Source organism: Ipomoea triloba, chromosome 10 (genome assembly GCF_003576645.1).
Source record: "Ipomoea triloba cultivar NCNSP0323 chromosome 10, ASM357664v1".
In the NCBI taxonomy this organism is placed as follows: domain Eukaryota; kingdom Viridiplantae; phylum Streptophyta; class Magnoliopsida; order Solanales; family Convolvulaceae; genus Ipomoea; species Ipomoea triloba.
In genome coordinates this window covers 19,444,165-19,516,253 of record NC_044925.1, presented here as the reverse complement: position 1 = coordinate 19,516,253, position 72,089 = coordinate 19,444,165, and the positions used below count along the sequence as shown (strand labels likewise).

General features: G+C 35.1%; 5 protein-coding genes and 1 long non-coding RNA gene across 6 annotated transcripts; 3 read left to right on the top strand and 3 right to left on the bottom strand.

The window, feature by feature from the left end:
* Positions 1-1,134: 1,134 nt before the first annotated feature.
* LOC116033268 (formin-like protein 5) lies at positions 1,135-2,385 on the bottom strand. The gene has a single exon (XM_031276022.1). The coding sequence runs from the start codon at positions 2,383-2,385 to the stop codon at positions 1,135-1,137; it is 1,251 nt and encodes a 416-aa protein (XP_031131882.1).
* A 14,646-nt stretch (positions 2,386-17,031) lies between these two features.
* LOC116032714 (ATP-dependent Clp protease proteolytic subunit 5, chloroplastic) lies at positions 17,032-21,712 on the top strand. The gene is made up of 9 exons (XM_031275418.1): positions 17,032-17,299; positions 17,410-17,529; positions 18,102-18,216; positions 18,306-18,398; positions 19,155-19,200; positions 19,334-19,406; positions 20,752-20,786; positions 20,899-20,987; positions 21,199-21,712. The coding sequence occupies exons 1-9, from the start codon at positions 17,172-17,174 to the stop codon at positions 21,391-21,393; spliced, it is 894 nt and encodes a 297-aa protein (XP_031131278.1). The 5' UTR covers positions 17,032-17,171; the 3' UTR covers positions 21,394-21,712.
* A 1,103-nt stretch (positions 21,713-22,815) lies between these two features.
* Positions 22,816-23,636, top strand: LOC116031509. Its single transcript, XR_004100602.1, has 2 exons — positions 22,816-22,904; positions 23,203-23,636. It is a non-coding gene; the product is annotated as an uncharacterized LOC116031509 (long non-coding RNA).
* Positions 23,637-24,101: 465 nt separating this feature from the next.
* Positions 24,102-26,676, bottom strand: LOC116031349. Its single transcript, XM_031273510.1, has 2 exons — positions 26,484-26,676; positions 24,102-25,197 (listed from the first exon to the last, which is right to left on the bottom strand). Exons 1-2 carry the CDS (start codon positions 26,548-26,550, stop codon positions 24,359-24,361), a joined length of 906 nt encoding a protein of 301 aa, XP_031129370.1. The 5' UTR covers positions 26,551-26,676; the 3' UTR covers positions 24,102-24,358.
* Positions 26,677-35,459: 8,783 nt separating this feature from the next.
* LOC116031695 (bZIP transcription factor 53-like) lies at positions 35,460-37,809 on the bottom strand. The gene is made up of 2 exons (XM_031273955.1): positions 36,842-37,809; positions 35,460-35,712 (listed from the first exon to the last, which is right to left on the bottom strand). Exon 1 carries the CDS (start codon positions 37,308-37,310, stop codon positions 36,882-36,884), a length of 429 nt encoding a protein of 142 aa, XP_031129815.1. The 5' UTR covers positions 37,311-37,809; the 3' UTR covers positions 35,460-35,712; positions 36,842-36,881.
* A 3,309-nt stretch (positions 37,810-41,118) lies between these two features.
* Positions 41,119-54,432, top strand: LOC116032498 (lon protease homolog 1, mitochondrial-like). Its single transcript, XM_031275089.1, has 20 exons — positions 41,119-41,563; positions 42,596-42,661; positions 43,712-43,903; positions 44,069-44,134; positions 44,312-44,353; positions 44,461-44,583; positions 45,302-45,400; positions 46,240-46,305; positions 46,395-46,481; positions 46,611-46,650; positions 47,359-47,530; positions 48,075-48,199; positions 49,477-49,607; positions 49,692-49,796; positions 50,163-50,276; positions 51,042-51,209; positions 52,167-52,268; positions 52,398-52,664; positions 53,271-53,783; positions 53,970-54,432. The coding sequence occupies exons 1-20, from the start codon at positions 41,261-41,263 to the stop codon at positions 54,153-54,155; spliced, it is 2,967 nt and encodes a 988-aa protein (XP_031130949.1). The 5' UTR covers positions 41,119-41,260; the 3' UTR covers positions 54,156-54,432.
* The last annotated feature ends 17,657 nt before the right edge of the window (positions 54,433-72,089 follow it).

Sequence of the window (72,089 nt, the reverse complement as noted above, 5' to 3'; positions counted from 1 at the left end):
CATTTACCGTAAGTCATAAAATCTTTGTTGCAATCTGGTATATTTTATTATTTGCATGGCATGTCTCTGCAGCAAAGATGCTCAAGAAGTTATTGGTGTAGAACTCGAAGTGATTGATGTAGCTAGAACTCTCAGTTCGTGATCTTCTTCTTCTTCTGCCATGTCTCTACAGCACAGATGCTCAAGAAGTGATTGGTGTAGAACTCGAAGTGATTTATGTAGAACTCTCAACTCGTGATCTTCTTACTTCTTCTTAAATCACGGACGAGTCGGGGTAGAGAGGGATACTTAAAAATTTTTAAGACTAAGTAAGTTAAATTTTCAATACTTCCTTAAGGTTATATTGATTGCTTAGTCACATAGTCCAGGGGAAAATAAATATTTTCAAGAAATTGTTGGAGTTTAAAGTAAAGAAAAGATATTATTGCAATTTGCAAAGATAATAAGAAAAAGTGCATTAAGATCAATTAAAGACACAAAAATTTATTATGGTTCGAAGAATTTGTAGTGGTTCTAAGGTTCAAAAGTGCATAAAGATCAAAGACACACAATTAAGTAACTCATTTTATATACATATCATTATCTACTAATTGAATGATGACTAGAATCACTATGGAGTTAGTAAGAAGTAGGAAAGATGGTTAGGGTAAATTTGTATTAGAAATTTTTTTTGTTACCAAAAGATGTATTGTCATTTTATTTCATACTTTGACAATTATTATATTCATCTCAATAGTAAGTTGAATTGTATATGATGAACTAATTAATAAACATGCTATAAGAATTAAGAACTAAGAATATAGAGACGTCAGAAAGTTCACTTGACCCAAATCCATAATAATATAATCTCTTTCATTTCATATCAAATTTCAAATAACACTTTGACAAAGTATATTAAACCATCATTGTTTGGATAACTTTTCTAACAGCAGCTTCCTGATGGACTCCATGACAAAAACATACACATCACAAATTCTTGGATAGTAGAATAATTTTATATATTATAAAGCAAATTAAAGCTAGGGGCCAGAAAAATTATAGAGTTTTTTTTTTTTTTTTTTTTTTGGTTGCCAAAAGGTATCCTTCTAGCAGATAACCAGAAGACTAATCCTTCGTCCCAACGGTCCATCATCATCAGCATGCAGGTCCCTCTGGGCGATTGTTGGGCAACAGTGGAGTTAGCATGTCTCCATTACCTTGATAATTTTGCATGCCAGCAGCCATATTATTCATGGGAGCAAGAGGAGGAGCATTGGGAGCAGCCATAATATTCATGGAAGCAAAAGGAGGAGGAGCATTGGGAGCAGCCATAATATTCATTGGAGCAAGAGGAGGAGCATTGGGAGCAGACATAATATTCATTGGAGCAAGAGGAGGAGGAGCATTGGGAGCAGCCATAATATTCATTGGAGCAAGAGGAGGAGCATTGGGAGCAGACATAATATTCATTGGAGCAAGAGGAGGAGGAGCATTGGGAGCAGCCATAATATTCATTGGAGCAAGAGGAGGAGCATTGGGAGCAGACATAATATTCATTGGAGCAAGAGGAGGAGGAGCATTGGGAGCAGCCATAATATTCATTGGAGCAAGAGGAGGAGCATTGGGAGCAGACATAATATTCATTGGAGCAAAAGGAGGAAGAGCATTGGGAGCAGACATAATATTCATTGGAGCAGGAGGAGGAGCATTGAGAGCAGCCATAATATTCATCATGGGAGCAAGAGGAGGAGCATTGGGAACAGACATAATATTCATGGAAGCAAGAGGAGGAGGAGCATTGCGAGCAGCCATAATATTCATCATGGAAGCAAAAGGAGGAGGAGCATTGGGAACAGACAAAATATTCATGGAAGGAGGAGGAGGGGGAGGCATCAAAGCTGAATCAGCCTCCCCGAGAGCCGCAAGCTTGCCAGTAATTTCCTCCAAATGCCTTTGGGTGAACAAAGCTAAGTCATTGAGATCAACCAAATTCATAGCATCGTTAATCTGCTTTCCACCCAAGCACTGAAACATCACCTCAGTCATTTCCCTTTCCCTATTCCCCATCGACACTTTTAGCGCCTTACCTCTCACCTTCTCAACCATATCTGCAGTAATCATCTCCTGGCTAAACTTCTTCCGAGTCTGCTCCGCCTCTGTCATGCTCTGAAACCGCGCATACCCCTCCCGCACCCCGCCCTCGTCTGGAAAAACCTCCGTCCCAATCTCCCTAAAAGGGCTGCCCACCACGGCGCACACCGTAACGCCGCACAGCACGCTCAGCTCCCGTGCCTTCTTCACCAAACTCTTCTTTCTCTTCTTGAACGTGGCTTTCCTGTCAGAGTCCTCTGCGATATAGGCTAATGTTCTTTTTGTTGTCCTAGGCACGCTCATTTCGTTAGCCATTTGCCTATTCTATTCAATGAGAATGAAAACAATGATTTTTTGGATTCTTTTTCACAATAGGGCCAGGGGGCTTAGCTTCCTTTATAGTAAACACAATGAGGAGATGATGATTAGGTTTGGATCATTCTTAATTTTCTACCCTTCCCGCGCGCATCATGAGAAGATCTAATTTAAAAACACACCTATTTGAGAAATTTTTACCTATTTAAGAACTTGTTTTTATACGTAAACCACTATGGAGTTGGTAAGTAATAGGTAAGACCCAAATTGGGTAAATTTGTATCTGAAATATTTTTTGGTAACAAATTGTTGCATCTATATTGAAATTTTATTTATTACTTTATGTGATGAATTGATAAGTAACAAATTTAAAAACACTACACCTTTTTAAGAAATTCATTTTCGTGAATCGTTATCAATTAATGAAATGATGCGGACAAAGTCTTTATTTAATACTAGTATTTTCACCCGTGCGATGCACGGAATGGATTTGTGTTATAATATTATTAAGAATATTTAGATCGATATATAATTATATAAATTATAACATCAAATATTATATAGTGCAATTGAAGATATGTTTTGGATCGATTATGTTTTCTGATGCTATCATTGTTTGAATTCCAGCAAATAATTGCTTAATTAATAGCTAATGTGTAGATGTATGTATTCGGTGTTGGAACTTTAGAGATTTTATATATCATTGTTTAGAATTTTATAAATTGGGCAAATATGCTCGTTATCTAGTAACTCGGTTATAGTATTCAATTGCTATTCTAATTCATGTGTATGGAAGATATATTTTTGTGTAGATATATTGCAATTTCGCCATCTTGGAAAAAAACATAATATCACCGATTATATTTACACATTATTGAAAACCTCTTTCTAGACAACATTGGTAGGAACGTAGGAAAGAATATATTTTTTTATGATTCTATTTTAATTTACAATTGTATTACGGATAAAAAATTGTATTACCATATTTTCCAATATTACGCAAACCATAATAGTATAGGTGTGTTTTGGGCGTGGAGTTAAAACTGAGGATATTGTTTCTATTAATAGTATAGATATAGATTGCATTGTAGAGAAATATATATACTGAATTATTACGATTAGTAATTTTAATCTAGAATTGTATTACGAATAGGAACGTAGGGAAGAATATATTTTTTTTATGATTCTATTTTAATTTATAATTGTATTACGGATATAATTGTGTTACCATATTTCCCAACTGAGGATATTGTTTTTATTATTAGTATAGATTACATTGCAGAGAAATATATATACTAAATTATTACGATTAGTAATTTTTATCTAGAATTGTATTACGAATAGGAACGTAGAGAATAATATATTTTATTAGGAATTCTATTTTAATTTACAATTGTATTACGGATAGGAATTGTATTACCATATTTTACAATATTACGCAAACCATAATAGTATATGAGTTTTTTGGGCGGGAGGTTAAAACTGAGGATATTGTTTTTATTAATAGTATAGATTGCATTGCGGAGAAATATATATACTGTATTATTACGATTAGTAATTTTAATCTAGAATTGTATTACAAATAGGAACGTAGAGAAGAATATATATTTTATTAGGAATTCTATTTTAATTTACAATAGTATTATGAATAGGAATTGTATTACCATATTTTAAAATATTACGCAAACAATAATAGTATAGGAGTGTTTTGGGCGAGAAGTTAAAACTGAGGATATTGTTTTTATTAATAGTATAGATATCATTCCATATTTAAGAAACTCATTTTTATTTATATATTATTATCATTATCAATTAATGGAATGACGTGGACAAAGTCATTTATTTAATATATCATTCCATATTTAAGAAACTCATTTTTATTTATATATCTATTATTATCTATTAATTGAATGGTGACGACAATGACAATGCAATGAGTAAGTAGTAGACAAGGTGGTTAGGATAAATTTGTATGAGAGTGTTTTATTGAAATACTAGTATTTTATATGCGCGATGCCTAATATTAATACTCAATGTTAAAATCTTAGTTAAATTAAAATATTTTTTAAATAATAGTGCGTGTGTGTATATATATATATATATATATATATATATATATATATATATATATATATATATATAATTGTTGAATTCATATTAATATTATTGAAGTAAGAATTAAATAAATAATAAATTACTAAATATAACTATGGTATATTTAATTAAAATCTAAATGAATTCACACTTACCATTGAAGATTGTTAGAAAACATATTGTGTATGGCGCATGTTCATGGTAATAATAATGTGTAAAGATAACAAAAATTATAACGGTAGGTGTATTTTTGTTCAGAAAATTATGTAGTACAACTTTTATAGCATAAGATAAAAAAAAATTAACAGAAAAAACGTACATAAACTAGGGATATAACCTAGATTGAAACTTATTATGTTTTTAGATTACAAATACCTCTATTTAAAAAAAAACCAAAAATTAAAACAAAACAAAAAACAAAACAAAACAAAAATTAGTCAACCACCTAGGCGCCTAGTGTCTAACGCTTTCTGCAACATTGAAGGAGTACAAGAGTAGTAGTTCTTGTTCAAGGCCCAAAAGCTAAGGACTGCTATCCTCTAGAAGAAGAGTGAATAATTTTTATTCAGATTAGAGTGAAGAATTTCTAGCTAGAAAGAGGTTGCCGAGAAGACTTTAGAGGCCCAAGCATCAGAAGATACCCAAGCTTCCAAACCTGTGGCTAATGAGCAGAAGGAGAAAAAAGGAAATGAGATGAGGGAGAAAACTGTGAAGAAGAAGGTGTTGGAAAATTGCACTAAAAATGGCATTTTAAGTGGTCATTTTGTGGTATAAATATATGTGAGTTCACTTCCGATTTGGGTCGGGTCAAAGTGGATTCGGGTTCTTCGTATTTAGACGAAGAGATCGATATATTATACGCTCAAAATGGATAATGGGTGAATGAGAAATTGATTCTCAAAGTAGACCCATTTGAAATGGAATTTGGGTGAGGGAGAAAGCTTATGTAGCTTTTGTCCCACATTGGTTGGGAATGAACAAAGCTTATGTAGCTTTTGTCCCACATTGGTTGGGAATGAACATTTGCTATGTAGCTTTTGTCCCACATTGGTTGGGAATGAACATTTGCCCCACTATATATACAAGAGTCTTTTTATGACTAAGTAACTTGTATAGCATAGATGCTCTTTCTTGCGTGCAGGGAGGGTGTAAATCAATTCCCAAACTAAGCTTCGTGTTGTCGGCACCTGCGGGCGCATGTTAAGTTATGCCATATTTTCGAACGAGTTTTCCATCTCAGAACCAAGACATCAAACGAACTGACCTCTCGAAGAAGTAGTTCAATGTCTCGCGGGCGGCTAGCGGAGTCGACCTCTCGCGAGAGGTCGTTCACGTGCGAGTGCGATGTCTCGCGGACCTGTGTGATGTCTCGAAGGTACGCAGACGCACGTCCGATGTCTATTCAGCGGCTAGCGGAGTCGACCTCTCGCGAGAGGTCGTTCGCGTGCGAGTGCGATGTCTCGCGGACCTGTGTGATGTCTCGAAGGTACGCAGACGCACGTCCGATGTCTATTCAGAAATGACTCTTGATATTACGGAATTAATATGATTAATTCCAATCATTATTTTCAGAGTTATTTCTCTTATAATGGACTTGTTAGTGGATATAAATGTTGCTTAGTGGGTGGAGGTTACACATGGGGAATTAAATGCCAGATTTTTTGTAATGATCTCATCCTCCACCAAATGTGGGAAGTAATCTCAAATGGTCCAATAGAAATATTGAAGGCTAACATGGCATTTGTTCTATCACCGGATGCTCCTCAGTACAAATAAAAGTCAAAGTCGGAATGGACTTCTGACGATAGAATACGAAATAACTTGGACAACATTGTCAATGATATTTTGTTTAAAGCCCATTGATGATACCATATTTCCAAAAATAAGGAAGTGCAAAACTACCAAAGAAATATGGGAGGCACTCATCAAAATAGGCGAAGGAAATGAATACGAAAAAGACAATAAGCTAACAATTGTCACATTATCTATTTGTGATACCATATTTCTATTGCCTACATTGACATTTTTAATAACGAGTTTTAAATATAGTTTCGTAAGATAATGATCTAATTACCATTTACATATTATTCTCAGCATATATAAAAGCATACCAGTACTTTAGGAGTTTTGGTGTTTTGCTCGAGTTACTTTTATTTTGATCAACCATTATGGTTGAATGAATTCTTCTGGATAGAGAAATTCCTAGTTTATTTAAGGATTAAGATTAGATAAGGTAGTACTCTGTAAAAATTTATACATTTTAAATCATATTAATAAAGAAATACAATTACCTTTAAAGTGAATAGTTGTGACATGTGATGTAGTTTAAAGATATTAGGGGGTAGTTTCCCGCTTCAATTTATCGGGTTATTTGAATGTCTTCTTTGTCAACAAATCCTCCCAAGTAGTTAATATGATTGGCTTCAAATTGTTTTTGTTATTCATGTTATTAATAGAATCTTGGTAACTAAATATATATAATATAATTATTTTGTATTATAACTTTGACACTACAAAAAGCGCGTTTTTAGCGACGGATAAATCCGTCGCTAAACGGGTTTAGCGACGGAATCTGTCCGTCACAAAAACCCTTCTCGCTAGAATTTAGCGACAAAATTTTTTTCCGTCGCTAGAATCTAGCGACTAAAATATCCGTCACTAAGTAAAATAAATCCGTCACTAAATTCTTTCCGGCGACGAATTTATGGTAAAATTTGTGAGGGAATAACGACGATAACTTTTGTCGCTAAATCTAGCTACGGAAAATCCGTCGCTAAATCAAGAAATATCCGTCACTAATTTCTTAATTTGAAGATTTGGTGACGAATTTGAAAGGGAATAGCGACGGATATTTCCGTCGCTAATTATTTATTTATGATTTAATTACACTTTTGGTCCTGTGACTATTGGGGTCCTATTAATTTGAGTACGCGACTTTAAAAAGCAACAATTTAGTCCCCTGACTATCGATTTTTTAACGGATTTAGTCCTGCCGGCCAAATCACCGGTCAAATATCGCCGAAAAGTTGTAACTGATTTAATTTGTTTAATAAGAGGGGCATTTTGGTCTTTTCATCCTCTGTTCTTCTTCACCAAAGTCCAATCTCTTCTCCGTTGTTAAAGTCCGATCTGCTTGAAGCCACCATGGATTAACGCCGGCGGGATTGACGGACTGGAGTGAGTGCAACAATGGCGTCGTCGGACTTCGCCTCCACGCTGCTATCCACACCGGATACTCCGACGAACCAAAATGGTCCGTTCGACGGCGATTGAAAGAAGGAAAAGAAACGGACTGGGTCCTCTCCAGCCTTCTAGCCTCCCAAATAGAAAATCCCATCTTTAAAAAAAATGAAAGAAATATGGATGAAAAACATAACCCACGTTCTAATTTGTTAAAAAGCAGCAATTTCTTCTTCCTTTGGCGTTCTATTTTCATCGAATGAAAGAAATATGGATGAAATGGTGTCCCCTGACTATCGATGAAATGGCGTTCTAGCAGAGGGTGACAAAGGAAGAAGAAGAAAGGAAGTGAAATGACTAATTTGCCCCTATGAATAAATTATTTAAAATGGGCTATGTTTTTTCGGCGATATTTGACCGGTGATTTGGTCGGCAGGACCAAATCTATTAAAAAATCGATAGTCAGGGGACTAAATTGTTGCTTTTTAAAGTTGCATACTCAAATTAATAGGACCCCAATAGTCACAGGACTAAAAGTGTAATTAATTCTTTATTTATTTATAAAAAAATTATTATTTTAATTAAAATCCCTATTTTTTAATTTACTTGTTAACGCTTTAAAATCCATAAACACACTATATGATATTTAATTACAAGATAGTGTAAAAAGAAAAAAAAATGAACAATGTAGTGAGTATATATAATTAATTAATGAATTTGAAGGTAAGGAATATATTTGCATTGTAGAAAATAAAAACAATATAACTAATGAAATTATATCTCTGTTTTAATTTTTTTATAATGAATAAAAAAAATTGAATAAATGCATTATAGACATCGAATTATAAATTAAAGAAATGCATATGCATTATTTTTTGTTGTTGTAGCTACTAATTTATTTAATTTAATAAGAGTAATAGAGCGAGGTACTTATTATTTTTCAATAATATATTCTAGCATATTCGTATTCGTAATATATGTTCAAAATTTATGCCAACTCTGATTAGGATGAAGTTCGAATCTAAGACCTTTCTTATAAAAATTAATGGGTAAGTTTTTTTTTAAACAATTAATGGGTAAGTTAAAAGTTAACGGAATATTCCGTTACTAAAGTTTATACTAACAGAATATGTGGTTATTTAAATTAAAGGAAGAAAATAATAAAATACAGAATAAAAAAGGAAAATCATAAAAAGAATACTAAAATCAAAATAATTTGACGGGCATCTTTTAATTTCCGTTGTAGACTTAACTTTATTGGTTCTTATTAATATAGTAGATGTAGATAGTAGATAGATAGTAGATATCATTTCATATTTAAGAAACTCATTTTTTACAATTATTATCTTTTAACCAAGCACATTGTACTAAGATGACATGTAATGACTCTCCCATATGGGAGGTCATGAGATCGAGGCGATGACCCCTTATCTTTCAACAGTATTATTACAATGTAATAGGATCAGTTATATTAAAAAAAAAAAAGATTATTATCTTTTAATTGAATGATGATGACAATGACTATTGAGTTAGTAGTTAGTTATAAAATCGTTAGGGTAAATTTGTATTAGAAATATTTTTTGTTAACAAAACATTACGTATATTGTCATTTTACTTAATAGTTATGTGTTAATTGATAGAATTTCAAACTTTATTTAAAAAGTCAATTAAGCTCTTAAATTTTTTAAAGTAGTAATTAATCCATTAATATTGTAATTTGAATTGGTGCAATAAAATCTAAAAACATGTTAGTAATTAATCCATTAATATTGTAATTTGAATTGGTGCAATAAAATCTAAAAACATGTTAGCGACCTCCTGATCTACAATAGCATGTCACTAGGGCCTCCTGATCTACAATTGATCTACAATAGCATGTCACTAGGGCCTCCTGATCTACAATAGCATGTCACTGGAGTGTCACTAGGGCCTCCTGATCTACAATAGCATGTCACTGGAGGTCTACAATAGCATGTCACTAGGGCCTCTTGATCTACAATAGCATGTCACTAGGGCCTCCTGATCTACAATTGATCTACAATAGCATGTCACTAGGGCCTCCTGATCTACAATAGCATGTCACTGGAGTGTCACTAGGGCCTCCTGATCTACAATAGCATGTCACTGGAGGTCTACAATAGCATGTCACTAGGGCCTCTTGATCTACAATAGCATGTCACTAGGGTCCGACGTCAATTGGAGCCGAGAAGGCATTCTCACCAAAGAAGGGGACCAGTAAATACCATTAGGCTCCTTCCTGTAAGGAGGAACCTGTAAGCACTCTTAACCAAATATATCCTATTGACTTCTCCAGTCCGAAAATACCATCAGGCTCCTTATTTATTTAAAGACATGGGAATTTTCAAAATCAACAATTTATCACCATCACAAAACAAGTCACCCAAAATTTCTTCAACTACGGAGTAGTTTCTAAAATAAAAACTACACTTACAATCCAGAAGCCTTAGCTTGGCAAGAGTTATGGCACCATCGAAGCAAAAACATAACATAACTAGCAATAGCAATGGGGATATATATATATATATGATCAGAAGGAATAGTCCCAATCAACCTGAAATATGGGGTCGCCAGGGTGCGCACCCTTTAGCATTTCAATGGTTGAATCAACTAGGGATTTATCAGGCGGCGCAAGCTCATTCCCGCCATCATCACCTTGCAAAGTCACATAGTAGTCGTCATAGGTTTGCGATGATGATGATGATGAACCAAAGTTAATGACGCTTGGGGCTGAACTGCTGAACCAGCTTTGGTGGCTTTTTGTTTCACTTTGAGATGAAATATGGAACAAGCTTAGGCTCTGAGTTGAAACGTGGCTCAAGCTTTGGTTGCTCGACTTGCTCTTATGTTCCTTATAAGCAGCCATTTGTAGGTTATATCTTTCTTTGTCCTTGTTACTAGCATCAACATATGGCTGTAAAATCAAGTAATAACAAATTAAGTAAAAGCTAGGTTGTCTTGTTCAAAAATTTTCAGGCCTTAGGAGTTAGGGCACATGTAAACAATATATTTTTATGGCTGGTGTTATGATACATATGACTATGTTTCGTAGAGTTTATAGCTTATTTTAAGTTACAAATAAGCTATAAGCTCTGTTTGAATTGGTAAAACATTGAGAGATTAAAATAATAGTTTATTTTGAAACACTGCCATTCGTAGCATTTCAAAATAAGCTAGTAGCTACTAGCTTTTAAACTTTCAGCTTTAAGCTAGGTATGCCTAACAGAGCCATGAATATTCTCAATAATTGATTAAATGATATACTATACTATACTATATCGTGATTGCTAACTCACAAAATGTACTTCAAGGAAGCATGTATACCTTTCGGTCACTTTCAGAAAGATGCCTCCAGGTATCAATGATTTCATCTCTCACTTTCTGATTAACCGAGTTGTCCCCGTGTGCATTCTTAAACCGATCACATTCCAACTTCAGGTACAGTTGATATGCAGTCCTGGCTTTCACTGGTGCCTCTAGACCACACCGTTCTTTCTTCAATTCCTTATCATTTGTCGAAGTTTGCAGGATTGGTTTTAGCTCGGGTGTCTTAGGCCCTGCAGAGTCGCTAAAAATAATCAAACTTGCTGAATGGAACATATATAGGAAAATATTGCAAATCTACATTTCATTTTGGGCACCTAAGAGAGACAAAGTGGGAAATGTATGTTTAATATAATGTTCCAAGTTAAATCATCTGATCCATCTCAATCTTTTACATATTATACTCCAGCATGAATATAATTTAGTTTCAGTACTACTATTCATTTCAGTCCATGTTAACATACATACAACAGATAGATTAAGTGAGATGGAATCATTGTTGTATGTAGTTTTACAACATAAGCCACAAACAAACCTTTTGAAAGTTGGTAATAATTGTCAGGAGTGTCCTGAATATTAGAGCAGAGAAGCAGCGAAGGAGACGATCTCTCGTATTGTCTCTTTGTCCCTCTCAGGCCATTTGGGCTATCTGCAGAGCAACCTACATTAATTGTTGAAATTAAACAGACTCCAAACTTTGGCAAATTATAGGATGGATCAAGGTCCACTTTGCATTGTGTAACCTGGTCCAAAAATACATTCCAATTATGTGCATTCAATTAACATATACATAATATATATGTTAATTGCATGTACATAATTTATTAACTACAGACATATATACATAATATGCTAATTGTAATAGACATATAATTTATTAATTGAAAATACATAATATTTAAGTGCTCGCACACAATAACAATAATCCACAATTGATCCATGGTATAACAATTGCCAAAATTTCATATGAGATGACACATACATACATACATATGGGTAGAAATGCAGAATCAAATAAAACTGCCTTGTAAAAAGTGATGTGATGACTAATTTTAGCCGTTCATCGAGGGTTTAAAAAAAAGATCATTTTTATAATTATAAAAAAATAAAAAAAAAACTTTTACAAGTAAGTTTATTTTAAAATTAGAAAAATTACATTTTTCGTCTATTATATGATAATTGTAGAATTTGTCCCTTCAAGTGTTGATCATACTCACTTTTAGTGAGCACGACCATTCTTAGTGACAAATTCTACAATTACCATATAACTTATGGACGAAAAGTTCAATTCTCCTTTATAATTATTACAAACTTAAAAAGTTTAGTAATTTTAAAATTATAGCATTTGATTTCTAGCTCCAATGGAGGGTGTGGTCCATGCGGATGTCTTCACACTTTTGAATGTTTTTTATACACACGGGTCACCTGAACTCTCCCTCCCCTCCCCTCCCCTCTCCTCCCTATATATATAGGGATAGGGGAGTTCAGGTGAGAACACCTCCCGTGTATATAGATAGATACACTATATGGAGCAAGTCTCAAATTAAGAGTTTTAACAAAATTAAATCAGCAAAGAATCATATTGAAGTTGGATTCCGAAGAATATAATGGCCCTGTTTGGTAAATGGATGTTGGTTGTTTGGGTTAGAAGGTATGATTTATTGATAATATTAGCTGATTGTATAAAGTTGTTTGATAAATTGGTTGTTAGCCGATAGCTATTTTGTATAATTTCTTTTCTCAAAAAGCTAAGTAGCCTTTTGAATTTTAGCATTTTGGAGTTACAAAAAGCTTAATAACCAAACAACTAATAGTGAAATAAGCCAAAATTGGCTGATAGGCTGATTATTTAACAAACCGGCCCAATGCATGCATGTAAGAGAGACATATATAGGTAGCTGGATTTTAGTGCATGTATGTTTCCGATCCCATTGCATGGTACCTTGTTGGGAGGATGGAGATGCAGCTTTTCCTGGAGTCCGGTAGTGATGCATTTGTTCAAACTGGTGAAGAATACTATTATACACATTTTTAAGTTGGGTAGCTAAAATTATTACATTATCATTCCTCCTCTTCATAAACCTTGCAATTTCATCCCATTTCCCATCCTTCGTCACCTATATATATACACTAATTAATTAAATCTAACAAATTAATTAATATATATAGCATCAAAACCTACCAAAGACTATCTGAATGATCGAATTAATTTATGAATACCTGATGAAATCCACCTCTTATAGTGACTTCCTTGTACAACAGATACAAATCCAAACTCGTTTCCCTTAAATTAATTCTGGAAAATCAAAATAAAAAGTAACCTATTTGACACGCTGATCGAGCTAAAAGTAGGTTGAAATTAAAAGTTAGCTAATTAATTAAAATTAAAATATTTTAATAAAATTAATGTTGAATTTGATGATAAATGTAAAAATACATTAAAAAAATTTAAAAACTAAAAAATTAAAATTTTGAGTAACAAGTATATAAGATATTATTTTTATAAATTAATAAAAAAAAAGTACTTAAAATCGCATTCTAAAATAAATTATTATTTTAAACTTTTCATATTTTACCAACAGAATTTATAATTTATTTATATAACTTAAAATGAGCTATAAAATATTTGTTTTTTTAACTATCTAAGCATTAAAAATAAATAAATAAATAAATGCATACAAAGTTATCTCACATTAGACTGAGGCCGGACGGCTCATTCAGCTTCTGCAACCTTTCATAGAAAACATCCTTTTCGTCGGAACGGTTTCGAGCCGCCGCCTCCGGAGCAATTTTTGCTGATCCCGAGTTGCCGTCGGCGAATGTGGCCAGAGGGCCGGGCTGCGGATCATCAGCGCCGCCGGCACCGGCGGCTGCGGCCGGGTTCTTGTCTGCTAAACCTTTCTTTCTCCTCTTGTACTCTTGCATTTTACTCCGTGTGAGAGAGAGAGAAGTTTGAGTGTTGTGAGTTGTGAGTTGTGGCTCCGAGGAGTTGCAATGTCAGGGATATTGAGACGAGCGCATGCATGGGGCGCATTATGCGGGAATGGTCTGACGTGGAAGCATCTGGACTCTTGGTTCAGATATGTTCACTTGTTGATGTCTGAGATGGGTACATGTGGCCATCATGCATACAACCCGGGGGAGCAAAGGATCTCGACCGTTCATAGTGGGCATTCAAATTCTATCTGCCCTCAGTTTATAACACCTTTTCATAAGATGCACTTAAACGGGTAGGCGTTAAGTTGCACACTTGCATGAGAGGATTCCAAAGACTAATATTATGGGTCTGTTTGGTAAATGGCTGTTAACTGATGAGTTAAAAAGTATAATTAATTGATAATGGGTTTGTTTGGTTATCAGCGTTTAGCAGTTAGTGGTAGCGGATTGTGTTAACGGTTATCAAATAGCGGATTGTATTAGCAGGTTTGACCAGCAGAATGTATTAGCGGTTTTATTATTATTATTATTATTATTATTATTATTATTATTATATATACCATTTTGGTCATTTTACATATTAACCGCTAATCTAAACAGCTAATTTTACCAAACATCTTTTTACAAACCGTTAATACATTCTGCTGGTCAAACCTGCTAATACAATCCGCTATTTAATAACCGCTAACACAATCCGCTACCGCTAACTGCTAACCGCTGATAACCAAACAAGTCCATTATCAATTAATTATACTTTCTAACTCAGTTAACAGTCATCTACCAAAAGGGTATATATAATAATAATAATAATAATAATAATAATAATAATAATAATAATAATAATAATAATAATAATAATAATAATAATAATAATAATAATAATAATAATAATAATAATAATAATAATAATAATAATAATAATAATAATAATAATAATAATAATAATAATAATAATAATAATAATAATAATAAAACCAAAAAAAAAAAAAACTAAAAAACCCCCCCTCGTAAGTTTTAAAAAAAAAGGGGCGTTGAGCTCCCTTATAAAAGGGAGCTCAACGCCCCACATTTTCTTTTGCCCATCCCACATCGGATGGGCAAGAGAGAGAGAAGCCTGAGGCTTCTATATTAAAAAAGCCTCAGGCTTCTAAGCAGTTAAATTTTTATTTTAGTTTTTATAATTAAAGGGAGGGTGTTTTGGGGAAGAAAGAATATTTTCTTTCCCAAAATGTTAACCCCAAATGCGGGAGCAAATCGTTGGATCCGCTGCTAACCAAACATGGTTAATATTAATTGGTCGTAAAAAAGTGTTTGGTAAATTAGTTGTTAGCTGATAGCTGTTTGGTATAATTTCTTTTCTTAAAAGGCTAATTGAAAATATTGCTTTAATTTCTTTTCTTAAAAGGCTAATTGAAAATATTGCTTTAATTTCTTTTCTCAAAAGGCTAATTGAAAATATTGCTTTGAGTAGTCTTTTGAAATTTAGTATTTTGGAGTTAAAAAAAAAAAAAAAAAACTTATTAACCAAACACTTATATTGATTTTTTAACCAAGTCAAACAATTGATAATGGTCAAATAGGCTAAAATGGGCTAATAGGCTAATGATTTACCAAACTGGCATATATCTACTACCTTGTGGTTAGATGACATCAATATCACAAATTATTGTGTTGACTATAATAAAATGTATATTATTTATGTACTAAATATACATTATTTGATAGTATGATCCACACAATTATATTGACAAATAATGATTGCATCAATATTAATAATATTATAGATAGAGTCAAATTGTAGTTATCAAAAAAAATATTATATCTACTACATTGCATAATGTATAGTTCGCATTTATTTATTTTTCTTTATTCAATAAAATTTATACACGGGATAAGAGTTATACTCCATAAGAATATATCCATCTTTTTATTTTCAAATTTCAATTAAAAATAATACTTTTAAAATAATAATGATTTAATTTTTAATTTAGATGTAATTCCATTTTAATCTTTATGTGCATAGAATTGTATATATTCTCGTGTCTAGCCTGACCTTATTTAAGAATCATTTGTATCACATTACATCTTTGTAATTCAATATTATACTATGAAAAATATTCCTCTATTTTGAACGTTTAATTGATGCTAAAATATTTTATTTTCAATTACATTAAACAGTTGTGTAAACCGTTTTATATACCAGTACTAGTATTTGCACGTACGATGCGCGAAAGTTCATGCCCAATATTAAAACATTAATAAATATAAATAATTAAAAATTATAATTCGAATTATATATACACAAATAGTATATGTATGTTATACACACACAAATATTATTTACCATTCATAGAAATTTAATTAAAATATAATCAACCATTAAATTAATTATATAATGATTTTAATAAAATGGTAATTAAGGAATTATAAAATGATATGATAGATATAGGTGTATGATAATAATGATGAGATTAAAAACTAACGGTGTTATAACCGTGTAAGGGTAGTTTTGTATAACAAAAATGTAGTAGCGATAATTTTGTCTAATAACATTGAAATGTACAACATTTAAAGTAAAATATATACATTTATTATCATACAAAAAAAGTGACATAAATGAAGGATATAAACTTGATTGAGATTTATTATATTTTTAGATTAGATACGTAAATTATCATAAATGATTTAATAAAATTGCTAATATCTCCTGTTGACACTTAAATTTTATTAAGGATGAATATTTTCTAATATTAAAATATTTGAATATATTTTGGATATATTGATACTATCTAATTTGTTTAATTAGATAATATCAAAAGAGTTTAAACATATCAAAACTCTTATTGGTAAAATATTTGAATATATTTTGGATATATTGATATTATTTAATTTTTTTAATTAAATAATATCAAAAGAGTTTAAACTTAACGTCAATTAATCGGTGCCCTCGGTGAAATTTTTGTAAAAAAGGACCAATTTGAGCATTTTTTTCAAAAAGATATGTGCATAGCATTTCAGTTCGGGTCAACCCGAGAGTGCTCCGTTTCGCGCACGATAAGATTTGTATCGCTACGTTGCGCTATGTGCGCCCTCTAGTGTCTTCATCGCGAGTAATCCTTGCTTGCTCCAACACTCTACTCCCAAACTCCTTCAAAGCCTCCGCCACACCACTGCTCCGCAACTGAGAAACTTTCGAAAACAAATCAAAGCTTTCTCTCTCTAAAAGCAAGGAAATGGCTCATTCATGTATGGCCACAACTTCTTCAATCTCGAAATTCAACTACCCAATCTTCTCCTCCGATTCTTATTCCTCAGAACGCCGCTGCCTTCTCTCTCTCCCGTTTAAACCCCTTCCATTAAGGTCTTCCCTCTCTCTCTCTCTCTCTCTCTCTCTGTGCGTATGGATACTGTTGAATTTTTCCTTTTGGATAACTATTTCTAAAATTTGTTTGTATTTTTGTCACTTCATAGGAAATTGAATGCTGTTGGGAAAGTGAAGAGTCGTGGTAATACTGGCACGGCGAAGGCTGTGTATACCGAAGCGGATTGGGATTCAGTGAATGTTTCGAGAAGTGGGGTTTGGTCTATCAGGTAGTAAGTTTCTTGAAACATTAAAATTTGGGTGTTATCGGATATTTTGGCTGGGAATAGATTAGGCTAAGAAAGAATACATTTTTCATGTTTGTTGGAAAAAAATCTGTAATATTTCGTTCTGATTTGGTGAGGACATTTGATAATGGTATGGGGTTATGATTAATGTTGTTTTTAGTTTACCAAGAAATTAAAGATAACCCCATTTTTCATAACAGCATTAATCTCTACTAATCAGTCTTGAACTGCGATGTTTCAAAGAAGTTACAGAATTTCTTTTGAGAGGAAATCTCTACTTGACATGAAACTCAATAGAAGGGAACATTCTGACCTACAGTTAACTTTTATCACTCTAACGAGGGCAAGGGCATGAGTAGGGTTTCTTTCTATGAATAATGATTAGTATGCTATGTATGAGGAAGAGGTCGAGAAAAGCACTGAAACAAAAACATGGCCTTTTGTTTCTAATGAATTACACTACTTTGCTTTGTATCTTCGAATTCCCTTTGCTATCTAGCTAGATTGTTAGCAGCATTCTCTTTAACTGGAGTCTTATTGCTTGCAATTTACAGAGATGATTTGGAAGTTCCCACGTCACCGTATTTTCCTGTATATGCACGGGGTCAGGGGCCACCTCCAATGGTGCTAGAGAGATTCCAGAGTGTGATTAGTCAGCTCCTCCAATTTGTAGGGACTATGTCTCTCCCTTGGTGTCTTTTACAAATTTCTAATTTTCTTTGCTTTTCTTTATTAACCTTGCATTAATTGAACTTTAGAGGATTATTCGATGTGGTGGAGCAGTTGATGATGATATGGCAAACATTATTGTGGCACAGCTCCTTTATCTTGATGCAATAGATCCCACTAAGGTCTGTATCCTATCTGTTCTGTACATTCTTTTTATTAAGAGAGCCTTAGAGCAAACATATACTGAGGAAATGAGAGATTAAGTTTGTAGAAATTTATGACATTCAAAATGCTTACAAATAGAAAAGCTCATTTTAATATTTTCTTTTCTCCATGTCGGTATGAAGAAAGATTACTTGATTGATTTTAGGTCTGCTGCAAGTATTTCTCTGTCAAACTAACTCTTGTTTCCTTAACAAAATTATGTTGACTTTCCAAATAGTTTGATACTTCTGATTTTTGTTTTAATGAACTTATGATAATGAGTTTTCTTTTTCTTTCAAAAAAGATAGAGTTGGCACCTTTTGCTTTTCAAGTACATCTTTTATGCTTAATTTGCCTTCATCACATAGCAAAAGAAATGTGCTTACAGCTGAAGGTCTTCCTGTAGATGTATAGGCCCCAATATACACCAGTTAATTAGTTAGTAAATGTAATGTTTTTTGTGAACATTACTGCAGCCTTTTGCTTCTTTATCCTACTCGTATTTGCTTCTGTCCCCCGGTGCATACTGCAAAACCTGCCACTCAATGTGCTTGTGATTCCTTGAATGATTCTTTGCCTCTTTTATGCTGTAACTTTTTAAATGCATACCTATTGGCTATTGCTTGTGGCAGCATTCCTCGTCTGACAAATGTTTTTGTTCTAAACGAACTTTGAAAAATTTTAGTTTCATTTCCATTGTAATTTCTTTTCTGATCTTATTAATGTCTTGACAGGATATTGTTATGTATGTCAACTCTCCAGGAGGATCAGTTACAGCAGGTAATGTTATTTCCAATTTTATATAATCATCTGTTATCAACTTATCAAGCATTGCTGTATTCCCTCTTATGGTTTCACCACTTCAGTTTAAGCTGTTTACTTTATAATGCTTCTCATTAACATGTATCCATAGGTATGGCCATTTTCGATACCATGCGGCACATCAGACCTGATGTCTCCACAGTTTGTGTTGGACTTGCAGCAAGGTAGTAAATATATTCTTGTGGGGTTTCTTTTCTGGTACAAATTTAATCTATTTGGTGCACTCAGGATACTCATCTAGCTCTAATGTGAATAAAACCTGGTTTCCATTTCCTTAGTGAACGAGAAAACAAAAATTTAACCATACTGTATATTTGTGGTGCATTATGCATACATGTGAAATTAGGATGTGTAATAGAGTAACTGGCTGTGTGCTAGTAACAGCGTAGCTCTCCTTCAGCAACTTCCATTGCAGTCTAAGATTGTTCCTACTAAGACACCTATTGCCCCTTGGAAAAGTATTCACTCTATTGAGTCTACTCGTAATCCTCATCCCATGTATACTAGTTATTATTTTGTTTCTTCACCATATTATACCTTTCTCTTGTAGCTATCCATTGTCTCTAACTCTCTATCTTAAAATCATCTATGAGGTTCTTATAGATCTAAGATGGTGCCAATCTATGTTAACAGAGATGGAGGCCCTGCACTTTAGTGGCATTGGAGAGTTAGTACCTCTCCCCTGGTAAAATTGTTGTTAATTATAGGTGGATCTATACTGTGAATGTTGGGCCAGATTGTAGGATTGAATGGCTGAAGGCATAACTAGTTGGTAAAGTGTAGGCTTAGATTTTTGGCTTGGACTACATCGACACATACTCTCTGGTGGCTAAGATTACATTTGTTCGCTTGGTCTTGTCTAGGACTGCTATTGGTTGTTGCCCCTAGTCCCCTACATCAGATGGATTTCAAGGATTCTTTCTTTCATGATGAATGATGATCTTCAAGAGGAGGTCTATATGTAGCAACCTCCACTGGCTTGGTTTGGGTGGATTAACATTTTGTTGTTTGTGAATTTGGTATGATCCATGGATAGGTTGCTTACTTTGTACTTCTATTGGCAATCAAATAGTAAATGCATATCTCATGTGGTTTATGGGGATGGCGTTGTAATTACTGGTAGCAACCAAGAGGGCATTTCTCAATTAATAGATCTATCTTTTTAATCAATTCTGGACTAAGGATTTGGTTAAGTTAAAATACTTCCTCAGTATTGACGTGACCCAATCCAACAATGGTATAGTTATCTCAGAAGAAACTGACCTGCTTGATTGTAGACTTACAGACTCACTAGTGATATGTGCGATTATTCATGTGTTCTAGGTATGCGGTGAATTAGCTATTGCTAGTTAAATTGTTCAGGCTATATACTTGTAATATATGTGATTATTCATGTGTTCTAGGTATATGATGAATTAGCTTTTGCAAGTTAATTTTCAATGATTGATTACTTTTCTATTGCAATGATTTATTTCCCTAATATTTTGTCAATGATTTACTCCACTGCAGTATGGGTGCTTTTCTTCTCAGTGCTGGCACCAAAGGTAGATCGAAAATATCCCTTGGATAAAATCTTTCCTCAAAACGCCAAAAATGTTTTTTGCAAGGTGATAATATTTTCTTACCATATTTCTTTACTTCCACTATTTAATGAAGGGAAAAGATACAGCTTGCCAAACTCTAGGATAATGATTCACCAGCCTCTTGGTGGTGCACAAGGTTCACAATCTGATTTAGAGATACAGGTAACCTCCTGTTCTAGTTCTATCTTTTAAGGTGCCTTAGCTGCTTTGTATTCTACATTACTGCCACATCGTTCCCCTCAATTTCCTGCATATTGAGCAAGGATTCGGACTTTCAGTTAACCCTACAAGAAAGCATATTGTTTTGTAAAACTTTTGGGAAATTTAATGGTCAATTTATAGAACAGTGACGATGAAAACTTGATGTTTTCAGGGTAATGAAATGCTTCATCATAAAGCTAATCTGAATGGATATCTTGCATACCATACTGGTCAGAGCCTCGAAAGGATTAATCAAGACACAGATCGCGATTACTTCATGAGTGCAAAGGAAGCTAAAGAATATGGGCTCATAGATGGTGTCATCATGAATCCAATGAAAGCCCTTCAACCACTTCCCGCAGCTTAATTCTTGCCTGTTGTGCATCATACCGTTGTCACATGACTACAACCCAATGGGGTCGTGGTTCCTTAACAGGCTTGATATGGTGCCAGTTTAGATTACAGTGGGAATGATGATTTGTACACAGATTTTAGCATCAAAATTTTCTTACTCCACTAAATAGGAATATTCTGCAAACCTGAGTATTTTGTGTACTTGACTTGCGGTTTCCATTTTGACAATCTAGTTGTTACTAGTCTCTTGTTTTCTTGCACCATGATAATTCTTCTATCCATCATATTGGACTGTGCTTACTGTTTCTAATGGCAAGTAGATTGTGTTTTGAGTTTTTACTGTTATGTTTATGAAGTCTTCTAATTGATGGGTTGAGATAGTGAGTCAATTATAACACATAAAGTATGTTCCTAGTACTATATCTGATTTTATAGGCATGACAATTGCTATCATCTATTGTGATAAAGATAAAAGCGAAAATGACTCTTGAATTATGGTGATATAGTTTGTTTTCTATCTCAAATATAGTATAGGTCATTTTTCCTACCCCTTTAGTTATGAAATTACATAAAAGCTCTTCAAAATTTCAGATTGCTGGATTGGATAAATGAAGGTTTCTTGTGTGTAGAGTAAAGTAAAGGGTGGGAACTTGAGGACTAATGAGGCAAGGAGTGAAACTTAGGGACTAATGGGATGACTCGTGATTTACCTTCTCCAGCCGCAGTGATGAAAGTCCCTTGTGCAGAGTATATGAGCAAAGGGTGGAATCTACGGACTAACGAGGGCAAGGAGCGGGAACGTGGGGATTGACGGGACAACTTATGATTTACTTAAATTAGTGTGGGGCTTCTGGGAATTTGGGGCTTCTGGGAGACATTAACTGATAAAAAATGAAGGTTTCTTGTATGTAGAGTATACAAGCAGGGGGTAGGAACTTGAGGACTAACGAGACAAGGAGTGGAACTTAGGGACTGATGGGAAGACTTGTGATTTACTTTCTCCAGCAGTGGTGATGAAGGTCCCTTGTGCAGAGTATACGAGCAAGGGGTGGAATTTAGGGACGTGGGGATTGACCGGACAACTTGCGGTTTACCTTTTACCCCGGGCATGGATTCTAGGGGCTAATGATTTTAGTGGCATACGCTAGGAAACTTGTGTATCAAAAATAAAATTGGTTACAGGTTATATTACTATAATTTAGGGGATTAAAATTGCAATTTTATTAAACATAATTTTAAAAAGAGTAGCATATCTCCCAAAGAATGTAATTGAAATAGCAGTGTCATCAGCTAACAATCCTCCCTGCCCCTCAATTTTGTTCCTTCTTTTAAGGAGAGGAAGAACCGTATGAGTTTTTCAAGATCTGAGATGGGCCCCGTTTGGGGCCTACTATAAATAAAAGAGCCATAATGTGAAAGAGGTAACTAATTCATCCTATACTCCACACTCTTTCTCTAACTGCTTCTTCTCTTAGCTTTCATCTCCTTCCATTTGCCATTTCCACATTACCATCGTTCATTCAGGTACACACTTATATGAAATTTTTTGTTGCAATTGTATTTAATTCTTTGTTTCCTGTGTAATTCTGATATATGATTTGCTTTTCTCATTTTCTTTATATTTAAACATCTTTTACAAAATCTTAATTTGACATTATTGTTGATCTCCGGTTCTTTGTTTATCAATCGCTATATTGTATTCTTCAAAAAAGGTCATAGAAATTTCATTTTTGTTTCAACCTGCTAAGGTTTTTCATTATTTTTATTTTTATGAAGCTGTTGGTTAAAGATGGATGCTAATCAATATATTATATGTTTTAAGGTGTTTAGTCTCATAATGGGTAGGGTTCCCCATCTAGAGCTGGGAAGTCCGATGTTTTACAGGGAACTCGTGGCGGGATTCGCCTTAGGTCTTTGTGCTGCCTTCGCCTGGAAGAACAAGCACAAGGACATGCAGAAGAAAACTAAGTCCATCTATCAGCAGCTCGACACTGGTGATATTTCTGTTGTTGCTCAAGACTACTAGTGTGATTTTTTTATTTTTTTTTTTTCATTTCATCACTGCATTTTATAATTTATTTTTTTTATTCCAAGATTATAATAGTAATAAGCAAGCAAGGGTTTTGCTTGGAAATTTTTAATGAATTCTGTGTGCTACAAGAATGCAGTGAGTGATATGTAATTTGGTCTCTCTTTTCAAACCCCTTTGTTGTGGGTAATTTATGCATTAGTAACATGAAATTCACTTTATTCTCCCGAAAGGTTGAATCCCCAATCCTAAGATAAAGTATTTAGGAGGATGTAAATCACTGGTAACTCAATGACTCAGCAAATGGGGTCAAATGCTGGTGTGTACAAAGGATCTGTCCACTTTGGACATAATCCCCGGGATCTGTCCACTTTGGACATAATCCCCACACTGCTGCTGTCGAGTTCGTTTCGATCTTGGTCTCTTCTCCCAAATATTGCCTATTGAACCAATGAGCTAAATCCGTGCAAGCTGAAATCCACTTTATTGGTAAGTATGGACCAAATATTTTACCATCTACTGTAATTTTACCCAATTGAACTTGAGAATGCCTATAACTATAAGATGTGGTGTCCCCCCTAACTAGAAATTTTCAAAAGAAAAATCAACTCAAAAGCAGAGGGAATAACACAACAATTGGTGTGTCACTGGACAGCAAATTCTTCAAGAATAGCAAATAGAGGGGTTGCAGCTTTAGAGGTATGCCACCATTCAAAAGAAAGTTGTGTATTAACATTGTCCTAGGGTTCATTGATTTTTACCTCGTACACAAATGTGACATTATGAGTGTAATGTGAAAACATATGAAACTGTTCTTTTACAAGGGGGCATGATTCAAAGTGTGTACAAATAACCAGACAACAAAGAGCAGGTCTAAGATGAATAATACGAAGAAATCTTAAAGTAGTCTAGCCGGCGAGAGGTTTGAGGGCATTGGTGTTTACCTGACTTAAAACTCTTCACTGGCTGATGACTCTTCAGAAGCTTCTGAGTCCACTTCTGTAGGCGTTTCGTCATTGTTCAAGTTTTCAAGAATTTTAGATGCAGTGTCATAAACTTGTTTAAGAACCTCAGCTTCATCTGGAGGTGTTTCATTGTTATTGAAATCTTCAATAATCTGAGACGCAGTCTCGTAAACTTGTTTGATAACCTCAACTGAAGAAGTTGCACTGGCTTCAGTTTCCTTTGATTCAGATGCAGGAGTTTCATATACTGGTTCACTGGCTTCCGGTTCCTTCAGATTGAGAGCCTCAAGAACATATTCCATTCCATGAACCAAATCATAAAGCATCAGACCAACTCTCCCTCCAACCCAACTACCCAGCTCACTTCCAACCAAATAGCCAATCCTTCCTAAGCTCTGCTCCCCTAGAAAGCCAACATAATAAGTGCCAACCAACGTTCCCGAGCTCCTTAGGAATGCTTCGGTCATTGTACCCCCCAAGTAAAGTGCTTCAAAAAAATCCCATCCCGAGGAAATGATAGGACCAATAATTCGCTTGGCTTGTCGTTTTGCCAGTTTGGCAGCTTTTGCTCCTTCTTTCTGAGCTAGTTTAGCTGCTTCCTTCGCAACCATGCCTTGGGATATGGCGTCAGCCAGAGCACTTTCAATTGCTATATTCCTCGCTCTCTCAATGTGAGAGCCTCTGATATTATAAAAGTACAGCTTTACACCCTCCTTGACAACACATGCTAAGGTTCCACTGCCCCCATCTAAGCAGTTCAAGATATTAAAGTCCCCACTTTTGGACGCAGCCTCTTTACCAACTACTTCCCTACATTTTTCAGCTGTGAAACAAGCAAAAAGCAGAAGGTAATTAAAATATGGAAATGAACAACACAGTAAAAAGTGTGAAGTTAGAAATCAAACTCCAGATAGGGAACTTGCATTCAATATTTACTATTTTTGCTACAAACTAATGACGAGTGTTACCTAGTGTAGACAAGCAACTAATGCTTCTTCTCTTACCTATTTCCTCCTCGTTTCTAAAAGTTTTCATCATCAAAAGACCGTGGAACATATTTAAGGACTTTCTTGTATTTGCATCACGATTTTCATGAGTGCAATGAAATAACAAAAAGACACTAATACATTCAACTATGACCTATTGAGCACCAAACTCAGGTTCTAGGAGATTCTAACATCAATAAATGCTCATTTCTTACCCTAACATTGAAACCTTATGCTTTAACACGATTTACAACTTCTGAATGGCAGAAAGTTTAAGTACCTATAATGGTTTTATAAAAAAACATTTTTCAGTCAATATTCTTGCACTTCAATAAATTCACAGGTTCTCACCTACCATATTCAATGAACTTGAGCTTTCATTTAGAACTTCACTTTTCAAAAGAAAAGATTGTGACTTGGTTATTAAGTTATTTAATCAATTATTAAGATCAGAGTGTTTCTAGCTAGATGATCTTAGCAAAATCAAATGTCTTCAAGCTGTTCATTAGCAAAATGCACAATTCCAGTACCAAATTCCAAGCTTCGGCCCTCCACATGAATCAAACCAATTGCTGCAATGCCCTATCTAAAATCATATTAGGTGAAATGTGCATAATCATATTCTTGGCTACCGGCGACTAATAGTTATCATAAGATAATTTCAAAAACACACAGCAGTTATTGCAAATTTGAAATTCCATCCAGCACTCTACTTTGTATAATGACCACCACTGACCAGGGAAACTAATTGAAGTAACAACTCAAGCTTCTACTTTCAGAAGAAAAATATATAATTTTTGAAAGAAGGTTTCTTTTCTTCAAAAGATGAATTCGCAAAACACATACACCCACACACACACACACATCATTTCTGATAATCAGGGAAACTAAGCAAAGTAACAACTCAAGTTTCTAATGAAAATCAGGAAAGACTTGATTTCTGTTCTTGATAAGATGGATTCACAAAACAATTCAGTATGATATGTCCTGCGTCTAAAATTTCGAGCGACTCAACAGGTATTCACCTGAAAAATGCTAAAGTCGATCTAGTCCTAAGTCTTCTAATGCTACTTATCTCAAAATAAATCGGGAAATTTTGAGAAGATAAAAGCAAAGTTTTTACCGGTGATACTGAGAACAGCGATGACAACGACGGCGATGAGGAACTGAACCCTCTTCTTCTCGATCATTCTTGGCTTTAATTCACCACTGCTAACTGTTAAATGAACCCCTAATATTCAAATCTCAAGTCTTTAATGCGAAAAACTCAGTTATAGTCTTATAGACTTCCATGGCGAACTTAATAATAGAGAAAAGTAAAAGTCCATTCAATTGATAAGTTTTGATAACGGTTTTTGATTTTTTTGTTTTGTTTTTTTTTTTAATTTTTAATTTTTGTTTTTCTTTTCTTCCTAGCTTGTCTACTCCCTCCTTGTCCTCTTGTCTCCTGACCAGACAGGAAGACACAATTTTAGAAATGTATATTGAATAATAATACTCCGTATTCACTAGTAGGCTCAATAAGAAGGAAAGTGAAAATTGTTTTTCCCTCCTAAGGGCATCAGTTCATCACCATCAATGAATCAAAAATGGTTATTGTCAGCCAAAGAACCAGATCATAAATTTAAAACAAATGTAGGTGATTAATTTTTCATGTTTTGTTACTCCTGCAAAATACAAGAGCATGTTAGAATTTTTTTTTAAAAAAATAAAAAATGCCGCGCACTATCACCCCAGCGGGCGCGTGGGAAGCACAGGCCCACTGGGGAGCACGGGCCCACTGGGGCGAGTCAGAGTGGGCGCCACTGACATTTAGCATTCCTTTTATACTTATTTTTCTTTCAAATGTCATATTTGTTTGTTTTGTTTTTCTTTTGCTTTTTTTTTTTTAATCTCCTCTCATTTTCTCTTTCCTAATCACACTTACAAAAACTCCTAAAAAATCGTGAAAAACTCCACTGATAAGGATGCTCTAAGACCTAAGTTATAGAGCATCCTTATCAATGGAGTTTTTTCACGGTTTTTTAGGAGTTTTTGTAAGTGCGATTGGGAAAAAGAAAATGAGAGGAAAGATAAAAAAAATGAAAAGAAATAAATAAAATTGATTTTTAAATAAAAAAAAAAAGTAAATGTCAGTCAGGACGCGTCAGATTAAAACCCCAAATGTCATATTGCAACAAATGAGAGCCTTAGAAACAAAAACAATGGGTCCCACATTCTGAAAAAACTCATTTCCTTGCAGATTAACTTGAAGTTTCTCTCTCATGCACTATCTTTCCTATATGGCACAAATTATTGTACCAAAAACTCTAAAAAAAAATCACTGAGAAGCATGCTCTAAGGTAATCGTAGAATTCGTCTCTGGATGTTAATCATGCTCATTTTTCGTCTCTAAGTTGCATTTTTATCCTTTTGTGCTAATTTGTTGTCCATGAGTTATACTAAAATGCAAATTCCATTCCTAATGTTTTATTGGTGATACGGTTAATCCTTCCATATACTCAAGTCTACAAAGTATGTAGAGAAACTGTATGTATAGTATAAAATGGGAGAATTTAGGCCAAATAAACCCTTTTATTCATTGTTCTTGAATAATGTAGAGATAGTAGGGAGCATGACCTTTTGGGTGTCTTAGAGAGAAGAAGAGAAGGGAAAAAGCCCCCTCAAATGAAGGACTAAGGTCCTTTATATATGCCTAACAGTTGACTCGCTGACTTTGACATTGACCCGAACCATCGGACCTCGACCCTATAATAAAATGGTAGCGTGGACGTATAGGGAGGTAAAATCGAGGAATATTCCCTATCAAGTAGCCCCCAGTCCGAGCCTTAACGCCGAGCTAATGAGGAAGGGTTCGAGTTGGAAAAACTGACCACACGATCCGCGACTTAAGCTGGTTGCCTCGTAAAAAACCTTAGACTAAGAAAAAACTCAATGGGAAAAAATATTAGCCAAGGAAAAAAGAGCACAACCTTAAGCGCCAATGAGGGAGAGTTTGGGCTGAAAAAACAGACCGTATAGTTCGTGACTTATGCCAGTTGCCTCGTTAAAAACCTTAGCCTAAGAAAAAACCTGATAGGAAAAAATCTTAGCTAAAGAAAAAAAAAAGCACAACCTTAAACACATTATTTTGGACTATAAAGGTCGTCTGAACTCTACCGATCTAGGGATCGAATTTGTGATACAATTGGGAGGTCGAATTGTACTAATCTAGTGGTCGGATTATTAGTTATGGCTAGGAAGTCGAATTAATCGTGATTTAGAGATTCAATTTTTACCAATCAGGGAATTGGATTTTACCTGCGATCTAAGGTTCGAATCTTACCAATCAAGAGATTGGGGTTTTCTAAGAGATCTTGCGATCAAGTCTTACCAATCAAAGGATTGGATTTGCTCACGACCTAAGGATCGAATTATTTGCGATCCGACGATCAAATTTTACCAATCAAGAGATTGGATTTGGGTATACTCGGTGTATATTCCCTACAAGATTTACACTAGTTGCCTCGTTAAAAACCCTTAAACTAAGAAAAACTCACTGGAAAAAAACTTAGCCTAGGAAAAAAAGAGTAGAACTGCAAGTGTAATCTTTTAGACTACCAAGGGATAAAATTACTTGTGGTATAGAGATGCAATTTTTGCTAATCAAGGGATTGGACTTATTCGCGACCTAGGGGTCGAGCCTTTAGCATGAATAAGAGATTTAATTTTACCGATCTAGGGATTGGGTTTCACCAATTGGGAGGTTGGATTTTATTCACGGTCCAAGGACCTCTATTGATCTTACAAGATCATAAGCGGGAACACTTCTCCCAATGCCCTCTACTCAAGCCAATCGATCGTAATTGGTTGGTTTCGATTATCACATTAATCATTACGATGGGTTTTGGAAATTGAAAATTATATAAGCGGGTCGATTTCCCCTTTTCGCGCTCAGTTTACAAACCGAGAGTCCAAAGTGGAGGGACGTTAGGAGACCTGAAAGTCTAATGAGACCGAGAAAGTCTAATGAGACTGGGAAGGTCAGTATGCTATGGTGTGCTAGTCACCAAGGACACTTTGCTCGGGAAGTGCACTATGGTCGGGAATTGCTTTAGTGAGCTCCGTAGGTCGAGGGAGTTGCCCTACAATCTTATCAGTAGCCCCCCACTCCCTATGTTGCGAGAATCGTCAGCACAAGGGAGTAGATATGATGGCCTCCCGAGTTCGTTTTCAATTTTGACTATGGTCGGGGAGTGACTCGATCAAGTTCACAGTGTCGATGTATCGGACCATATTTATAGTATTGATGGTCGATTTGCCTAACTTGTAAGACTTTAGGGATTCACGAGGTTTTAACTTACCGATCAAGAGATCAGACCTCCAACACGATAGAGGGATTGAATGTTATCAATCAAGCGATCAAATTTTTAACGTGACAAAGTGATCAATTTTTACCAATCAAGAGATTGGATTTACCTGGGGTGAGAAGTCTGACCTGGTGGGCTCAACTACTTACTTCGTAGGGCTTAATGCCGAGAACTGGTCTCGGGCTCACCGTGCTAATGGTGGCAATGCCGACCTAATCAGGCTTATAGCGCCAGTGGTGGTAATGCCAACCTAACCGGACTTAATTGCCTACTACATAGGGCTTATGCAGAGATATAGTCTCGGGCTGATTGTGCCGATAATGGCAATGTCGACCTAATCGGGCTTATAGCACCGGTGGTGGTATGCCAACCTAACCGGACTTAATTGCCTACTACGTAAGACTTATGCCGAAATATGGTATTGTGCTCATCGTGCCATCGGTGGCAATGCCAACCTAATCGGGTTTAAGGCGTTGGTGGTGGTAATGCCGACCTAACTGGACTTAATTGCCTACTACGTAGGACTTATGCCGATATATGGTCTCGAGCTTACAGGGTCGGTGGTGGTAGTACCAACCTAACTAGACTTCGTACACGACTAATCTACATACATGATCGTGTTACAATTTACAAAACAAATTAAATTAGAAATTTACATGGCCGAGGGCATTTTTTGACAAATAAACGGGCACCTTGCTCTTGTAGTGGGTACTAAACCCAAAGATCGGTCCGGGGACCATAACGGGCACATTGCTCCCGTAGTGGACACTAAACCCAAAGATAGGTCTGAGGACTATAACGGACAATATACACTCAAACATGTGAAGCTATTATTCAGTTTCGTTTTATATAAACTATAGTTTCATTACAACACAACTAAAGTATCATTTTGATATAACAAGAGTTTCATTTGACAATATACACTCAATATGTGAGACATGTTATTTAGTTTCTTTTTATACATATTGTAGTTTCATTTCAGCAAAACTAAAGTATTTTCAATTCAACTACAACATTATTTGACAATATACAATCAATATGTGAGACATGTTACTCAGTTTCATTTTATACATACTGCAATTTCATTTCAACACAACTAAAGTATCATTTCAATTCAATTATAGTTTCATTTGATAATATAAACACAATATGCGAGACAAGTTATTCAGTTTCATTTTAGATACACTGTAGTTTCATTTTGTTATGAACACACAAAAAATATGGAATTTGTTAAAATTTAACGGCTGTAGTTTCTTTACTTAAAGAAACGACATAGTTTTCGGACCATGGTCCACTATATAAAAACCGATTACTCATCAATCATTATTGTGTGGACCATGGTCCACACAGCTGTGTTGGTCCACACAGCTGTGTGGACCATACTATCAAATAATGCACATTCAATATAAAAATAATGTACATTATATTCAGGGGATGTACATTATTTGTGTACTGAATGTACATTATTTTTATTTTTATACTATAAAAATAATGTACATTTAGTACAAAAATAATGTACATTTAGTACATTAAAAATGCACATTTAGTACATTAAAAATGCACATTTTATCATGGTCCCCACAGCTGTGTGGACCATGATCCATACAATAATTTGCCATTACTCATGTAGTGGGCTTGGTGGACCAAGAGTAATATGATTGGGCCATTTGTGTGATTTGAGGGTCAACTTGTAAAGGAAAAATGAGGAAATAGGGCGTTGGGTGCAAAAGAAGAGTGGAGGGTGGTGGAGCTAGGGCGGCGTTACTTGCTGGCAGGCCAAGTTAACCCCCATACATGGCCTACGGCAACAATGTGTGTTTATGACAGGGTGGGTAAAAGACCCTAATAGGACAAAAATAAAAAACTATGGACAAAAATATAACATTTCAAAAATGGGTACAAGAATAAGAAAAACTACTTTCTAAAATGTATTTGTTGTCAAACGCGATCAAACACAAACGCAAGTGGGACTTGCGTATCTTGAGATACGCAAGTCCCACTTGCGTATGTATTTTTTTTTTAATAAACTTGGTTTTCGGCGACGTTTGGTCGCTGGCTTCTCCTTCGTTTAAAAAAAATAAAAATAAAAAATGCATACACAAGTCCCACTTGTGTTTGTGTTTGACTGCGTCTGACAACAAACGCATTTGGGAAAGTAGTTTTTTCCATTCTTGTACCCATTTTTAAAATGTCCTATTTTTGTCCATGTTTTTATTTTTGTCCTATTAGTCTTTTACCCATGACATGGCTAGGGGCAATGGGGTGAGTTAGAACACGTGGCAAGGTTGTACATTGGACACACGTGTGGACAAGGTGCTTCAAGGCCTAAGACTATTATTATCTCTGCAAATCTCTCTTACTCTAAAAAATGGATCACACTTCCATATTACACAATTTGCAAATCATTTACTATACACACTACATCCCTGCAAATTCAATCGATTTTTAAAAGTGGACCCTAATATCACATAACTTTAAAACATTAATAAATAAATAAAATAAAAAAGAAAATAAAACAAAATAAAGTAAATAAACTATTTTATTTTTTTTAAAAAAAAAAAGTACAAAAGTTGTCGCAGCTTTATACGGATCCATCTCAACATTTAAAAAAAAAAATAGAAATGTTTATAACAAATGCCATGTAAACTTGTTAATCCCAAATTTGCACGGATAACGGTAGCCCAAGAATCACTCATTTTGTACTAAACATGAGCTTCAAGACACTATAAATAGGGGTTTATGCCCCTTAACAAACATCATTGACTTCATTCTTATTTTCTTCGGTCTTTTCTCTCTTGTGCAACTTGCCTAAATTGTCTAAGTATTGTAATAGTCCCAATTGGGCCTAGACTTGTGTCACGAGCTTGTGTTTTAGCTCAATTGCCAAAGGACACATATGACTTATCATTCAATTCATTAATTATATGTGCATGTTGTAAATGTTATTCTCATAATCTAGTTATATGATGGGTATGGCTCAATAAAACCATCACCAGCGTCATCTATGGGATACTATATGAGACACTTTATTTGAACTATATTTTACGCCCTATTTCACCCCATTTGGTGCATATTTTGGTGTGTATAATTGGGATTTGAACTAATTAATGTTTTTTTTATAGTTTTATGTATAGTTTCACCAAATTTCACAATAAAGGGAAGAAGAAGCAATTTGGAGCGAAGTTGATCAATTCTGAGTGAGCTAAAAAGAGCATGAAAATGAAGCTAAGGAGATGGATGCAACACCTCTTGGTAGGGGTGAGCAAAGATTTGCCAAATCCGCTCCAATTCAATCTGTATCCACTTAAAGTGGATATGATATGGATCCACTTAGTGAAGGCTTGGATACAGATGTGACTTCTAAAAAAATTCATTATATCCCATCCGTTTTGTTAATTCATTACCAAAACTGTGTGTGTGTGTATATATATACCAATGACCAAGTGTGTCCACCCCTTCTCATGAGTTTGTGTGGACAAGTGAATTTTTTTTTATTTAAATTCTTTCCTTTTTTTGGTTATTAATTAGGGGTTGTTTGATAATTTAGGTGTGCATTTAAATTTTATTTAATATTATTTTAAGTTAGTGTGCATGATTTTAGGGATATATTTTGAGGGTAATGTAGAATTTATCCATTGATCTTTGGGCTATGGATAGTTAGGATTTTATATGTTTTTTTTAATTGTTAGAATTTTTTTTTAATGGCGTAGTACAAGAAGCACGTGGTTCTTCCATCTGCAATAGTGTGCACTTCTGTGTGCAACGGTGCATACCCATGCGTGCAACGGTGCATACCCATGCGTGCAACGGTACACATTGTTGTTTGCAATACTGTACAATTCCATGTGTAACTATTAACGCTGTTGTGTGCAACACCATACAATTATGTAAACGAACTTATTCAAGATAGGGGTGAGAATAGTTACCGAATAATCGACGAAACTGATAACTGATAATCAAACCGATCGAAAATTTCGGTTACTAGTCGGCCATCGGTTATTAGGCTAAAAAAATCGATTATTCGGTTATTTATTGGTTATCAATCTTTAAAAACTGCGGTCACCGAATAACTGACAATATATATATATATATATATATATATATATATATATATATATATATATATATATTAGAACTATACAAAAGGGCCAAAACCAGACATTAGACACCACCCGTACATAATTATATATAGGGAAAATGTATAAATAGGCCACTGAACGATTTGGAGATAGCAATTTGATTAATTTGGAGCTTATTCGAGTTCGGTGGCTTAATTGCTATCCCCAAATAGTTCAGTGGTTTATTTGTACATTTTCCCTTCTATATATACTCACAGTTACATACTGTGTCTTTTCTACACTGTTTTGTTTATTTGTTTTGAATTATGATTTATGAAGATATAACTCTTTTTTTTTTTTTTTTGCAAAAATAAAAATAAAAAAATGAAGACATAAGTCTCGATTTTTCAGTTCCAGAAATAACCGCCAAAACCTACATAATCGGTTTCGGTTGGTTATATGTATATGTTCGGTCGGTTACGCAAGTTTGAAAAACACGATCTGTTATTCGATTATCGGTCGATTATTAACCGTAATCGATCGATACCCACCCCTATTCAGGACAACAATGAGTGAGACGCACCCACAATCTTGGATGCATCACAAACCCAAAAAAGCAAAAACAAAACAAAACAATAAACAACCACTATATTTTAGCAATGAACAATTAAAGAAAAGACCAAGCAAATTAATTAAAATCTCATAAAATTTGAGATTAGTTAGAAATTAACGTTCCTAATTACCCATAACCTTGATTAATCACCCAAAAAACATGCAAAAATACATGGAATAAATTTTTTTTTAAGGTAAACGTAGCTATTCCATTAATTCATAACATAAAACGTTTACATCAACGATCAATGAAATGGTAAACCATTCCTTACAGTCAGACATAGAAACAACTTTTCTAACTATGCTATAGAAAACTTGAATCGCAGACTGTTTCATAACTAGGAAGCTATGTTCCTTCAAGGAGCTTAAAATTCGTCAAAGATCTGGGTCTTCATCATCATTCTTTTTTGCTCGCCCAGGATAAGATCAACACTTGCCGAAACCAAACTAAACGATTTATGCTAATGATAATGAAAAGCTCGTGAAAGTAACGAGAGGAAAAAGCCCGTGAAAGTAACGAGAGGAAAACACAATAATAGAGCAAATAAAAAGTGGTAAAGCCAAAGTAGGGTTGGGAGTTCAAGACTACCAACACAAACCCCAATATTTACCTACTATTATTTTATTCAAAGGGAAAGAAAACGGAAGAAGAAGATCTGTGGCGGTGGTCAGGGACGGACGAAGCTGCGACGGTGGTCGGGGCGGAAGAAGAGCGAGAGTAAACGTAGAAGGTGAACAAAACCGCCGGCTCAAAGCTCCATTAGAGCTCCGGCCGGAGGCCGGCGGTGGAAGCCGAAGTTGAGCAGCAGAGAAAAACTTTTTGTTTTAGAGAGAAAAGGGAGGCAGCACATGGAATAAAATTTTTAAAAATCTTAAATGTTTTGTTTTAAGCCATTGATCTTCACATTTTAATGGATTAAATTTGTCCACACGGATTCATGGTAAGGGGTGGACTCATATAATCATTAGTCTATATAATATATATATATATATATATAATGACATCTTTTCCTCCAAAAAATCTGGTTAAAAACCTGTTCAAAGAGGTGTTTTAAATTTTTGTTTAGATCAAAATGCTAAGGAGAAAAGTTTGGAATCAACTCAAGAATGCTACATTTTCAAAGAAACAACTGTTGCAATTTGTTCTGTTCTCCATATTCCTACTGACTGAAGGCCAAACGAAGACAGCAATGGGCAATGGCAGCTAAACGTGCATCCAGACGCTCCATCATTGGATTCATTGCGCTATTTCAATGTCTCTCACCACACAACTTCCATTAGAAAGAGGATAAACCTTACAGCATCTCCAATGATGTTCTGCCATATTAGGATTCTGGAAATGTCAAGTTTCAGCATTTTTAGTTAATCTTATCATTCATCCAAAACCTGCTTACTTCATGTAGAGTATAAATTGTCACTTTACTCATTGATTCATTGATTCACATATCACACTACTAAAATTGCATGGGATAATCACATTCAAGATGACTAAGGAAACTTGTAATCACAAGATCACTAGTTCGAATCGTAGTCTTTTTGTGCACACCTTCAAATAGTGATTGCGAGTTATAGTTTTCGGTTTTCCTCTCAAACTATTCGGATGACAAAGCAGAGCAAAGGGACGGGGCATGAAAATTTCAGTAGTGTATAAATGATTAGTGAACTTTTGTCAGAAGATTTTCCAAACATTTATCATCGTCATCATCGTCTGAACCTATTAACTGTTACAACTTTTGCCCATAGCACAATTTTCCCTTTTATTAAACTACTAAAATGTGAAGGGGCACGAGAATTCCTCCGCAGAATATGTGCATACCCTGATATAGTGATTGCAGATTTCCTTTCTCACTCAAAATGTAAATCTTTCATAATATAATGTGTCCAATCTCAAAATTGGTTTAGGTTTATATCAATAATTAATGAACTTTCCTCAATAGCATATCCTAGCATACATTAGGCATTGGCATTTTAAGTTAACAACTATCATGACTTCCATAAGATGCATATGACCATATACTAAAACAAGAAAGTAAAACCATTGCCTGCAAAGAGTGCTCAGTTGGTTCGGAGGTTCCATAAGATGTATATAAATTAACTATCATGACTTCAAACAATGGTTCTGGTGGTAGATTGTGGACCAGCATACAAGATTCAATCCTGACCGTTGCAGTGTGAGAGTTACACCCAATGTGGTGTGCTCTTTATAGGCACGGTAGATATTTTCACTAGATGTTAAATCACTGTGATTTTATCCCTTCACTATTAGGTCAGGTTGTGGGGTCCTAGGGCGAAGAAATTTGACTTTTTGTAAGCAAGAAAGTAAAAGCAATTGCAAATGAAAAGGCTAATAAACAGAACATTCGGATCAAAAGAGGCACAGAGTAAAGTCCAACAAGCATGCAATATATGATAGTCATCCTGAAATGGCTACTCAATTTTCAGATGAATGTAAGCTAATATACCATGTAGCCCTCCCTGTCCGGGGGAGATGAACAAAGAGTGTCAGAATTTGAACAAGCCAGAAGAAGCAGGAATGGGAAGCTTTGGGAACAAAATCTGCCATGGATTCAGCAAAGGGTCTGCAGCAGCATTATCAGAATCACCCACTCCACTATTCTTCATCACATCATTCAAGTACTTAAGCCTTTCACTCAACTCAGCTTCTTGGGCTCTCAGAACACTCTTCTCAGTAGCCATAACTTCATACTTCTTGCTCATCTCCTCTATCCTCCCTGCAATGCCACTGTTTGCAGCCTGCAATCTCCCCACTTCCTCAGTCAGCTCTTGCACGCGCTTCTGTTTCTTCATCCTCGACCTCCTCGCCGATTCGCGGTTCGATATCATCCTCTTCCTCTTCTTCTCATCTATCCCTGCATATCTTTGATCATTCTCTGACCCAGAGCTGCTCCAACTCTGCCTCGTACTAGACATTTTCTCTACTTTTTCTTAAACTAAACTAAAACAGATTGAATTTCTGATGGGGTTAGCTGGAAAAATCCCTTTTTTTCCAGAGAAAATGGAATCGGAGTTGAAGATTAAGATAGATTAGAATGTAGTGTGTACGGGGGTTTTCATGAAAACGTATAAAAATGATAAAGAAACACAACTGAGAAAGATTGAAGGAAACAAATGCCTACCATAGATTGAACTTTTACTATAGAAACCCAGAATTCATTTTCAAAAACTCTGCAAAATCCCCTAAAACAAGCCAAAATAGAGTGATATCCAAAAATGGGTCTGTGAAAAACACGCCAAAAACCAATCTTTATGCCGAGCAAAAGAACAAAATACCAAAGATTTGGAGTTTGGGAATTGAGAGAACTAAATGATGGTGAATACGATGAAGATTCAAGAGCGGACAGAGACGCAAAGATTGCGGGTGAAACTTGAGGAAGCGATTAGGATAGAGACGTGAATTTTCTTATGAAGATGAAAAGAAGATTACGTTACTCAATTTTAAAAGGGTCCCGTTGTGGGTTTGAAAGGGGGAGAAGAATGTTCTTGAGAGATGCCAGCTGGCCCAATCGGGATGCACATCCAACAGCTGTTTCCACTCCAGAGGATGATTATTCACTGTATTATCACCATGATTTTCTAAAGATAATCTCTATCCCTCTATTCTTCATGGTTATTTTAAATCGACAAATTAAGGTAAGGAGATAAAATTAATGGACACATACCAATTTTGAAATCTTTTTTTTTTTGGGTATCCTTTTCCTTATTTATTTTGGTTAACTAGTAGCAACATATGCAAAAAAAAATATGTGACTAATATGCTTGTTTAATGTTAAAATAAGCATTCTTTTTCTTCAAAAAAAAAAAAAGCTTGTTTAATATTAAAATAAGAGTGAATTGGTAAAAAAATGGCTGGAGATTCTCTCTCGATGTGTCGCAATAGAGAAGAACAGGATCAACTCGAACGAAGCACGAAGAAAACAAAAAAGTCAGCAGAGTCACCTATGGGCGAGTCCCCGTCGACTGGAAATGAGAGATCGAAGGAAGCAATAGGAACTGAGAAGCAGACATGACCTTTATCCTTCAAACAGATCGTGGCAAATGAGACCATGCAGAGTGGTTGCAGATGGATGAGGAGATTGATCTGGTGTCTGACGATGAGGAGGAAGGCGATGACGATGGGGATAAGAGTTGCCTGGTCATCAGGCTTACGAGGGAGGAGAAGGTGCGGTTGTGAAGTAAATAGAAACAAACCCTAATTGTGAAGGTGATGGGTAGAAGTGTTGGCTATGGTTACCTCCTAAAGAGACTTACGTCATTATGGCGACCAAATACGAAAATGGAGTTGATGACTGTCGACAACGGGTATTTTTTGGTGAATAAGTTTGCGTATGTGGATGACTATGAATTTGCAAAGTATGGAAGACCATGGATGGTCATAGACCACTACCTCATAGTCAAGGAATGGGTGTCGAACTTCAAACCCTTTACAAACAAAATTGAGAGCATAATCGTATGGATTTGGTTTCCATGTCTACCAGTCGAGTATTTCGACTATAATTTTCTGATGAGAGTTAGGGCGAAAATCAGTCGTCCAATTAATATTGATATTGCAACTAGCTTAGTCTCGAGGGCTAATTTTGCGAGGGTCTGTGTTCGTTGCTTGCTAAGTTTACGTTGAGGAATAGGGTTCGTCCGATAGTGTATGAAGGCTTGCATCTTATCTGTTTCAATTGTGGGATGTATGGGCACAACGCCGAGGGCTGCCGTTTGAACCAAAAGGAGGATACCACCCAAGTTACGAACGTGGATGGTGAAAATTGGCCGGAAAATAACTCTGGTGCCGATAACGGTCAAAACGATGGTGGGAATGGAAAGGATAACTTGTCTATGGAAACTACCTTAATTAGACCGGAAATCACGAAATACTTTGGTGCATGGATGATAGCAAAGAAACCAAAAAGAAAGTATACCAAGAATCAATGAAATAGGGAGAATGTTGTGTGGGGAAGCTAAAAATCAAAAGGCAAAGTAAGTAAAAAGGTAAGGGAATCTTACAATATCTAAGGATGTTGAGTGAATCACTTTCTTTCAAATATATGGAAAAATCTGATGCAGAGGGTATATTTAATTCTATCAGAAAGTTACATAATTCTAACGAGACATAAGAATGTTACATAACCAACCCAATATAATCCTTATTATCATAAATAACTTGAATCAAATGCCCCTTAAGTGAAATATGATTCTCCTGAATAGTCATGCAACTCAACTTGTCCCAAACCACTCGGTGCAAACCCTTTGCAGTCGTTATACTATGGACCATGGTCCAAAATCAGCGTCGTTTCTTTAAGTAAAGAAACGGATGCCGTTAAGTTTTAACAGATCCCTTATTTTTGTGTATTCATAACAAAATGAAACTACAATATGCATTTAAGAGTGTGTTTGGTAACCCAGAAAATGATTTATGGAAATCATTTTCTGGGTTTTGGGTGTTTGGCAACCTCCAGAAAATGTGGTCAACGGAAAACATTTTCCGTTGACCACAGAAAATTAGTGCAATTTTCAAGAAAATGGCGTTGTTTGAGAGAGGGACGGCTCAAGCTATCGCTCTCTCAGACCGGCGGACTGGTTTCTGCCGGAAACCAGAGTAGCGACAACAAATGCTTTTGTTTTTTTAAAATTTTTTAATTTATTTTATTTATAATAAATATTATTAGTTTATATATTTTTATCTTTTAAATAAAATAATAAAAATATATAATTATACATTTCTACTCATTTTTCGGAAAATGAGCCAAACATACAAAAGACATTTTTCCAGAATGCAACCAAACACTGTAAATCAAACTATTTTATGAAAAATAACTCATTTTCCATAAAACATTTTCCAGGAGTAATTTTCCTGCTTTCCAAACACACCCTAAAATGGAAATGTCTCACATATTGTGTTTGTATTATCAAATGAAACTGTAATTAAATTGAAATGATATTTTAGTTGTGTTGAAATGAAATCGCAACATGTATAAAATGAAACTTAATAATATGTCTCACATATTGAGTGTATATTGTCCAATGAAACTGTAATTATATCGAAATGATACTGTAGTTGTATTGTAATGAAACTGAATAACAATTTCATATATTTGAGTGTATATTGTCCAATGAAATTGTAGTTATATTGAAATGATAATGTAGTTGTGTTGTAATGAAACTATAGTGTATATAAAATGAAACTAAATAACACTTTCACGAATTTGAGTGTATATTGTCCAATGAAACTGTAGTTATATCGAAATGATACTATGATTGTATTGTAATGAAACTACTATGTATATAAAATGAAATTGAAAAACAGTTTCACATATTTGGGTGTATATTGTCCAATGAAACTGTAGTTGAATTAGAATCATAATTTAATAGAGTTGTAATTAGACTACAATGTGTATAAAATGAAATTCAATAACATGTTTCACTATAATAAGACTATTGTATCTATATAATGTCAAAGAAACTATATTTGGAACAAAATGAAACTACAATTGTGCTGAAATGTATATAAAATGGAACTGAATATGTTATACAAGTAGATCTCCCTACGCGGAGCGACACGGAACAAGTGTTGACATTGTTTTAGACCATGGTCCAATATATAATTTGCCCACCCTTTGGTTGTTTCAAAATATAAGAGCTAAAATGACATTTTTGCCCATTCAAACTATACAAAACTCAGATAACATGAAAGGACAAAATGGGTAGTGTAATTGTGTTGAAGGGTTTAGACAGGGCTTTAACCCTGAGAGCCCCAGAAAACAGCTTCTTCTTCAAGAATTCATCAATGGCGGTTCACGTCCCTGTTTAGAGGAAAACACGCACTCTTCGCCCAAGTTCCCGACTTTCATCTCGTTTTATCGCTCTTTCCATCCATGTTGAAGGTCCTCACATCCAACTCTAGGTTCAGCGCCGTTTCGTCGGCTTTTGGCTCCCCTGTCCGAATTGGAACTGGGTCGAACGCGCCATTGCTACGCTTTCTGAATTCACTCAGAAGCTCCAGGCAAAATGGCCCTTATCTCTACCGGCGATTCTTCTGTTCGGACTCTACGGATGGGTCCGACCCGGCTGCCGAGTCCGAAGCCAAGCGGGCCGAGCCCGAAGGCGAAGAAGCTGTTGAATCTAAAACCTCGTCCGCTATGGTCCCAACCGTGTTCCGGCCCGAAGATTGCCTAACGGTTAGCTCTAGCTCTATAGGAACTGGTAGAACCGTAGAATGCATATGTATGCTTTTGCTTTACTTGATTGGTTTTAAGGGTAATCTAAGTCAAATTGTGTTTATAGTTGAACATTCATCCACATATGTGAAATAAATTTTCTCCTAGCTCATAATTTGGAAAATTTGAAATATTATAGCACTCAATGTTATGTTCTAAAATGCCTATAAAATCTGGCTAGACCAAAATCCATAACTGAAATTATTTCAATTGGACCCCAGCAGTGATAATCAGATCATTAGGTTTTTAACTTTGCAATGTGATAACATATTAACATGTAATACTAATTCTCAATACATTGAAGTTTCATGCTTTTGATAAAATTTACTTGGGCTTCTATCAATCAGTCATATAACTTTCATATTATAGCTGTTGATATGGCATCAATTCAAATACTGGAAGGCATTTTATACATAGGAAATGTGAAAGGAGTGCACCCCTAGACTGGATAAGTGGATAGTGAAGGGATTATAAGCTTGATTTTAGCTGCTTTTCGGCTTAAGTAGTTGATTTTAATAGGAAAGTGGTAGACTGTGAGGTTTAAATGAATAATTTCAAAGGAAATAGTTGAAACTGCAAAAGGGAAGAGCAGATGCTTTACAGATATTACAAATTTCCCTCTCTCTAATCCTTTTGAGCAGACTCATGGATCCAAAGTTTTGTGCTTTTTTTATTTTTATTTTTATTTTTTTTTATTTTTATGCTTGCTTATGAAAATTAAAATAAAATTGGACAGCAAACTAAAACATAATAGAGTATAAAGTTATCATCAATTGAATGTAGACTTTAATTGGTGTTAAAGCAACTCAACTTAAGTTGGAGCTTGATTCTTTTTTTCCCCCTCTTTTAATTTGTCATTAAGTAATGCAATTGATATATTCTTTTTTACAAACAAAATTTTGACTATGCTTTAACTGCATTATAATTTATTTGCTCTTAGTTTCGTCCCTTCTTGTTCTACATGGTAATGGAAGTTCTTATTTCTTGTTGCAGGTTATAGCATTGCCATTGCCACATAGACCATTATTTCCTGGGTTTTATATGCCAATCTATGTAAAGGTATGGTTCTAAATCTTAGATTCCCATACAACATGTTTGGTTCACGGAATAGGTTGAGAATGAAATAGCATTCCCGGGAATAGACCTATTCTATCATTTGGTAAGTCATTTTATTTTTGGGAATGATCTATTCCCCTTGCAAGGGGAATAGCTATTCCAAGGGGGATCTTGGTATTAAGCTATTCTTGAGTTCTCAAGAATAGGTTATATTTGATAATACCTAATTTATCCTTATTTATTTTTGTTCTGTACTATAAATGTATTTTATAATAATAATAATAATAATAATAATAATAATAATTCTTATTATTATTATTATTATTATTATGATGATGATGATGATGTGTGTGTGCGTGCATATATATATATATATATATGATGATGATGATGTGTGTGTGTGTGCATATATATATATATATATATATATATATATATATATATAGTGTATACATACATATATTAGTGTGGAGGGTAATTTTGTCTTTTGAATGTTTATTGTATTTTTATTCCTTAATCCAAGTAAAAATTAGAATACAATTCTTGAATCTATTCATTTCACGAACCAAACAAATTGAATTCCTATTATATTGTTTGTCTATTCCATTCCCGATAGAATGTGATTCCTATTTCCTCAAAATTCATTCGGTGAACCAAATGTGCAGTTAGTATTGAACCTATTTGCTGAGTCAGTCTTATCATTAAAAAGTTTTTGAACTTTGAAGCTAAAAAAATGAAAATTCTTTCAGATAGGTGGCCATAATTTTTGTTTGTTTGTTTGTTTGTGATGCCTATCTTCTCCCTCATGCAGTATTGATGTTTGTATCCAAGTTTACAGAAGCTAGTTTTCTGCATTGAATATTTGACATGAACTTGAAGCATGGTGCTGGCATCTGGTTTTATAGATGCTTGTTTCAATGGTTTATTTATAAATAGCCTTCACTCTAAAGCAAAATTTGGCTACTGATCATCATTGATGAAATTACATTAATAAAGAGAACTTGCTACAAATTAATTTAAGGGTCGGTTTTTAAATTCCTATCTCATGTACAGGATCCCAAGCTCTTAGCAGCATTAGTTGAAAGTCGAAAAAGGCAAGCACCTTATGCTGGTGCTTTCCTTCTGAAAGATGAGCCAGGGACTGACCCTAGTATTGTATCTGGCTCAGATACAGATAAAAACATATATGAGCTTAAAGGAAAAGATTTGTTTGACCGTCTTCATGAAGTTGGTACACTTGCTCAGGTAAGTTTACAGCTCTTTTATTTATGTTGTTGCTTTAGGTTATTGTTGTTGTTGTTGTTGTTGTTGTTATTATTATTATTATTATTATTATTATTATTATTATAATTATAATTATCATCATCAATGACATTCTCATCATCAGTCAATATTGATTTGATTTAATAGATTTCAAGTATTCAAGGAGATCAGGTTGTTCTTATTGGTCATAGACGAATTCGAATAACAGAAATTGTAAGTGGTTGTTCTGCTTCTCAGACATTGCTCATCACTTCTCTTTGTGCACAGTTATATAAAGATCTGTATAATGTTGTTAAGAATGCCGACATGCATTCAATTTTTGACTGTGATCAGTTAACTTTAAAATTTGTGTGGTGCTACTTGATTGAAATAATACATTTTTCTGCACAGGTTAATGAAGAGCCGCTAACTGTAAACGTCGACCATCTCAAGGCATGCATTGAACATTTCTAGATTCTTCTCCATTGGGATGATGAACTTGATTGAAACTTGACTTTCATTACCATTCTCTTTTAATTTGCTTCTTAGTTGTCCTGCAGGAGAAACCATACAACAAAGATGATGATGTTATCAAGGCAACATCTTTTGAAGTTATATCAACCCTGAGAAGTGTCTTGAAGACAAGTTCTCTGTGGAGAGATCATGTTCAAACATACACTACAGTATGGATCCTCTAACAACAATGCTCTTTTATATGCTGTGTTGTTTTACTTTTAATCATTTCCAGTGAATCAGTGATTCAATGATAACAACACTCTTTCATATGCAGCAACAAGAAGTTGCACTTTATAGTAATATACCTTTAGCGATGCTTCCTGCTTGTGTACCTGCCTTTCTTTCCTCTCTGCCAGTCAAAATTATAGTTCATTGAATCACCACTGCGGCTCTTACTTAGGTTGTTTACAAAGATTAAAAAAAATGAAATTAAAAAATCAGGTTACAGAGATGTAGCATTGGTTTTAAATGTATGACACTTTCCTGCTTCTTGGGTTTGAGTATGAAAGGTCCTGCTAATACTTATATTTGTCTGAAGGTAGTAATATGGATTAAATTCTCACAACTTCAGAGTATGATATACTCACATAATCTTTTCATGCTTATGGATGATTATTTTGATCTGTCTCATTAATTTGATTTGCAAAATCATTTTGGGGTTTTCAAACAGGACTTTATAGTTTTTATCCCATTTTTTTTCTGTAAAATACATTTATTAAGAATAATTGTGATCTTTGCTTTTGGATGACTTGTCTATATCTATTTTGTACACAACACACATATTCTTCTAGATTGTCTATGTTGAATGTCAGGTAATTTGTGTGGGGACTTTTGTGTGTATGTAAGAATCTGTTTATTCCATATTCTTACTTCTTGAACCTACAGCATATAGGTGAGTTTACATATGCAAGGCTAGCAGATTTTGGAGCAGCAATATCTGGTGCTAACAAACTACAGTGCCAGGAAGTTCTTGAAGAGCTAGATGTAAGCTCCTGTGCTACCTTATTTGACAACTAATTATGCAACTTTTGGAACTTTTGTTTTCTTGTAAGGAATTTTGTATTGTTATAATTCGCACTTCATGAATTTGTAGTGGTAGATTGATATTGTCCATATTTATGCAATATTTTTAAAGACCCTCTGAACACCCTTTAGTGGGTGTTCGATGCTTACTAGATGCTACATATGAATGCTTTTCTAAACGACCTAAGGTTCAGAATAGAAAGATACTGGTCAACTAAAAGTAAAAGTCTTTAATACAATATATATGATTGTGTCTAGTGCTTACTACACTGTCTTTCTGGTCACCTAAATCATTCAAAATTAAGCATATTGGCTATATTGACTTTTTGTTGTAGCTGACAATCTGTTTCATGGAAAATTTTGTTCGTCATTTTCACATGTTGAACTTATATATGTTTGTGGGTGTGTGATTAACATTAAATAAAATTTTCATTTAAAGACTTTACATATTTATTATTTAATATAATATAGGGTAGATGTATTGTGATGCATGGCATAAAAATCTAATGCCGAAGGTAGATAGTCACATATGCTGCTTTTGTTTTTTCCTACAAAGGTTAAGCCACTCTTTGACATAGGATTCATATGGTTATGACGACTCATTATTGCTTAATGTAAACTTTGATGTTATATTGACACTTCTACTTTTGCTGGATATTTTTATTGTCTTCATCTTTATGACAAATATGTTTGTTCTGTATGGTGATGGTAGTGAGTTGGTGTTTTGCCTGCATCTTTATCCAAATTGAGTTTGTTTTGTGTGCTGCTGAAAATGAATTTGCTATATCTCCCTAATGCAGGTGCATAAGCGCCTACAACTTACTTTGGAATTAGTGAAGAAAGAAATGGAGATAAGTAGGATCCAGGTATCACTTATGAGATTGAGGATAGATAATAGAGCTCTCATTCAGCAATTTGAGTTTATCATTAAAATTTACTTCCCTTTTTCACCAAGGAATCAATAGCAAAGGCTATTGAAGAAAAGGTAAGCGGGGAGCAGCGGCGTTACTTGCTAAATGAGCAACTGAAGGCCATAAAGAAGGTAAGTGGTTCATGTCATGGTTTTCTTATGTTACATTCTTCAATATTAGTAGTGTAAAAGTTTTATTTGCATCAGCATGCAATAATTTTTTTTTTTTTTTTTTTTTTAATCTGATTTGGGTTAATGCAGGAACTGGGACTGGAGACTGATGACAAAACAGCTCTCTCAGGTCAGTTCTCTTCTAATTGTCATTGATCTTTAATGATTTATTGGATATGGTATTGGAAAAAGCAACATACTTTGTGTAGCTAAGGGCACAGATTCTTAAATGTAATTTAAATAAATGCTTTTGCAATATCATTTATTGTGCTTTCTTTATACTCATTTTAAATTTGGGCCAAGAGATGTTCATAGCATTTATATTGTCATTTCATTTATTTATTTATTGTTGAAGGTTGTGGAAGTGTGCTCTAAGCAGTGCTGTAGATGCCACCCACTTTTCTCATTTATGTGAAACACTTTGACTAACTTATTATATTGAAAAGAAAATGTTAAAATAATTTTTAAGAGCATGACATAACATCACCTAGCATTTAAAGTGCTTGTCTTTTTGATCGTAAGCCTTTTGTCACTTTCTTTTTCTTTGATGAAATTAACTATTCTGCTCACATGAACTTATAAAATGAGCTTGCTGTATGGACATGCTTAGATACTAGTGCTTTTGATAGAATGCTTCTAACTGAATTACCTCCTTTTCTGCCTTTCTTTTTCATTGATGAAATTAAATATCCTGCTCAAATGAGATTATCCATCCCTCATCTTTCATTATCTACATCTGAGAGGAAATAGGTTTGAGCTGTGGCCAGTGCTGGTTTTTCTTTTCTACTTTGTACGTGCGTATTGTTGTGGTTTCATTATCCTTTATCTTTGACTGCAGCAAAGTTCAGAGAAAGACTAGAGCCTAATAAGGATAAGATCCCAGCACATGTCATGCAAGTTATTGAAGAAGAACTGACCAAACTCCAACTACTTGAAGCGAGTTCTAGTGAATTTAACGTGACACGTAACTATTTAGATTGGTTGACTGCTTTGCCATGGGGCACTTACAGGTTTGCTGTTCTACTTTTTTTTTATTTTTTATTTTTTATTTATTTTTTAAATTTTTATTTATTATAAATTTTATGTTAGAATAATATTTTAATCTAAAATTAGTTATGAATCTGGGATGGACATAAAAGAAAGGGGAGGGGGCAGTTCACACTTTAAATGATGGAAGAGAATTATCTCATTTCAAAAGTCAGATGGAGAGAATTTGTGAAATAGATCTGAATACATATGCTGCAACATTTCAGTTAGCTGCTCTCTGATTGAGATATTAATTTAGTTATGATAGCTGCAAGAATTGGTATGCAACTATGCACTGTAACCAGCTGCTTATGCTGTGAAGATGTGAACAAACATCATTTATACCTATTTCACTAAGCAGTTAAAGATGTTTCTTGTTTTGGATAGTTGTAATCAATTTTTTGAAATAAGAAGAAATCTAGTTTTAATCAAATTTTAGTTCTGATTTGCTGCTGCTGATTTTAGCACTTTTGCATTATAGTTATGCTGCACCAATTTCTGAATAATATCCTTGTAACATAAATGCAGCAATGAGAACTTTGATGTGTTAGGAGCACAGAAAATACTTGATGAAGACCATTATGGACTAAGTGATGTTAAAGAGAGAATACTGGAGTTCATAGCTGTGGGAAAACTTAGAGGAACTTCACAAGGTTGGTAACTTTTTATCTCATTACTACATGACTATGACAATGTTGCAAGATCCTCTATTCATCTCCTTGAACAATTAATACATAACTACCAAAAATGTGTGTAAATAATGCATCAGATAAACAGAGACTGGTGCAACATAAGTGGATTAAATTTTGTCCAGAGCAACTCGCTAATGTTCTAAACTTTTGATGAAGCTATTTTTTAGTTTTAATTTATTTTAGGATTTTATCTTAATTTCTATTCTGATGTTTGTTTAATTTTGTTATGATGATATTTCTCAACTCTAAGTACTGTATAAACTGATTTTGGGCATAGTATTGGCTCCATTTCATTGCAGTTGACCACTTCTGATTTTACACTACTATAAAGATGGTTTGAATTATATTGTTTGAAAACAGTTGGTCACATATTCAAGAATAAAATTGACTTTTGGGGCTGAAAAGTGCTGAAAGTTGCTCCCTTCTTGGTACAAGTCTTGTACAATATTTAAAATATAGACACCCCTAAACCTTCTGTTTGTTTCCAAGTCATTTCCCTGTTATACTCAGTGAAGAACGACATAAACAGTTTATTCTATTCACACCATTGCTTATGTGCTTTGCATGTATGCTATACATTTGCTTGATCAGTTGTGCCTTCAGTTTAAATTGCTGAGCTCTGAGTTATGGCTTGAGATGTGAGGGATTAAATATAAGTTATATGGCTTGCTTAGAGATGATGTATCTTAATATAACAGTAGGTCAGTAGTTCACTTGAGATTGTTTGAGGATGTACCTTCTCATGGATTGGAGAAAAGTGACTTGACCCAATATGCGCTTTTGCAATCCAGGTGATATGGCAAAGATAAAAGATTGACTTTCACTAATCCACTATATTTGAAAATTTCTCCTCTAGTATAAGTGACTTTCATTTTGTTGATGTTACCTAATTTGTTGGCGAACAGTATATATTTGTAAAGTGGCTCTGCCTTAATTTGCTTCTAACATTTTTGAAATCAAACATGCAATACACCTATTTTGGAAGAGAACCCTTGAGTGTTTATGTGAGTTGGAACAAGTAGACATCTAAATGCAAGTAAAAACACTTGGAAGGGAAACCAAGAAACAAAACATAAAAACATAGGTGCCAAGAATCAATAGAATGTCTTAGCAATGTCTTAGATGCTATAAAGTTGTCCTTGGCATACATGTTACCTTAGTATGTGTTTGTTCTGCCTTAGGTCTTCTCAAGATTTTGTTTGACTGTAAGGTTATGTTTTCTAATCATCAAATTATAGGAAAAATTATCTGTCTTTCTGGCCCGCCCGGAGTTGGGAAAACCAGCATTGGTCGTTCAATTGCACGTGCTTTGAACCGTAAATTCTACAGGTTTTCTGTAGGGGGTCTGTCTGATGTTGCTGAAATTAAGGTACACAGAGCAAGAACCTATATTGGCATAATTGGTTATTTATCATTGTTGACTACCAATACTGACATTAAAGTTTACCTCAAGGGACATAGGCGAACTTATATTGGTGCCATGCCAGGGAAGATGGTTCAATGCTTGAAAAGCGTTGGAACAGCTAATCCTCTAGTTTTGATTGATGAGATTGACAAGGTATTTATGACATGCATAATTACCTGAATCAATAAATATGTTTGCTAGCTGTTATTTATTATTTAAGCGAAAAATGTTTTCTATTCAAATAAAAATTGTTGTGGCGTCTTCTTCAACCCCCCACCCTCTTCCACCCACAAAAACAAATCTTTGTTTTTTTTAAACCTCTTCTTTCCTTTACTGACAAAATAAACAAGGAAAGAATATGGATTGCTACAACCCAAAGTTTGCTTGAGACAGTATTTCTAAAAAATTATTTATTTGTTTGTTTTGAGTTGAGGTCAGTCTACAGGCTAATTGACGTCGGTCCTCGTCTTTTATTTATTTATTAATTTATTTAATATTTGCTTCTGTGGCAACTGGCAGTTGGGAAGGGGGCATGCTGGTGATCCAGCAAGTGCTATGTTGGAACTCCTTGATCCAGAGCAGAATGCAAATTTTCTGGATCACTATCTTGATGTCCCCATTGATTTATCAAAGGTTGGTGGTTTGATTAATTTTGAAACCAAAGGAGTTGTATTTCATTCTTTGTCATAATGCAGTCTCACTTGAGCTAATATAATGTTAAAATTACATATCAGCATAAAAAATGTTGTTTTTCTCCTTGAGTCCTTGACTAAATTACTTACTGCCACATTTTAAGAGTTGGAAATAAGGAATATTCTGTATTCTGTAAGAAAATGTTCTTTCTTTTGACTAACCATTCAGTTACTCAGTAAAGATTTGCATTTTTATACCATACATCCAACTCAAGATTGAGCATTAAACTAATCTATCAAACAACAAATATATGGAGTATATACAAAATAGCTACAGAAGTAATTTATTCTTCTCTGCACCTTGTTACTTATCACTGTAGTTTCATTTTTTCCTTTTAAATTTTATATGTATTTTTTATTTTATTTTATTTTGTTTCTAGTTTGAGCTCTTTTGATTATTGATCTTCTGCATGTTTTAGCTCAGATGCCTGTTATTTTTAATTTTAACTCAGATGCATTCTGTGAGCTTAGCTACCATGTTCATATAGTCTATTAGTATCCCCTTTATTTAACCTCAGAAATGGAAGTCTGTGGAGGAATGATCTGTGCTGATTGGTCTTATGTTGAGATTATATGATTTAAGATTGCTAGTTTTACTTGTCATGAAGGAACTTAAGACTGAAAAAAGAGATTGTGATCTGTACTGATGTACATAGAGATGCTATATTGTCACCTTTTGATGAAAAGAGATTGTGATCTGTTGCAGGTTTTGTTTGTTTGCACAGCAAATGTTGTGGAAATGATACCAAATCCTCTTTTGGACAGAATGGAGGTAATTTCCATTGCAGGTTATATCACCGATGAGAAGGTTCATATTGCAAGGGATTATTTAGAGAAAGCCACTCGTGAAGCATGCGGCATTAAGCCTGAACAGGTTCCAGACCCTTTCTAACTTTTTGTTCCCTCTCTGTAAAGAATATATTTACTAAATATGGCCCAACCAGTCGCATTGGGCAAATTATTGCATGGACCATGGTCCACACAGCTGTGTGGACCAAAAATAAAAAGTACATTTTTATTATACTAAAGGTACATTATTTTTGTACTGAAGGTACATTATTTGATAGTATATATAAAATAATGTACTTTCAGTACTTAAATAATGTACTCTAAAATAATGTATTTTATGTACAAAAATAATGTACTTTTAGTATATTAAAAATGTACTTTATATTTATAGTCCACACAGCTGTGTGGACCATGGTCCATGCAATAATGATTGGTTACATTGTGTCTCATCTATTTAAATGAATTATATGCATATTAGGCCCGTGAGCAAGATTGGTTGCAGAAAGGCTCTTATTTTTAATTTAACATGTATTGATCTCTAGTTTTGAGAAACATGTATCAGCATCATGGTAGCATATTGGTTGCAGGCACTACTTGCATATACCTGTCATTATATCTAGCTTTATTCTCTTCAGAAACAAATAGTTAAGCAAATTCAGAAATTGAAACGGCGTAGTTGACATTGCATTGCTTATGGAAATTGAGTAAGAAAGGGGGTACAAACAATGTCAGGGAGATCAGTGTTACCTTTGATACAAGATATTAGTAGGGAGAGTATCTTCTATTGTGGCAATCCAGTGGTGTTAAATATACCACATCTTTATATCACTTTAAGTCATGGGATTCATCAGTTTCTTTAGTAATTTGTTCAATTTCAGTCGCAAAATTTTTGTGGTAGTTTAGAGGGTTGTGACAACATGCAAGAATTTCTGTTAATTGTTAACCTGAATTTTCTGCTTCATGGTTGTATATGCTCCAAAATTTTCTGCAGAGATACTGATGCTTTTGAATTTTCAAATGTTTCTCTCCCCCTTTGGTTCAGGTTGAGTTGACTGATGGAGCCCTTCTTGCTTTAATAGAAAATTACTGCAGAGAAGCAGGTGTCCGTAATCTCCAGAAGCAAATTGAAAAAATTTACCGCAAGGTCATCAGCTAGTCTGTCGTTTACTAAGCTTGTGCGGTGTTTAACCTGTGATGACCTTTTATGAATTTCTTTTGCACTGAAACCATCTCATTGCTGTATTGTTCTTTTTATCCTTCACCTGTAATGCAGATTGCACTGCACCTTGTCCGCCAAGGAGCATATATTGAGCCTCCAAATGCTGCAGAAGAAGCTGAGGTAATCGAGACAGTTGAGGTGAAAACAGATTCTGTTAGTGTAAAAGATGAAAGTGCTATTGAGGAAGTTACTCTAATTGGATCTCAGTCAGTAGAGGGGGGCAGTAATGAAAGGGATTCGGGAAACACTGTAGATGCTGAAGTATTAGAAGCACCGAATGACCAGACAAAGAACCCTATCGATCAAGGAACCAAATTAGAGGTAGATACAGTTGTATCTTGACCGTTCATTAATTTGCGTTATTACCTCTGCTTAAGTCCTATATTTATGCTTTCCTTGTTTCTTGCCTGCTTGAATGTGGTTCAAAATTCAATGTGATGTTTCCATTTACTTTCTTATCACATTGTAGAGTGCATTCTATATACCTTTGCCAATCAAAAAGACTGCATAAAATAAAAGCAATAGGAAAATAATATATAAGAGGAAATAGAAGAAACTTGATGGCAACACTTTGTCCCCTAGCTTCCATTATAGCCAGAGCCCATCATTGTACCATTCAAGATAATGTAGTTATATTGACTTCGTAATAGTCTGCTAAATGTTTACAACCAAAAAGAAGTGCTTGGGGGGGAATATAATTTCTTTATAGATATAACTTTCTTATTTTCATTTCTTTATTTATTTTTCCTTGTCTCTAAGGGGATAGGCTTCATGAAAAAAAAAAAATCTACTACTAATCAGCTGAAACCCCTGAAAGTTGACTTTAAAACTGTATCTCATGACCTTCATGATGTAAGATATGCTGATGTTATCTTCACCTACAATACACCAATATGTTGATCGTAGTTATTTTGATTGAATGCCCAGGAAACTGAGAAAACAAAGGAAAGTGATGAAGCAGCTAAAACAATACAAAAGGTGGTAATTGACACCTCAAATATAGCAGACTATGTTGGCAAACCTGTTTTCCATGCTGAGCGTATATATGATCGAACCCCAATTGGAGTTGTGATGGGTCTTGCTTGGACTTCAATGGGTGGCTCAACACTCTATATAGAGACTACGAAGGTTGAGCAAGGTGACGGGAAAGGGGCACTCAATCTCACTGGACAACTCGGAGATGTTATGAAAGAAAGTGCCCAAATTGCTAACACTGTTGCCCGAACTATTCTCCTTGAGAAGGAGCCCGACAACCCCTTCTTTGCCAATACCAAACTTCATCTTCATGTACCTGCTGGTGCCACCCCAAAGGATGGCCCGAGTGCCGGTTGCACCATGATCACATCCCTATTGTCTCTTGCCATGAATAAACATGTGAAAAAGGACCTGGCTATGACCGGAGAAGTTACTCTCACCGGAAAGATCCTTCCTATTGGCGGGGTATGTGAAATTGTCTTTGGTTTTCGTCATTCTCGTTTCTCACCATTCACGAGCATGTTTAATTATTTATCTTGCGCTGCTAATTTCTATTTGTTCCGCTATTTGTTGGTTGGCTTATGACTTTCATAACTGACATTATCAAGTGCCATGTAACTAATGCCAAGTTTACTCGGTCTCTAAAAATAGGTCAAGGAGAAGACAATTGCAGCAAGGCGCAGCAATGTGAAGACCATAATATTCCCCTCAGCTAACCGAAGAGACTTCGACGAGCTTGCCCCAAACGTGAAGGATGGCCTCGATGTGCACTTTGTCGACGATTATGCTCAAATATATGATTTGGCATTCGGCGATAACCAGAGCACTGAAAATTAAGTTTATCCTTATCATTGGAGTTTCTGTGAAACCAGGCATGAGACATCTATTATCCTTTCATGTTAAATGTTTGTAACAGATTTAGAGGGGCCATGGCTTTTGAGTCTTTGGTACATATTGTGCTTCAAGTGAGCTTCAGGGAATTTATTATTATTCTTTTCCTTATCAAGGGAAAATTGATCTGCAGATCAGATTTTGTTTTTCCAATGACATGTACCCTCTTCTGCTTGTAATCTCATTAATTTCATATAATTGAATAAAGAAGTTTATTTATTTATTTTCACATGCCCTTAAAAGTTTGATATTGTAAGGGAAGTCCTTTTCTTCATTAATTTCAACAACGCCTTTGAACTCTTCTTATCATTATATATAGAGATAAGGGTCAAATAAATCTTTAAATTATATTGATTTGTGTAATTAGACCCTTTAACTTTAAAAAATTCTAATTAGGCTCTTAAACTTGTTATTTTAGAGTAATCATACCATCTAATTTATTTGTGACCAGTAGTTGCAGGTCACTTAGAGTTCCGGCGAACCTTCGATGAACATCCGATCAAATTTCGACAACCAAGTCAAAATATCAACAACTGACGATGTCGATTGTGTTCGGCCGGAGAAGACTAGTCCCTTTCTCTGGTCGGGCAAAAGGTGACTAACTTGGCCGCTTTCTCCGACAGCGGAAAAGGCAACCAACTGGTCGCCATCTCTAGTCGATAGAGAAGGCTATCTCCGTCAATTGGTGATGGCGACCAAGCTATCTCCGTCAACTGGAGATGGCGACCAAGTTGGTCTCCTTCTGCACGGCCGGAGAAGGCTTTCTCTGGCCGGACACGATTGATGATAGTTGATATTTTGACTTGGTTGTCGGAATTTGGTCGGGTGTTCGTCGGAATTGGTCGGAATTCTAGTTGACCTGCAATTACAGGTCACAAATAGGTTAGTGGGGATTGCTCCAAAATAACAAGTTAAATAACAAGTTTGAGGGCTTAATTGGAACTTTTTAAAGTTGAATGGCCTAATTGCACAAATCAGTATAGTTTGAGAGTTTATTTTACCCTTATCCCTTGTATGTATGTATGTATGCATGTCTGATAATGATGTAAGAATAATTTTGTCTGATAAAAATTAATAGTACAATATTTGTAAAGTAATGTACTATTGTACCATTTTAGAAATACAGAAAAAAAATATTAATATTATAATGACCTAAATCATTTTCAATAATGCAAAAGTATAATTGAAATATTGTGTCTTGTTCTAAATTATCATAAGAAGATTAATTAAACGGAAAAAATGGAAAAAAAAAATTCTAACCTAAACTTATTTTTTTAAAAAAATGCAAGAAAATGATTTTCAAGGATCCTTATTTGTAATCTTTAATGCTTAACTTTGAATGATATGTATTTAGTCGGGCTAATTATTTGACAAAAGTTCATGTTAAAATTTATATTATATTTTTTAATTCACTCTAACATATTTGTAGTATATGTTTAACAATTATGTCAACTCTGATTGGGATATGATAAGCTTCCACCCTAACAATTTCACTTGGAGAAACTTTATGCTTGGGTGAAATTTCTCCACATTTCCTTCTTAAGAGAATTAAAATTCTTTTCATTAAGAAAAGCACTTGATTTTTGCTGCTGGATTTTTTTTTGAAAGAAAAGAAAAAAGGAAAAGAAATGGTAGCAAAGAGAATGTCAATCTTTGCAGCTTTTAGTTTTATTTTATTTTATTTTTCAAAAGCATGATTACATTCATTATTGATGGAATCTGGTAGTCATGGAAATTTTATAGTGCTTTCCAAGTTGTATTGTATGCTTAGCTTGTAAATTTTATAGTGCTTTCCAAGTTGTATGGAAATATCATTGCAAAATATCACATCATATATTCTACAATAGAACAAATGATATAGGAAAATTAGAACCAAATACTTGAACAAAAAAATTCTTTGTATGGAATTTAACAAAAGAATCAATATTAATTTTTTTTACTCGAATATAGAAATACTTTTGTATCTCTATGTTTGTTATTTTGTACTTGAGTTAATTCCAGCAATGGTCCTTCGACTATGTTGATTTTTCAAAATTAGTCCCCGGCTTTTAATTTGGACAATTTAGGTCCCTTGACTTTCAAATTCTTTCCAATGTTGGTCCTTTCGTCAAATTTTGGTTAAATTGAGGTCAAATGAAGGGATAAAATTGTCCGTTCACTTGTATACTCGTATTTCTTCTGTCCTATACGCTATATATATGAATATAATATCAGTCGAAGAGACTTCGAATGAAATTATATGGCTTCGGTTGAGACTTCAACTGAGATTATATTCATATATACAACGTATAGGATAGGAGAAATACGAGTAATAATACACTAAACATGTAAACGGACAATTTTACCCCTTCATTTGACCTCAATTTAACCAAAATTTGACGAAATGACCAACATTGGAAAGAATTTGAAAGTCAAGGGACCTAAATTGTCCAAATTAAAAGTCGGGGACTAATTTTAGAAAATCAACATAGTCGAAAGACCATTGCTGGAATTAACTCTTTTGTACTTTCATCTTTTTAAAATATATATATGTTATACATGAATAAATAGGCTTCAATCAAATTATTGTTTCATTTTTTTTTTGTAATATTAAATTTAGCTTTTGTGAATAAAATTCAAATAAAAAAACTATATCTAAAATTCTATTATATACTAATTAAAAGCAAAATTTGAAAATTTATAAGATATTATTAAATAAAATAAGTAAAAATATAAGAACGTTGCGCCTTTGCCGGCCAACGAAACCACCACCACCGCCTCATCCGCTCACATCGTCTTAGATTTTTCCTATCCAACCACAACCCCAATAAATACCCTACAGACAGTCCATTACTTTATCTCTATTAAACTTACTTTCTCAAATTATCTATTCTAGAAGACTCAACTTGTTCCCTTTCTATATAGTCAAAATCTTAGTAGATATGTGATGGCACATTACCGTGTCCGACTTCGTTTATTCAGGCTCCGAATGGGAATTCCTTTGTAGCCAATCTTGCATCCAAAAATTATCTTCATTAGGATTCCTCTAGCTTGTCCATGCTCGTCTCGACTTTGTCCAATGAAGTTATGTATGTTACAATGTGACATGTCACGTCCTGGGCCCTATGACAGGCTATTGAAGCCACATTTATATCGATTATCTTCTTAGGCACGATTCCTGAGTTTCCTTAGTCATATATAATCTTTGCGCCAAGGGGATTCCACTACGAGTGAATATCTTGGCAAAGCCAATGTTTTAATTGGACTTCTCGCAAAAGCCGGTTGACCAATTGGTTTGTATAAACAAAATCTCTATATATTCAAAGGCCTCCGCCTTGAGTACCCTGTGATGCTCTCTTCATTGACCACTAAGGAACCCATGATGATTGATCCACTATACTCAACGACTATCTCACTGCACATAAGTTCATCTACGTTGATGACATCTCTTTGACCGCTCCCCCAGAGCCACCGTACCACTAACACTTGTTGCTCAATGTGGACCATCCACTACTTCACAACCAAAGCACATTGCTAATCAACCTCGTGGTCGTGGTAATAGAGGAGGCCAAGATCGTGGACGTGGTCATGGCTACGTTCCAAAGTGTCAAATCTACAACTTTGGTAATAGTACCCTACAAATATATGAGATATTCAGGAGCCCACAATCCTCAAGCTAATATGACTTATACTAATGATCTAGCCATTGCTACATTATCTTAGAACTAACTCCCAAACACCGGTGGTACTCATCATGCCACTTCGGGATCTTCCTCATTACATCAAGTGGAAAAATACATGGGGAATGACACTTTTTGAGTTGGTAATGTTACAAGTTTGAATATTTACAATATTGGAAATACTTCTATATCAACTCCCTCACAGTCCCTTCAACTAAAAAATGCATTACATATTTCGATCCTCACCAACTCTCTTCTATCTGTCAAACGTTTTGCCATTGACAATAATATTTTCTTTGAGTTTCATCCATCCCTTTTTTGTTTTTGTTTTTGTTTTTTTTTTTTTGTTTTGTTTTTTTTTGTTGTTGAGGATCTCACTACCAATCAAGTTACACTTACAGGAGAAAGCTCGCGGGGTGGTTAAACAAACCTCCTATCCAAAAATCTGTGGCATTCATCACATCAAAAACATCATTAGAAGTTTGGCACAACCATCTTGGTCACCCCATTATAGGGCCCTGCACAGCATTCTATGTCATTGTCTAGAGTCAAAATCTTCAGGTAATATTAGTTCAATTTGTTTTCCCTATCAACTAGCTAGGGAAATCCTCACAATTTTCTCTAGAAAGAGTAAAAAAATCTAGTTCTACTTTATTAGATTTAGTTTACACATATATTTGGGGACTATCCATGATTTTATCTAATGAAGGTCATCATTATTTTGTTATATTTGTTGATGATTATTCTCTTTATACTTGACTTTTTCCCATGGAACTAAAAACAGATATATGTGTCATCGTTCATAGATTTAAAGCACTATTGAGTGAACTTTCTGCTGCAAAATAAAGGCCATTCAATCTAATTTAGGAGGGGAATACAAAAAGTTAGACAAACTCGATCTTCACCAATCTTGGAATAATCCATCGCGAATCTTGTACTTACACACATGAACAAAATGAGTGTGTTTAAAGACGCCATAGACACATAGTTGAAACTGGACTCACCTTACTTGCTCAAACCTTTGTACCTCCTAGATTTTGGATTAATGCCTATGAAACCGCGGTTTTTCTAATTAACTGCATACCCTCTACAACCTTAAACAATATGAGCTGTTATGCTATCATAAAAAAAAATCCCAGCTACTCCTTCCTCTATAACTTTGGTTGTTTATGCTTTCCTATCTCTGTCCCTACAATTTATAAGCACAAAATAGAGCTTCGTTCCGCTCCGTCTATCTTCCTTGGGTACTAAGAGCCATTTAGAGGATACCATTGTTTGAATCTCAATATTGGAAAAATTCTTACCATTCGCCATGCCTAATTTGATGAGAATGTTTCCCTTTTGCAGCTAAAACACCTCCATAGGTTCCTATAGCTACATGTACTCAGGATACAATGCCATGGGCTGTCATCAACTACCAGGGTACATTGACAAAAATCTTCCCAATCATGTTTGCAAGTTGCAAAAGTCTCTATATGGTTTGAAGCAAGCACCTCGTGCATGGTTCAATCATCTTCATGACTATCTACTCTCGATAGGATTCAAGACTTCAAAAACTGATGTCTCTTTATTATATCTATTCTATTGGTAACACCCATATTTATTTATTAGTCTATGTTGATGATATACTAATAATGAGTAGCAACAAAAGCCTCTTGGCTTCCATAACAGGCAGACTAGCCGATATCTTCAAAATTAGAGATATGAGATCTCCAAGCTTCTTTTTGAGAATAGAGACAGTTCATAGCGAGGGGGCGATGATCTTATCACAAAGAAGGTGCTTGATTGAAATACTCAACAGGTTAGGAATGGAACATTGCAAACCAATCTCAACACCAATTCTAGTCAACAACAAGCTAAGTGCAACAACTCCATCTCAACCATATGAAAATCCAACATAATACCGCAGTCTAGTTAGAGCACTTCACTATCTAACCATCACTCGTCCAGATCTTTCCTTTGCAGTCAGCAAACTCTGCTAGTTCATGCACTCTCCAAACACTGAGCACTGGGTTGCTCTAAAGCGTGTTCTAAGGTATGTCAAAGGTATTCTAGACTATGGTATACATTTTAAAAAATCAAACTCTAATGATATTCATATCTTTTTTTTTTTCAGATTTTGATTGGACGGGATGTCCTGATGAGCGTAAGTCCACTAGTGGTTTTGTTGTCTTCATTGGTAAAAATTTAATACCTTGGGCGTGTCGCAAGCCAAAGATAGTGGATATCCTCAATAGAAGCATAATACAAAACAATAGTTGTCGTGTCAACTGAGGTAACATGGTTAGTTGCTCTTCTTTGAGAACTTGGTCTCGATGTGCTAAAACACTCGGACTCTGGTGTGATAATCTTGGTGCTACCTATTTGTATGCAAATCCTATTTTTTCATGTCCGAACAAAATATGTAGAAATAGACTACCAGTTCCTTCATGACAAAGTAGCATCAAAGGAACTACACATGACTACAAAAGATTAACTAGTAGACATCTTCACCAAACAATTCACCACAGTCAGATTCAATATTCTAAAGGACAAGCTCAATGTTCTTTCCAAAGAACCTTAAGCTTGAGGGGGTGTATTAGAACTCTGTATTCTATTCACATTAAAATTCCTTCTCTCTCACTTTATTATTGTAAATCTATCTTTTATCATTCTTAACCTGACTAAGACTAATCCTTGTACTTTTATAAATACATCTCTTCTTGTATTTTGTAAATTGGATTGATCAATATAAAATTCTTCCTAGAACTGTTGTTCTAATCTATTTGCTAGTTGTAATAATGTTATTTCTAGACTAACACCAATAGAAATGAGTTGTACTATATGTACTCTCAATCTACTCCCTCACTTTTACTCCATAATGTGACAAACATGGATAGACTATTTTCATCATGTAGCTCCAAAAAAAATGTTTACATAAAGAATTTGAAAGTGTGAGTAGTAGAACTTGGGAGTAAAAAACAAGAGTGTAGGGTGTGTTTGGTTCATGGGTTTACATATATTAGGAATGAGAATCAAAATAATTATAGTTATTGTTTGGTTGACAACTTTTTAAAACACAACTATGAGATTTTTTTTGAATGCTACTGACTCTATTACAGTGTAGTATCTGTTCATAAACTACTTTCTCAACCTACTGAAGAACAAAGAGACAACAACGCCTCCACTAAGGCTCGAACCCACCACCTCCCGTATACAGGGAAGGATTTGATGCCACTGGACCACAAGGCCCTTGGCACAACTATGAGATTTGATTACTCCTACAATTAAAAATCCCATTCCTTAATTAAAAAGGGATATCATTCCATTTTATATTGGTAATTTGATTTTTTAAGTTTGAATTAGTGCTTTTAAAATTTTGTTTTGATTTTTTGTTTTTTGTTTTTTGTTTTTGTTTTTGTTTTTGTTTTTGTTTTTTGTTTTTTTGTTCATACTAGTGCTTTATATGTCATTATATTATGATCAATTGCCTTTGATAATTTTTTTTAAAATATTTTTAGAACTTTTATTCCCATTATGGGGCCATATATAACCAAACATCAAAGCAATCATTCCAATTCCACCTTACTACCAAACATGCAAGATAATTTCACAAAGATCCATTACCATTACCAAGTATTTGATTGTCATTATCATTTTGATTCTCATGTGCGAACCAAACACACTCATAGTATTTTCCAATAGAAATACCCTGCAGTAGTCATAATGGAACCAACTATTACATATTGAGATTAATTAGAGCCTCTCAACACCTGACGCGACGCTTTCGATCTCCTTTGTATCACTCCACGAAACCCAGCTGATTAGGTCAATTTGCACTATCATTTTCAAACAGAAATTGATAACTTAGCACCACGATCATTTATTTGTGATAATATATGATATAATATGTTATAAATTGTACGTAATATTATGATACTTCTTTTTGTTGCAGTAGCATATGTTCTGTAATTTGATTTTATGTGAATATTGTACCCATTGGGTACCATATATTGACTTTTTTCCACCCACAATATATTGGTGCTGTCACATTTTCAGTATCAAATTGAAGTTTGTGAAATGGCTGCTAGCAATCATTCATATATAAACAATGGAATGATTGATGAATCTTGCAGCACACAATTATATTGTCATATATATATATATATATATATGGCTGTCAATTATTTCTTTCCAATAATCTCAACTACCCCATCATTGCCTTTGCACACATACCTATAAGTTAGGGAGAGTCACTGAAAATGAAAGCTCAAAAATAAAAGTGGATCACTGCTTCAAAATGGAGCAGCTTTTATATTTCCTCAAATCAATCATTTCCAAATGAAAAAATAAAGAACATTTGAAAACTGCAGCTAAACAACTTAATAGTATCCTTATCAATGGAGTTTTTTCACAGTTTGTAAGGAGTTTGTGTAAGTGTGATTAAGAAAGAGAAAATGAAGAATGAAAAAAAAAAAAACAAACAAATTTTATTTAAAAAAAAAAAAAGAAAAGATGGTCAGCTGAATCAGACGCGGCTGACGTGCCTGACGCGAGAAGCATTGGAGCATGCAAAGGACAAAATTACTGTTCCAATATTTGGGTTCATGCAGATGATTCAATTCCTCTTCTCTCTCCATTTCTCACTCCTCCAGTTATGTTTCTTCCCTGACAATATCTTCCTAATCTTCTTTGATGGGGATGCTCTTATTCTGGGCCAGATATATAACTAATTAAGGATCTTTTTCAATGTTTTTACTGCAAAATTTATTTGTAAAAAGATAATAGGGAAATAATTTTGTAATATGATTTTTTTTTTACTCGTATGGTATGACACTCAAATATTTTTTTTTCTTGAAAGATGCATTGTAGTAAAAGATATTTTAGATCAAGTATATTTGACTCATTATGAGTACTTGCTATCATAGAATATTTTACAAAAGCACTTTACAACTTTTACCAAATAATTCACGTAAGGTTTAAATTTGTGTGGGTTGTTATAATTAGGGAAAAAGGTCAAATAGGTTCTCAAACTTTACCTAAAAAGTCAACTGGCGACATATTTTTTTTTTTTGGTACTACTTGAGTTGAGACTTAAACCCACAACCTCCCATATAGGAATGCAACTTGGTGCCACTAAACCTCAAGGTTTTTGCGTTTTCAAAAAAAAAAAAAAGAGGTTTTTGCTGACTAACTTCTTTAAAATTTATAAAATTTTAATATAAAAACTTGATACATTGGTAACCACGCCCCTCCCAGGGGAGCATAGCCAAGCATAGAGCATGATTAAAAAAAATTGTTAGGCGCTCCTCGGGCGCCCGTGTATTTATTTTATTTTATTTTATTTCTTAAAAATTGTTTAAAATTTTTTAATTTGTTAAGACTAATAATTATAAATTATTTAATACTTTAATAGTTAACACTAAAATATTAAATATTAACATAAAAAGCATCTAGAGTTTGAACAATTTAGGATTATTTCACTCAAAATGATGTTTGAGTGAAATAATTCATTCTTTTTTTTTTTTTTTTTTTTTTTTTTTTAAAAGGAACAATAGCTAATCGACTGACTAGCCGGCCTAGTCGGTGCCTAGAACGCCTTGTTGGCATCTAGGATGCCTAGACGGTCAACGCCAAGCGGCTTAGGCGGCCAACCGCATAGATCACTGATTATGGTGATACGCTAGGCAGTTGGACACCACCTAGCGCCTAGACGCCGATTTATTTACGCCTAGGCGAGATTTTTGCAACACTGGCTTAGAGAAATAGAGATCTCATTGTTGAGCCCATCTTCGAGTAAAGAAAAAATACCAAAGGCAATAAAGGGTTATGGCCCTCCTATAAACTCAAAATCCGAAAGTAATGATTAAAAGGAATACTTAAGAACGTCTAGGGCACTAGCTTGAGCCACCGAGGTTTGTCATGGCTATCCCCTATATTTTGCTCGTACTCGGAGGGCTCACCATGGGTCATAGGGTGCTCAGAGTGGTTACTCTTTCTTGTTGTTGATTCTTTGCAACTCGAAGAGTGGGGCTGATGATGGAGATATTGAAAACAACCCAAGAATGTAGACTCGGGGTCCTTGAGCTCATGATTAGGGGCTAAGAAAAAACCCATGCCCCACGGCCCATGAAGAATTCGCAACCCTTGAGTTGAGAGAGAGGGATATACCGAGCAGGATATGAAGAACCCAGGGAGCATGCGAAGGCCTTTGAGGCCGGTCCTGGGCTGCAAGATGTTTTCGCCCATAACACGTCTCTAGGCCCGAGGTGATGGGTTTGGACTTGGCCTCATGGCCCACCACTTGGTCCTTGACGTTGTCTCATGGCCCACCACACTTTTAGGAAGTTTGTTGGGATTTAACTTGTATAAATTTGCTTTATCTAGGATAAGACATATCATGTTAAATTCCAAAACACTACTTGTAATATTTTAGCATCACCATACAAAATATTTTTACCATTATTTCCCTTTATTATTTTACTCTTATTATTTATTCGAACTTACTGTGATCCATACATACCTCGGATCAATTTGTTCCATCAGTATAGTAATGCTTTTGTTTCATACAAAGATTCTTAATGAATATTTAAGCAAAATGGATGCTCAAATGACGAACATTGATTTGTAAACTATAATATATATATATATTCATACAAGTTTTTTTGTATCAATTTTTCTTTAAGTGAGCAAACTATTTTATATCAAATGTGTCTAGGTGCCACGTACTATACATGGATGACCCCATCTAGCATTAACTCTTTTCTATAAAAGGTATGTAGTTAAGTTACATGCATACTGAAACTATAGTAATTTGACAACAAATATTATTATTAAGGTAATAATGGAACCCCACCACGTTTAGTCCTTTTTAGGCCGAAAGGACAAGTTTGCCCCTACTTTACACAACCCAAACGGCTAAAACTTACAAAAGGACCACAGACGATTAAATTTTGAAATTTAAAAGACCAAGAGTAGTTAACTTGAAAAGTTATGACTAAAAGTAGCAGTGACTCTATACTTAGAGAACCCTAGCTAGTATTAACTCTAAATGAAAAGTTAAAAATGTAATTGTGGTAGTACCACTTTTTTTTTGAAGACTCACTCTAACTTATTGACATGGAAGCAACAAAAGACTTAAATTTGTAATATTTATTTCAACCATTAATATTTAGTAATTTTGGGAATAAAAAACAATATCATTTTGAAGTTTTTTTCTACAAACCAATGGCAAAAAAAATGAGTTTGCCAACCTCAACGATTAATTAATTAATACAAATGATGTAAATAAAAAAAATGACTAAGATTTCCTTCAATAAATTTAAAATGCATTATTAATATTAACTGAATTTGTTAGTGACGGATTAAACTATCATTTTACACATAATTAAAAGAGAAAATTTGTATATGATAATAATTAATTGATTGAGTTTACAATATAGGTATAGCTTAATGGATTAACATCGTTATTTTTCGTTTAAAATATCTAATTCAATAACTAATAATCGAGTTCATACAAAATTTATATTAGTATAATTCAAATTTTAAATTTCGATTTAGATCATTCAATTATTACCAATTTTAAATTTTGATTTAGATCAAATGAGACCACCTCCTTCATAAGACCGTAAGACTTGTATATAAATGCACACAATCTATAATTCTAATTACATAAAGCACATAATCTACTTTAAAATAGTTTATGTACATTCGTATAGTAATTTGCGGGGTGGTGATCTTATTGAAACATCACCCAATACATAGAGATAAGAGTGTTGATTGGAAGTCTCCTAATCGACGTGCTGATAGAAATAGAAGTCGGCGGCTATGGAGATGGAATTGGAGAAGGACGGCATCTTTGTAAGTGGGTTGGTATGAGTAGTCAGTTGACTCTTTGCCACTTCAATGTGATTTGTGATGAGTTCACACCATGATTTAATTTATAAATAATTATGAGTATTGGCTTGTTAATCACTATAATACGAGAATATATAAGAAAAAAGAGAGATATATGTGGCCCATTATTGATTAGTCAATTCCTTATGTCATCATCAAAAGCCAATGTCATTTGAAGTGATACTAAGGTCCTGTTTGGTAAATGACTGTTAGTTGATTGGGTAGGTTGTTTGGGTTAGAAAATATGATTTGTTGATAACATTAGCTGATTGTAAAAAGTTGTTTGATAAATTAGCTGTTAGTTAATAGCTGTTTGGTATAATTTTTTTTTTCAAAAAGCTAATTGAAAAGGCTGCTTTAAGTAGCTTTTTGAATTTTAGCATTTTGGGTTACAAAAAGCTTATTAACCAAACACTTATATTAATTTTTTAACCAAGTCAAACAACTAATAGTGGTCAAATAAGTCAAAATTGACTAATAGGCTGATTATTTACCAAACAGGACCTAAATGGACTATCATTTTCTACTCTTTCACTTTTATTCTCTGACTTGACAAGATATGATAGATTATCCTCATTCTGTGGGTTCAAAAGAAAGTGTTTATATCAAACTTTTGTATTAGAGAGTAAAAGTAGAGAGCATAATTTAGAAGTCCAAGTAGTATTTTCATATCATTTGAATGCTTAATTACCAGACAACTCGATCTTCCTTACTATTTATGACTACATGCCTACATACATTTTAGATGTGAAATGACACAAATCTCCTAATCAATCTAATCCCATCTCTTCTGTAAGTCATCAAAGTAGTTTGAGAGACCCCACTAAGATTTCTTGCACACCCTTCATAATCTCCTCTAGTTAATATTAATCTATACATATTAACATATAATTTTCTCTAGAATACTGTACTGTGCATTGTGTTAGGAACATCATGTAATAGGTTTTGATGATACCAACTGTTAAGTAAGAATCCCCAAGTCTCGATACATAGGCAAAACAATGTAAGTTCGATAAGTAAACTAAGAGCGAAAATACAACCGGGTAATTTGAGCTCAACTCGGGAAATATTTAAGCTTAAGGTAAACTTGTTTGAACAACTTAGAAGTTTTCGTGTTGTAAGCAAACAGATAGATCAGAAGCAGGCACGAGACAACTCTGGAGGAATAAGGGTCTACGAGACATCAACTAAGTCTCGAGACACAAGCCAAGTTCGAGAGGTAAGGACCTCTCGATATACCTATCGAGTTCGAGATGTAAAGAATATTCGAGAGATAGACCTCTCGATACATGGGATTGAAACATCAAGTGGTCGAGACATCTTTTATGGTCTCGATAAACCGGCACTTCTCCAAGAGGCTGAATGTTAGTCAACATGTGCAGATAAAATACTCTAAGTTTGGAGAAGAAGAATATCATGGAGATAAAATATTGAAGAGGTGCTGAGCGGGAGGTTTCAAAATGGACGGAAGTGGATGACACGTCAGACCTCCACCACAAACGGTCAAGAAGTGCACCAATCCTGAAGTGGTCAGATTCCCCAAACAAGGAATGATGGGAACATAAAAAGAGTAACTTTATCCAAAAGAAGCAAGTGAAGCATGAACTCAAGAAAGTGGAATATGGAATATTCACTACAAAACAAAAGGCTCAAGTTACAAGACCACTACTCCATGAAAAATGCTGAAATTGTGCAAAGACCCATGTTCGGCGTGGGAGACCAATTTCAAACAGAATAGTTTTCCCTCCAACGGAACTATTCTTCTACTCTCATATATAAGGACGTAAAGACACAGAAGAAAAAAGGGGTTGAAAAAGAGGTCAAGAGGTTAACAAGAGGTGTCTGATAAAAACGTTCCAGTGCAAAGTGCTTAACTTGGAATATCATCCTGATATTCAATACAGCGAGAGAACACATCTTAGTGTTCGAAGAAAGTTACAAAGCTAAACTGTCATACATCCAGAAGGTGACCAAAGCTGCTCTACATCAAAGTTGATTCAACGATAGCTTGTGGTCAGATTGGAGATTGTTACATTCAACTGTGACTATCAACAATGTCTTGCTTTGGATTAAGCAAGGGAGGTGGAGTATCCTGGCTGCTGTCCGAGCGAAAGAAACCTGAGGCTTGACGCGGGCTTGGTGATCAAAGGTCAAGTGCTCGAGAGGTGGAGTAACTGGAAGCGGGGCGAAAAACCTGAGGCTTGAGGCGGGCTTGGTGATCAAAGCTCAAGCGCTCGTTATTGTACTAGAAAGGGAAGTTTTTAGTGCAATCCTTCCAGGGAGTTTCTGGAAGAAGAGTGGAAGTAGGCGGGTTGGCCGAACCACTTAAAAATCTCTCTTGCATTTACTTTCTGTTTTTACCTCTCGCTAACTTCTCGATTGCACTGCATATAATCACACCTCTCGAACTAACCCAAACTCGTGCTAACTAAAAAGGGGATAATATTTCCGCTGCGCATAAAACTTTGTCTTCACCTCGTGAGGTATCGAACCTAAACATCCTAAGTTCAATACACACGAGAGGTCGAAAAAGATTTGCAAAATCTTATACAAGTCTATTCACCCCCCCCTCTAGACTTGTACCCCATCCCCTTGGGACCAACAATTGGTATCAGAGCAAGTTCTCTGATCGATATAAACCTTTGTTTATATTGCCTAGAGATCCTTCTTTGAAAAATCTTCTTAAACATTTTCAAAGCACGAGATAATTTTTCAATATGGACAGCATGTTGTCGAGACATCTTCTCTTTGATCTTAGCAGGTTTGACGACTGGAAAACACGCATGCTTGCGTACTTATCAGCCCTCCATGATGAGATGGCCGAGGTTATAACTTCTGGACCAGTCAAGATCCTAATGGTTAATACTGCTGCAGTTCAAACCCAAGAAACACCAAAGTACATCCCAAAACCTAGGGAAGAATGGACCAGTGATGATAGGAAGAGAAACAACCTGGACAATATTGCCAAGGATATTCTCTTCAGAGCTATAGACGAAACCATCTTCCCAAAAGTGAGGAAGTGCAAAACGGCAAAAGAGGTATGGGATACTTTGATGTTAATTGGTGAAGGTGACGAACAGGAAAAGGAAAACAAGCTCACCGTGGCCATGAAGAAGTTCGAAGACTTCAAGATGAAGCCAGGAGAGAGCATCGACAGCATGGAGTCTCGGTTCATGAAGCTCACAACCGAGATCAGTGACCTTGAAAAGGAGATCCCACAAAAGGAGCTGAACCTGAAGGTCTTACGTGGCCTCACTAAGGAGTGGGAAGTAAAGGTGATCACGATGAGAGATCACCGAGATCTGAAGGGAACCACAACAGACAAACTCTTCCGGGATCTCAAAGCCTTCGAGTTCGAGATGTTCCCAAGAGATGAGGACATTGTGGATCGACGAAACGTAGCACTTGTTGCTGAGCAACCATCCACATCTTCAAGGTCAGACTCTAATCCTATGAATGTTATGTCTGACGAACAGTTTGCTCTCTTTGTGAGAAAGTTCAGGAAATACATGAAGATGAACCAGGAGAGCAACAAAAGTTCACCTTCCTCCTCAAGAAGGAAAAATGAGAGATATCCATCCAGAAGGACGGAGGAGGAAAATCAGGGTCTATGCTACAACTGTAGAAGACCGGGACATTTCAAGGCCGAATGCCCTTACCCACTAGTAAGCAAGCATCAGGGCCAAGAAGGCAAGGATTCCAAGAGAATAGAGGAATCCAGGGAGAAGCCAACACAAGGTGGCTTCAAAGGATCATCAAAGACGTATCAGCGCAGGAAGGCGCTTGTTGCTGAAGAATTCGAGAGGACAATCGAGGAGTCCGAGACGTCGAGCTCCAGCGAAAGCAGCAGCAGCTCAGAGGATGAGAGGGGGCTCATCTGCTTATACACCGAGGAAGAGGAGAATCAATGCCTAATGGCCATTGACAACGAGGTAACCTCTACTCCTACATCTCGCTGCTCTACTTCTACCTCTCGTTGTTCTTCATTTAAAAGCGATGAGGACCCCTTCGAGATGTTGGAATCGCTCAGAAGGAACCTTAACATCGCCAATAGCACTCATGCTAGAGTGATGGATGAAAACAGCAAGCTAACTGCTGAAAGAGATATGCTTAAGAACGTCTCGAAAGAGAATTTGGAGCTGACTCTCAAAGTAAGTGAGTTAGAAGCCAAAGTAATCCTACTATCTGAAGAGTGCAAAGCTCGAGAGACGAGAGAGCTTAACCTTCGAAAGGTCATAGCATCATACACTAATTCCTCCAAAGCTATGGAGAAAATGGTGGTTGATCACAGACCTACAAGTGATAGAACCGGTCTAGGGTTCCATCAAGACCATCTCTCGAGAGATAAACAGACCAATGGTTTGGGAACTTCAAGAAATGGAGGATCTCAACCCAAACCAAATAAAGGTCATAAAGGACCAACAGAAAAGACCAGAGTAGCTATTCATAAACCGTCCCTATACACCAGCAATGGAAAGTATAGGAAAGCTACGAAGAATGGCCGGGTAAACAATATCGAGAGATCACCTTGCTATCTCTCGCAAGGCCATTCCAAGTACAAAAAGAGCTACACTCCATATAATGCACCTCAAGGCAAATATGGAAGGTCTGAGATCCACATAGTTAGGAACTCACGGATGGAAAAAGGAAGACTCTATCCATCTAGTGTGAATTGGTCATCAAATCACAAGTTCTGGAAGAAACCTCACTTNTATGGAAGGTCTGAGATCCACATAGTTAGGAACTCACGGATGGAGAAAGGAAGACTCTATCCATCTAGTGAGAATTGGTCATCAAATCACAAGTTCTGGAAGAAACCTCACTTTCAGCAATTTCACATGACCAAACAACGTATGAAAGGCATGGTGCATAAGCCGGTCGAAAAGTCTCTACCTAAGTTGATTTATGCACCAAAGAGGCCTAAAACCTTTGCTAGCATTCCTTATAATTATCAAACGTACAATGGCTACATTGCGCCTAGGCCTGGAATAATGGGCACAAGGTATAAATGGATGCCTAAACTCACTAACCCACCAGGACCCAAAGTTTGGGTACCTAAACTTGCTTGATTTCCTTGCAGGACACCAGGGACGTGTGGTTCATTGACAGTGGATGTTCGAGACATATGACTGGAAATCTAACACTGCTTGAGAACATCCAACCAATCGAAGGTCCCTTGGTGACATTTGGAGACAACGAGAAGAAGGGGCGCACAAGAGCTGTTGGTGAAATCCAAAAGAATGAGCTGGTTATTAAAGGAGTGTCCTACGTTGAGGGGCTCAAGTTCAATCTCCTTAGTACAAGCCAGTTCTGTGACAAGGGCCACAAAGTTGTCTTCACCAAAAGCAAATGTCAGATTATGAACGAGGAATCTCTCGAAGTCGTCTTGGAAGCAGCAAGGAAAGGAAACATGTACATAGTGGATTGGAGGTCTGCAAAACCATCCCTATGTATGCTAGCAAGGAGCAAGGAAGATTTATGCTGGGATTGGCATAGTAAGCTTAGTCATCTGAACTTCAAGACTATCAACAAGCTTACTAAGAGGAACTTAGTGGAAGGACTGCCCAAAGTGACGTTTCGAAAGGATAAAATCTGTGAGGCATGTCAACGTTGCAAACAGATCAAATCCTCTTTCAAGAGCAAAGCCGATACATCATCCACTAGACCATTAAGTCTTCTTCACATGGACTTATTTGGCCCAGTGGATCCACCCAGCATAAAGGGAAAGAAGTACACTCTTGTGGTAGTGGATGACTACACAAGATTCACTTGGACCGTGTTCTTAACCAAGAAAAGCGAGACAAAAATTGCCCTACCAAATCTCTTGAAACAAGTTCAAGTTGAAAAGGAAGTCTCGATACTAAAGATCCGGTCAGATCAAGGTGGAGAGTTCGTTAATCAAGTAATCGAGAGCTACTGCAACGAGAACGGAATTCATCATCAACTATCAGCTGCTCGAACACCTCAACAAAACGGGGTTGCTGAAAGAAGGAACAGAACTCTCAAAGAAGCCGCAAGGACCATGCTCTCGCAAGCCAACATATCACAAGGATTTTGGGCAGAAGCAATCAACACAGCGTGCTACACCCAAAATCGGTCCTTGATAGTAAAAGGAGTTGGAAAGACTCCATATGAGTTGTGGAATGGAAGAAAACCGAATGTAAGCCACTTCCACTCATTCGGGTGCAAATGCTATATTCACAACAATGGGAAGACTCAACGAAGAACTTTTGAAGAAAAGGCAGATGATGGAGTATTTCTGGGATACTCATCGACAAGCAAAGCACTCAGAGTCTTCAACAAGCGGAGTTTGGTGGTTGAAGAATCCATACATGTTACCTTTGAT

Coding starts and splice junctions, on each gene's coding strand:
- LOC116033268 (XM_031276022.1), bottom strand. CDS start 2,385: ATGGCTAACGAAATGAGCGTGCCTAGGACAACAAAAAGAACATTAGCC.
- LOC116032714 (XM_031275418.1), top strand. CDS start 17,172: ATGGCTCATTCATGTATGGCCACAACTTCTTCAATCTCGAAATTCAAC. Junction 18,217..18,305: donor TTAGTCAGCTCCTCCAATTT/GTAGGGACTATG, acceptor ATTGAACTTTAG/AGGATTATTCGATGTGGTGG. Junction 20,988..21,198: donor AATCTGATTTAGAGATACAG/GTAACCTCCTGT, acceptor TGATGTTTTCAG/GGTAATGAAATGCTTCATCA.
- LOC116031349 (XM_031273510.1), bottom strand. CDS start 26,550: ATGATCGAGAAGAAGAGGGTTCAGTTCCTCATCGCCGTCGTTGTCATC. Junction 25,198..26,483: donor CGCTGTTCTCAGTATCACCG/GTAAAAACTTTG, acceptor CTTGTTTCACAG/CTGAAAAATGTAGGGAAGTA.
- LOC116031695 (XM_031273955.1), bottom strand. CDS start 37,310: ATGTCTAGTACGAGGCAGAGTTGGAGCAGCTCTGGGTCAGAGAATGAT.
- LOC116032498 (XM_031275089.1), top strand. CDS start 41,261: ATGTTGAAGGTCCTCACATCCAACTCTAGGTTCAGCGCCGTTTCGTCG. Junction 44,354..44,460: donor TAAACGTCGACCATCTCAAG/GCATGCATTGAA, acceptor GTTGTCCTGCAG/GAGAAACCATACAACAAAGA. Junction 49,797..50,162: donor TGATTGATGAGATTGACAAG/GTATTTATGACA, acceptor GGCAACTGGCAG/TTGGGAAGGGGGCATGCTGG.